This window comes from Lactuca virosa, chromosome 2 (genome assembly GCF_052849685.1).
Source record: "Lactuca virosa cultivar CGN04683 chromosome 2, Lactuca_virosa_CGN04683_v6, whole genome shotgun sequence".
NCBI lineage: Eukaryota > Viridiplantae > Streptophyta > Magnoliopsida > Asterales > Asteraceae > Lactuca > Lactuca virosa.
In genome coordinates, this window is record NC_136427.1 from 316253527 (window position 1) to 316325615 (window position 72089).

The window sequence follows — 72089 nt, forward strand, 5'->3', positions numbered from 1 at the left end:
AGCTGCGAGCGAAGCGTCAAAGGAGGCTATATGGTTGAAGAACTTCATTGGAGACCTTGGATTTGTTTCAACCAAAAAGGATCCCATGGAGATTTTCTGTGATAATGAAGGAGCGGTTGCCTTAAGCAAGGAACCAAGGGATCATGTCAGATCCAGACATATCGACCAAAAATATCACTTCATCAGATATCGTGTAGAAGAAGGACTCCTCGTCGTCAAGAGGGTATCGTCAGAAGAGAATAATGCAGATCCTCTCACAAAGGGTCTGAGTAGGATTAAGCGCGTTCAGTATGCAAGGAGCATTGGTCTGAAGGACGATATTAGTTTTAGTGATTAGATAGATAGTTAGAAACTTGTAACAATATAAATGTAATTGACATTTGATGATTAAGTAATGGAAGATTTATTTATGAGTAAAGTTTACTATCTTTTGTCAATTGTTTATTTTGTGTTTCATTTTGCATGTTTTACTTCCTGAATAATAGGATTGTTCAAACTATCCACAGTCCATCATACTTTGGAAGTAAGTAATGAGGCAAGACTGTCATGATTTGGATTGTAGATTATCTAAGTGCTTAGACATAGCAAAGGTTTGCTGCAACGTTCATGAGTACTCCTGAATTACTTCATGGAATTTATCACGAGTAATTGTGAGACGATAATATCGTATAATCTTTAAACCGAGATATATGAGTTGTTGTTTACGAGTTGGTTGTGCATTGATAATGTGTAAACGCATCAGTAACTTGATGTTATAAAACGTATTGTTGTGTACGATTTGATGAGTAAATAGTACAAGCATATAAGTCAAAGTTTATATGTTCCTTTTGCCCTAATGGGAAAAGCGATATCTTAGGCCCCTCGATGATTTTGTGTTGACTTATGTGCTGGCCCGGTCAGGACTGAATTGATGTGTTCAATTAAGTTCCTTGTCAAACAAATCTGAAGTTGGGAAAAAAATTGTTGGGCATTGAGAATGATTTTGTTCCATGTCTTTGTCCACATGATATCTTGCAGAACGGAGGATTATATGATCCCTTATCTAAAGGACGCGTCATTGACTAGGTCAGAGTTCGACAACGGCTTTTGAAAGATACGATTGCTAATCAGATTCTGAACTCATACTTGCAATTTTAGTTATTAGACTTATCCAAGTGGGAGACTATTGGATTAGGTGTCTAAGCCCATAACTATAATTGGTATGTACTTGATCTGATAGTAGCATGGTCCTTTTGGGTTGCCTTCACCATAGCAACTTGATAGGATGACTTTTGTGAGAGAGGTTAATTAATGATTTATTAATATATTATAAAAATAATATATTAATTAGAAATCATATTATTTAATTAGTATTTAATCAGAAATTAATTTGGTATTAATTTTGGGATTAAAGGAACTGATTAAAAGTAAGGGGATTGGTTATGCAAATCATTGATAGTTGCAAACTGGGCTGCTGGACTACCTTGGAATGGGTTAGACGAAATCTATAGGAGGCCCTATAGAAATCATCCAAGGCCTTCTAGAAGGAAGTCCATGGGCTGCTTGGAGCCTAAGTAAGGAATTAGGGTTTCACCTAGAAACCCTAGCAGCCACAAGTCTATAAAGGCCCCTAGACCTCTTGAAATCGGCCACTGCTTCACAAGGAGAAACCCTAGCCGATTTTTGCCCCTCTCTCACTCATCCTTTGCCTTTGGTGTTTGTGATTCCATTAGAGGTGCAACATGTAAGGCACTCAAGATTTCAAGAGTCAAGATCATCATTGGATTACTTGTTATTACGAGATAACAAGAAAGGTAACAATCAAACCCTAGTTTTCATATGGATCTCGAATTTTGTATGCTAGTATTAGGTTTATTGCTTTGGAACTTCTATTTGCATGTATAACTAGAGAAAAACTTAGATCCAAAGCAATTAAGGTTGCATGAACACATATGAATGTTGTTGTGATCAAAACCCATCAATAAGTTGTGCTGATATGCAATTGGGTGCCCAACTCATCATGGAACTTTCTCCAAAACAAAGAAGTTAAATGGACATCTCTATCAGAGACTATTGAGACTGGTACTCCATGTCGGGAGACTACTTCCTTGACGTATATCTCTGCAAGCTTCTCTATCGAGGAGCTTTCTTAGATAGGCACGAAGTTGGCACTCTTGGTTAATCTATACACTATCACCCATATAGTGTCTACCCCACGAGGAGTCTTTGGCAACTTGCTGATGAAGTCCATCATTATCTGCTCCCACTTCTACATTAGGATATCAATAGGTTGTAATTTTCCTTGTGGCATCTGGTGTTCGGCCTTGACCTTCCGATAAATCAAACACCTTTCGACATACCATGTTATATCTCTTTTCATATAGGGCCACCAATAACTGTGTTTGAGGTCCTTGTACATCTTTGTAGCTCCTGGATGAATCGAGAACTTGGACTTGTGCACCTCATCCATTAGTATTTTCAAGTTCCTCCTGAGTATGGGACCCAAATTCTGCCATGTAGAGTTAACAACCCACGACTATCTATGTCAAAAGCTAAGATATGCCCTACAACTCTCTCGCTCTTACGGTTTTCTTCTTTGATTGCTTTGCTTTGAGCTTGCTTGATCACTTCTAGTATTTGGGTAACTACCGTCATCCTTAAGCACATGCCCTTCATTGGCGTGTTAATCATCTTTCGACTTAATGCATCAACTACTACATTGGCCTTACCTGGGTGGTAAAGGATTTCGTAGTTGTAGTATTTCACTACATCCAACCATCAACGTTGCCTCATGTTAACTTGCGTTGATCCATTAAATATATCAAGCTCTTATGGACAGTGTAAATGGTACACCGGACTCTATACAGGTAATGTGTTGAAACAAAAAGTGACCCTCTTCAGCTAAAAGGAACCGCAGACTTTTACATTGATGATACCGTAGAGAAGATCCTACCGGAGACTGTTTTTGTCTTTTGTGACCCACATAGTTGAAGATGAACCGCAGAGTGGAGCCATGCATGAAGATAGTTTAAGTTACTTTACTGAAATTGCTTGTATTTTGTGTAATATCTGGTGAGCCATTCATGGTCACTGTAGTCAGTCACTTTACGATTATTTTACTCTTTGATGTAACTTTTGGGACTCTATAAATAGAGCATCCCACTTCATGTATTTCTTACCAATTTACCAACTATCAATCGATCACTGAATGTTTATCAATATCAGATTGTTCATCTCTATATCTTAAGTTATCTTAGTTGATACTTAAACCGAGTCCCTCTTCACTTGTGTTGTTCATCTTATACTAACTTGTGTTTGCATGTAAACCTTGTTACGATTCAACCTTATGTCTAATTGTTTACTTCTTCTGCTATTTATTTTCCTTACATTTTCGCAATCTAACTATTATTATTATTGAGCTAACAAGATCCACTGATATTAACTTTAATTTCGTAACTTATTATCTCATTACTAACGTTTGTTCTCAACAATTGGTATCAGAACCAAAGTGGTTGCCTTTTAATTCCTTTTGAAATCGAAGCTTTTGTTCTCAAAAGTCTGATTTTAAAAGGCCTTCTATACAACTAAAGCTCATAATAAAATTTCAAAAAAAACAAGGAAAATGGCACAAGCTTATTCTATAAACGTTTCAAGCAGTGTTGGTGGTTCTAATAGAGCCCCAATACTTGTTGCAAGTGAATATCATCATTGTTCCTAATGAATGGAAAGATATCTAAAGAGGCTCGGTAGAGATGTGTGGAGATCTGTAGAAGAAGGAATCCATGTCCCTATTCTCACTCCTATTGCAGCAGACGGTGCTCAAGAAAGACTTGGTGGAGATCAAGCAGCCATGAACAGACCTACCAACGATGACCTAGAGAAGATGGAAAAAGATGCAATCGCTTTCTACGAAATTTCTTGTGGTGTTGCTCCTGACAATTTCGACATTATCATCAATTGTGAATCTGCTAAAGATATATAGGATGTTCTCAAAAATATCTATCAATGGTCTGAACATGCTCAAGACAAAAACCTTACTACATCTCTCAATGAATTCACCAACTTTGAAGCCTTACCCAGTGAAAGCCTTGATGACTCCTTCAAGAGATTCAACCTCATCATCACCAAACTTTCAAACGTTGGCACTATAAGAAGCAATCAAGAAACAAACCTACAGTTTCTGAATGGTTTGGGTAGACATTGGACCATGGCTAAGATGATAATCCGAGACAGAAAGATCCAAACTCTCTCGCTATTCAAGCTATACAGTTAACTTCAAGCCCATGAATCGACGGTGTTAAAGGAATGTGTAGACCTAGGTGGACCACTCGCATTGATGGCTCAAACTCCATAGTTTAAAACTCCTCAGTACCCATATCCCACAGAGTCATCATACCAACGCTCATATGACAGATCACTGCAATCGTATGAAGCTGATGCAAAACTTGATGACGAAGAAGAGTTTCAGAATGCCATTACCTTGGTCAGCCAACGGTTCAATAGACTCCCACCACCCTCCTTTAGTAAAAATCAACAGTTCACCAAACCACCTTTTAATCGAAACTTCAACCCACAGAGCAACCATCCAAGATATCCCAGAAACCCTCATCACCAATCTCAGCCACATAATGCTTCTCAGACAAAAGAAACCCCGCAGACCAACAAATCTTCAGACTCCGGTACCACTACCAAAGATAAAGACGGAGTCATTGTTTGTCATAAGTGTCATAATGAAAACCACTTTTCCAAAGACTGCAAAGCAAACGTGGTAAAAGACAAGGAATTCCACCTCAGAATGGCTCAAGAAATGGAGGATAAGGAGAAAGAAAAGGCAAGAGCTTATGTTTCTCGAGTGAGAAGGGATCATCAAGTGTGGTCCTTGGGTGATGAAGATGAAGAGATTGACAACAACCAGAAGAAAGGGAAAATATGCATGGTGGCAGCTGGTGAGGAATACGGATCAAAGAACATGCAGAGGAATTATTGCTACATGGAAAAGGATGGAACTCTCAGTATCATCGAACAGGTAAAAATTATGATTCAGTCTAATGACTACATCATGCATGATTGTGAACCTTATTTAGAAAGACTTAATGACACATGTGATGCCGTCCTTACAAACTACAACAAAGCCATAAATGAAAAGAATATAGCGACCCAAGAGCTGTACCATGTGAGAGGAAGACTAGAAGACAAAAAGCTTAAGGTCACTATGTTAGAAAAAGATTTGTTGTTAGAAAAAGATGCTAGAGTGTTAAGTGAAACTCAATTAGATATTGCTTTGAATCAACGAGATCTTTCCCAAAAAGAAATTGTACGTTTGAATCGTTTAAATGAAAAATTGTTTAATGAAAGTGAAGCAATTGAGAACTTATTTAACAATGGGACCGTAGATGTAACACCCCGTTTTAAAAGGTACTTCGGTTGTGGTCTCGGAGGCCCAGGGTATAAGCGATTCGGTCTTTTATAGGTCTCGGGTTTTATTCGAAAGGTTTTAAGGCTTGGGTGTGTAGTTAGGAGCGTAGAGCTTCTCATCACCTTTTTGTGGATATAAAATTCGTAGGAGATGGACTTAGAATGAAGGAGTTATAGCACTTTGAAGTTATTGGCAATTTTGGTCCTTAATGGAGAAAGATGGCATGAAAGGACCATGCATGCAAGGTGGCCAGTGCAAGAGTACGCCCAACGTATAAGTGAGAATGGTCGCGGATGCGGAGAGGTGTACGCCCAGCATACGAGAAGTACGCCCAGCGTACGCTCAGAGTCACTAAACCCTAATTTTAGGGCTATGTCACTATAAAAGGAATAATGTGCCTAGGGGTCAGCCTCCCTCTCATCTTTAGACAGCCACCACGAAACCCTAAACCACCTTTGAGTGTCCTTAGAGCTTTGGAGGACATTAGAGAGCATTTTGGAGAAGTAAAGCCATTTTTCCAAGCAAGTGAAGAGCATAGCAAGGTGGGGGATCAAAGGAGAAGATATAGATCTGGGGTTATTGCTTCATTTCAGACTTTCTTGAGGTATAAAGTCTTGAACTTGCCTCTTAGAAGCTTAGATCTAGGGTTTTGAAGCTTTGGACCTTTTTAGGTCCAAAGAATGGATCTTGTTCATGAAACTTCGTTTTTGAGCTTAGGGTTGCCACCCTTGAAGCTCAAAGTGTTCCTTTAGCAGTAAAGTTGCAAGCTTTGAGGCCTTTATGTAGCCATGCATGAGATCTAGCCATTTCCATGGAAGTTTATTGCTATTTTTAGAGTTGGGTTCATTTGGTGGGTTGCAAGCCACCAAGTGATCGACTTTACGGGTTAGGACGAAGTATTGGACTCGGATCTGTAGTTTGGACGTAGTGTCTTAAGGGATTAAGCAGTTTTGGGGAAAATGGCTTAACAGGAGAGTACGTTGGGCGTACACGCCAGTACGCTCAGCGTACAAGCCATTCAAGCAGTACGCGCAACGTACAGAAGGGTACGCTCAGCGTACGCTCAGACAGTGGGCTTTATGTTATTGGGCCTCGGTTTGGGCCAAGCTTTGGACATAGCAGTAGTTGGGCCGTGATGGGCCTTCAGAAGTCAGTCAAGGGCCTAAGGACTAGTTGGGCTTGAGAGGAAAGCCCCTTTGAGAAGTTGGGCCTAATTTAGAAAATTGGGCCATTTGGAGACTTTAATGGGCTTTAATGAGTTTGGAGGGACTAGAAAGGATTGGGCCTAGGTCATGGCCCAAATTAGATCAAAAAGGGGTAAAACAGTCATTTTACCCTTGGAAGGATTCTCAGTTTTCTGACTAAGTATTATTGTATAGAGTTAGCCAGGGAGTCGTGGGAGCAGCCAACAGAGATTTCCTCACACACGAGTTCAGCATCCAGTTTGAGAGGTGAGTTTCTCTCCAGTAGGAACGGGTCTAAGGCCACAATGCCGGCCCGTTTAGTTGATAGTAGTTTTGGGATTTGGTCCGATGTCGGGGCGGTCCCGAGGAGAGTATATGTATGATTGATGTCTTTGTGATTCATGCATGTTATGTGTTATGTGTTCCAGGGCAAGCCCGATATATGTTAGTGTATCTGTTAGGTGGTTTGTGTTACGGGCAAGCCCGATGCATGTTAAATTATATGTTATGTGTTATGTGTTCCGGGCTTCGGTCCGATGTCGGGGTAAGCCCGATGCAGTTTATATGTTTATGATATATGATATGTTGTGTATGTGTTGGGGTAAGCCCGATGCCGAGGCGAGCCTGATGCCAGACGTAGTCTGATGCCGGGGTAAGCCCGATGCCGGGCAGGAGTCCGATGCCGGGTAAGCCGATGTCGGGTTCGTCCCGATGCAGTTGGGAGTAGTCCCAGATTTATGCTATTTGTTATATGTTATGTGTATGGAATGTGGTAGTTTGGGGGAGCTCACTAAGCTTCGTGCCGATGAGAACTCTCCTCCTCGGTGTGATGTCCATCATCCTTATGTCCCACCAGACCATACTTTTCATTATCCAGTCAATGACAAGACTTTTCCCGAAGACATAAGATGTCACTTCGGTAGACTCCATGAACTTAGCTACAATTTTGTCATTGAGGAAATTCTTCCTGAATCCTCGGTAACGTAGATAAATTCTTACCCATCATTGGCACAATTTGTCCCGGCTCTCAGTCCAGTTCAGATGTGGATGAAGAAATTGTTTTGGAAGAACCTATATTAGTTGTAGACTGTCCATCATTGCCTTCCAAGACATGTCCCAACCAAGAGTCAGCATTGACTTACTCTGCGGTACTCCAATCCTCTCTACCGCAAACCCCAGTCAAATTCACAACTACTCTTCAGCCTATCTTGCATGAACTGCCCATTGATAATTTTGAGTTTGGACAATGTTCTCAAAGTCATGAACTTTCTAGTTCTGATGACTCTAGTCCTCGATTTTTACCTCAAACAAAGAATTTCAAAAAACCTCAATTAAATGTTTCTGATGTTGTTCCACCAAATGTAGAAGCGAAATTGGCTCTGGAAAAGGAGATCAGATCCCGACGTGAAAAGCGGAAAACTGATTCCAAAAATAAAACTTTCAAAAACCAGACCAAGTTTTCAAACAAAAGGAATTTTGAAAAACCCATCACTGCAAAAAACTTTTCAAAATCCACTACAGTCAATGAATCGTGCAAAAAGTCATGTACAGTGACTAAATATCTTGACTCAAACAAAAACTGAAAATTTTCAAAAAGGAGTCAAGTCACCATCACCAAATTCCTTAAAAGACACAAAAATGAAGGGTTACACACTTCACAATCCTCAAAATCCCTTCCATTAGTCAAAAGGTCAAAACCTACGACTAAGTCTTTTAACAAACCTTTTCAAAATCCAGTGGACAATTCCAAGAAACACCAACCTCGGACCAGTCAAAAGCAAAAGACCGCACCCTCCATACCGTTGATTAAGTATGATATATGGATTAATGAAAAGAACGTATCTTTTGTTTTTATCCACTGACACCAAAGACAAATCCAATCCCAACTCGAAAAACTCAAAAAGATGTAACACATCATGGTCCCAAACAAACATCAAAAAAGAAATCTGTTTCCAAGTCTCACATGCATGCATATGTTAAAAAGGCTTCCCACGTTACCATGGGCTCCAAACTTGTGTGGGTGCCCAAACTAACCAACTAATTGTGTAGGCAATGTGCAAGGACGAACATGAAGAAGGGAGGTTAATTGATAGTGCATGCTTCTTGCACATGACTGGAAGGTTGGAATACCTTCGTGATTTCAGGCCAATCAGTTGTGGTGGACATGTCACCTTTGGGAACAACACAAATGGGATCATCAGTGGATATAGAGTATTGACTATGGGGAGCTTCTCTATTCAACGAGTTGCTTACATAGAAGGTCTAAAACATAATTTGATTAGTGTGGGCCAATTATGCAAAGCTGGTCAATGGGTTGATTTCGATAGTGAGTATTGTTACATCATGACGAATGATAGAAACACATGCTTGATCAAATCTAAAGCCAAAGGGAACATGTATCCATTGGATGTCTCTCTGATCATCGGCAAACCGCATTTGTGTTTCCTGTCAAAGGCAGTGACTGAAGTGAGTTGGTTATGGCACCCCAAACTTGCTCACCTCAAATTCAGATACATCAACAACTTACTAACCGAAGAGTTAGTCTGAGGACTACCAATCTTGAAGTGCAACAACGATACTTTGTGCCCAGCGTGTGAATGTGGTAAACAAACTAAGGGTATCCATCCTCTGATAGTTGATTCTTCAATCGTTGATCCTCTAGAGCTCCTTCACATCAATCTCTGCGGTCCATCAACTGTAGCCAATCTTCACCACAAGAAATATATTTTGTTCATACTTGATGACTTCACTCATTTCACTTGGGTCTTCTTTTTGAGACTAAAGTCAGATAAACCGCAGATCATGATCAACTTCATCAAAGAAATAGAGCTCCAGATCAAACTACCCGTCAGACAGATAAGGAGTGATAATGGCACCGAGTTTACTAATCAGCTCTTGAATAGCTTTTTAGTCTCCAAGGGAATCAGACATAACTTCTCGGCACCCTACACACCACAACAAAATGGAGTAGTGGAGAGAAGGAATAGAACATTGGTCGAATCAGCTAGATCGATGCTTAATTTTTCCAACTTACCTCTCTACTTCTGGGCAGAAGCAGTGCAAACTGCATGCTTTGTTCAAAATCGAAACATCATTTGGAAACGCCTCAAGTAGACTCCCTATGCAGGTCTCAACAATCGAAAACCCAATGCTCGATTCTTTCACATTTTTTGGTGCCGGTGTTTTGTGATAAAAAACAAGGATCATCTTAACAAGTATGCACCGAAGTCCGATGAAGGCATTTTCCAGGGTTATTCAACCAACAAAGTTGCATACAGGGTTCTTGTACGGTGTACAAGACTAATAGTTGAAAGCTTTGACGTCAAATTCGATGACTATTACGTCCGCAACACTGCTCCTTCAACAGAAACAAAGTTCTTCTTGGAAAGTGATATCCCAACCTCCTCGTGTCAGTTAAACATAGTTGAAGTTAACTATGATGACCTCTTCAATCCCGGAGAGACAGCACATCATTCATAAATTTTGGAGTCTCCGTTAGCACAACAACAACATGCAGAAGTATCTATCCCAATCCCGTCTGAAGGAACGTCATTCAATACTTCCACCTCACCGGTTAAGAGGGAAAGTTCAATTCCTTTGGAAGTTACAACCATCGAGGTTCTAGTAATTGAAGACGCTGCTCCAATACCTACCCGCAGACAAACCAATGAATCAATCGTGTCTGAAGACTCTTAGGATGAAGAATTTGAAAATATTGATCCAAGAATGGATCCAAGGATTATTAATCACTCGTCAGTCCAGGGGGAACCGTCATCGGTTCATGGGGAACTCCAATCTTCAATCCAGGGTGTATCTTCCAGCTCCTAAGTTCTTGAAGATACATGCATTTAAAATACGTCAACAATAATGTTGGTGAGTGTTAACGTTACCGTATGCGGCCACGTTAAACTTAACGGAAAGCACTGATGGGACGTTATCAAGCCAAGGCCTTGGTCGGGACTCAGTCTTGGCCCAAGTAGGCCAGCACCAAGATGACACCACACTTTCCCTCACAAGGAAAGAATATTCCTCGTGATCCTCTCATTCTCTCACTACCAATCAGGCCATGACAAAGAACCTGATGACGCCCAGAACTGACGTCACCTGGCCGTTAGAAAGCGTGGGCGTACTTCTTCCAGTAGGAGGGTGCCACGTCTGACTTCCACATGGGAGAGTCACCTCTCATTCCGTTAGTAACAGGTATAAAAGGATCTCTTCCATCCCAATGAAGGGATCCACCTTCTCCCATATACAGTTTTACCCCAATCTCTCTGAGTAAAAACTAACTTGATCGTCAGAGCGTCGTCCTGGGAGAACCCCCGGTCGTCCTTTAACGATTCTTCTGTGTTGTGTTCCCAGGTAAACTCCCAGGACGAATCTGTCAACAATCAACCAGTTCTCTAAATAGAATGTCATAAATTTTTTGCCATCTGGGCGTATCCTCAGAGTGATACAGCCAATAGACGACGCTGGTTCTCTGCAAAAGGGTGATCTAAACCCAACATCATCTGGGACGGTAGAAGAAGATTTTTTTAGAACACCGGTGATAGTAAACAATGAACATCACAGTGAGTGTAGAACATGGGTCCTAATCAAGGTGCTAATGGCACAGGTCCCGCCAATCACGACATAAATAGCAGAGCCAGTACTCAAGAGCAGTTTCTGACAACTGTCGTCAGAAGGTTCGCTGCCTCAGATGGCGATAACGCATTCCGATTTGTTGCAGGAACCTCTGTATGATGGCACCGAGGTACTCATTATCTTTAAATCCCTTAAAATAAACGTGTTGAAAATATACGATCTGATTACCACGAATAAAGGCTCGGATACCAGTTACTGGGTGACAGATATATATATTTAAGGAGATAAGATGCGGAAAAAAAATAAGAAGTGCAGAATAAATATAAACTGGAAAGCTATAAATGACTGAAAGCTATAAATGAAATAAATGACAGTATTTAAATGACGTAAAGCTGTAATAAAATATATAAATATATAAATATATATAAAGTCGGTTCGTCAATAAATTGACTGAACTGGTTTAGAATTGGACTGGATCTTAATAGACTGTGTCTCTATTTGTTCAAAGTTCAATCCGGTAAGTAACAATAAGTTCTTTTTATGTAACAAAGAATTGTTTACAAAACGATACAAAATACACGGGTAATGTTTTTTGTATGTGGGTATGGGGTTTTTTAAGGTGATTTGATGAGGTTGAAGTGGGTATTTGGAGGGTGGTAGAAGGTGGAATAAGGTTGTAGTTTTGGTGGTATAAGGTAACAAAGAGGGTGATGTTGAAAGAGCTTTGGGTGGTTACGAATATAGATTTTCGTAGTAAATCTCTCTGGATAGCCAATTCTCTCTCGCGTCTCTCTGGGGTTTGCAGTGGTCAAAAAAATCGAGGAAAATTCCTGGATGTAGGTAAAGTCCTGAATAATTTGCGGTGCAAATCTCTCCCGTATTATCTTGTTGAGTTGTGCTCGGTGAATTTTTTCTTAACTTGCAAATTCTGAAGTCGAAAATCAGCAAGGTGATGATGGTTGTGGTGATTTGAAAGGGTTTTTGGAGGAGGTTTAAGGAGGGTATTTGGAGGGTGTTTGGAGAGTATTTTGAGGTTGTTTGGAGGTTGATATAAGGTGGTGATGGTGGTGAAAGTTTATGAAGATGATGATGTTTGATAGGTTGAAGATGAACACCTTGAGTTTGAATGAAGAAGATGAAGATGGTTGATAATGTTCTTCATTTTAGGTTGTTGTTGATCTTGATGTTCTTGGTTATTGTTGTTTGGTAATTGAGAGAGTTTTATGTTCCAGGGAATTTACAAAGAAAAATGAACACTCACACTATAACATATGAATCTCTCTTACTCTCTTCTATCTCTCTCTCTCTCTCATTATCACCTACACTATCACATTGCATATATACTTGAAATGTCTTCAAGCACTTAGTCTTTTTTATTGAAAAGAATGGCTGGTGTATGCAAGTTGTAGAAGAAAAAACGTGGGGTGGGGTGGCTTATCATTTCCCTGCCTTTTCCTTTTGACCTTTCCACCTAATATATGAATATATAATGCATATACACATATATAATACATACATATATATATATATATATATATATATATATATATATATATATAATACATATATATATAATACATACATATATATATATATATATATATATATATATATATATATATAATATATATATATATATATATATATATATATATATATATATATATATATATATATATATATATATGTATTATATATATGTATACATATATATAATACATATATATATATATATATATATATAATACATACATACATATATATAATACATATATATATATATATATAATACATACATACATATATATATATAGTACATACATATATATATATATATATATATATATATATATATATATTTATATATATATATATATATAATACATATATATATATATATATATATATATATATATATATATATATATATATATATATATATATATCGTTGAAACTGTTTAGTCATGCATATGTGTTTTCGTCATTCGCTGGTTTTCGTATTTTCCGTTTTGATCACGCATTCATGCAACCTGAAATAACTGATAATATTTGTTAGATAATACAAATACAACTCGTCTTATTTCAGTGATGGTTACATACAATGTCACATACAAAGACATTTTTCAACAATTTCCCCCTATGTGATCATTGCTGAAATAAGGACAGGTATGATATAATCATGATATAATCACATTGACAGTTTAACTTTTGATGATTTGAGATAAAAGATTTGTCAATAGATAACATATATATAAAACCATAGTAATTGATTTGAAAGTTTTTGACTTGGTTTAACATATCTTATGTAAAAGATTTTCAGAAATTTGTTTCCGAATCAAAGTCTCGGGTTCGGTTATCAAAGGTTAGTCATATATGTATCTAAAGAAATTTCTTAAGATTTTATAGCATTATTTCTGACGACAAGTGGTCTAACAGGTCGATTCAGATGAACGTTCATAGGTATAGCTCACACTTCACTTGGGTGTTTGGTTGTTCTGGCAGCAGAACAAGTTAATGATCACTAAAAATGAGTGATATCTCTCTCTGACGACTCACACTCATATTGGAGGTGTTCAGCTATGCTTTTCCTGTAAAGTCACTTAGTCTCATTATTAGATAATCAATCACATAAGACTGGTTTCGGCATTACTCAGCGGGTTTCTTCATTCATGCCATTAAAGTTCACTCTCTCTCCGTCGGGAAATACATGTAGAGGGGTTTAGCAATTTTCATAGTGCAGTTTGCAACTAAGATTCTTCAGTGATCAAGGCTACAGTATCCCGGGAAATCCATTGCTGTTGCAGCTTCTTCTTTGATAGTATCCTGTTTGTTGATCAATATCGATTTATTGTAAAAAGATATTTTGTTTTAGCATTGAGAATTTGCTACATTTGAGACCTTTTTAAGAGTATTTGACTTGAGTGATTGAGATATCTTCTTTTGTGAAAAATGGTTAAAACAAATCGCGGGATTTTATGATTTTTGTTTTGAAATAACCATTTGGTTGAAAGTTTGTTTGAAAATACCAAATATAGAATATTTTTTTGTTTTGTTTGGTATATCTTTATTGAATCCATTTGTTTTCTTGTTGATTTGTCTTTGAGGATTAGATGTTGATAGATATTTGTTTCTCCTTTGGTTTTCTTGTAAGGATATGTCGTTGTTTGCTTGATGGATCATGGGATCGCAAGTCTTCATTTTTGGTTGGCTTTTATCTAGGTAGGGATAGGTGGCATAAAAGACAGTTTGTCTAGTATGTAAGAAATGAATGTATCGTCCCTGGTCATTTTGATATCTAAGCAAAAATGAGACCGTGACAAGGTATAATTGGGTATACCTTATAAGCAATAGTGACACACCTAAGCTTACAAGAAATGATTTCCACAATGATTTAGATCGACGAGGCACAAATTCTCACATGGGTTTTTGTTTTCATCTGAACCTCCTAACCTTATGTCCCTTGATTGTTTAAAATCGTCAATAATGAAATAAAATCGAAGGAAATAAAGTTATATACATTATGAAAAGTAGGATATTTGAACCTTCACTCCAATTGAGAATCAATATGACTTAAAATCTTCATCAAGCATAAGCATCTGAAAATTAAGTCAAGAGAAGATTAATCACAAGGTTCTATAAAAGCTTATTATGGCAAGTCTTTTATTAATTTTTTTGAAGATTTGTTTTTCTGAATGTTTTTGGAAATATTGGTTATTTGAATGTTTTTGGTAATTTTTAAAAGGAAAGCAATTTTCAATTGTTTTTGAATTTTCCTTTTGAATGAAAGTAAACACACTTTTGTACAAACAAAAAGTAAAATTTTAAGGATAGATGTTATCTGGATTTAACATTCCTAGGCGGCCTAGGAAGTATTGAAACTTTGTTTCATCGAGAGCCTTAGTGAAGACATCGGCAATTTGATCTTCGGTGTTGATGAAGTGCAATTCGATATGACCCTTTTGAATGTTGTCTTTGATGAAATGATATCGAATATCGATGTGCTTTGTCATGGAATGGTGAACGGGATTGTGAGAAATGGCAATTGCACTGGTTGAGTCACAAAATATGGGAATTTGTGAAATTTTGAAGCCATAGTCTCGCAGTTGAGTTTGCATCCATATGACTTGCGAACAACAGCTGGCGGCAGCGACGTATTCAGCTTCTGCTGTTGATGTGGATACACAAGTCTGTTTCTTTGAAGTCCAACTCACTAGTCTACCTCCTAGGAATTGACAGCTACCAGATGTACTCTTTCTATCTAACTTGCATCCTCCATAGTCTGAGTCGGTGAAAGCGTTCAGCTGAAAATCGGATTTAGCTGGATACCAAAGGCCAAGTTTGGGAGTGCCTTTTAGGTATTTGAAGATGCGTTTCACAGCAACTACATGGGATTCCATAGGATTTGCTTGGTATCTGGCACAGACACATGTAGAAAACATGATGTCAGGTCTGTTGGCAGTAAGGTATAAGAGTGATCCGATCATTCCACGATATCTTTTCTGATCAACAGGTTTGCCATTTAAGTCTGCATCGATTTTGTATCCAAAAGCCATTGGGGTTTTTGCGGTATTGGATTTGTCCATTGAAAAGCGAGTGAGTAGGTTTTTTACATAATTCTCTTGGTTGATGAAAATGCCATCAGTTGACTGTTTGATTTGAAGTCCGAGAAAAGTAGTCATCTCCCCAATCATGCTCATTTCAAATTTGCTCTTCATTAGATCTGCAAACTTAATACTCAAAGATTCATCAGTAGAACCGAAAATAATGTCATCAACATATATTTGTACGATTAAAAGATGTTTATTATAGATTTTACGAAAGAGGGTTTGATCTATTGAACCTCTTTTAAAACCTGATTCTTCGAGAAAGGTTGTCAATGTGGCATACCAGGCTCGGGGTGCTTGTTTCAAGCCATAGACAGCTTTCTGCAATTTGAAGCTGTGATCAGGAAATTTGGGATCTTCGAAACCTGGTGGTTGTTGGATGTATACATCGCGATCTAACTCTCCATGTAGGAATGCACATTTAACATCCATTTGGAATACTTTGAAGTTCTTATGTGCAACATATGCAAGAAAGATGCGAATTGCTTCAATTCTGGCAACTGGAGCATATGTTTCATCGTAGTCGATTCCTTCTTGTTGTGAATATCCTTTGACTACGAGACGTGCCTTGTTTCGACAAACGATTCCTTGATCGTCAGTTTTGTTTCTGAATACCCATCTTGAACCTATAACAGAAACATCGGGTGGGGTAGGGACAAGATTCCATACGTCATTTCTTTCAAATTCTTCTAGCTCTTCTTGCATAGCTTTTACCCAGTCTGGATCTTTGAGAGCAGAATGTATGGTTTTGGGTTCAGTCATGGATAAAAAGGCTCCAAATAAACAATCATTAGAAGTTGCGGCTCTAGTTTGGATGCCTGAGTTTGGATCTCCGATGATTTGGTCAGTTGGGTGGTTTCTGGTCCATTTTATTAAGCGATTCTCTTCCGCTATAATAATTGGAATTCCAGTATCCCATTGTTCTTCTCCGGGAGTTTCATCTTGGAATAGGTTTGAAGGTTTCCTCATAAATGATGCATCGGGATTGTTTTGGATATTTGGGGATGGGGTATTTAAAGGAGGATTTGGTGTTTGTTCCAATGAAGAAGTATGTGTAGGTGGTTCCCCCTCGAATTGATCTGCATCATTTCGGTTTGTTTGTGGAGTTCCTTCAGTGGTTGTTCCTGTAGAATCAATAGAAGTAGTTAGAAGTTCAGAATTGTAAGCGGTTTTGGGTTGTTCAAAAAGTAAATCAAGATCGATTTCAATATCTCTGTCAAGATAAGGTGTTTGTTGAATTGAATTTTGAAAAATATTATCGATCATTTTTGAACCAAAATGTTCACGATCCAATTTCCTGACATAAAATTCATCGAAATGAACATCGGTACTTTCTTCAATTACTCTGGTACGTTTGTTCAGTACTCGATAAGCAGCTGAAGAAAATGAGTAACCAAGGAAAATTCCTTCGTCCGACCTTGATTCAAATTTTGAAAGGTGATCTTTATTGTTCTTTATGAAGCATCGACAACCAAAAATATGGAAAAATTTGATGTTTGGTTTTCGGTTGTTAATGACTTCATATGGTGTTTTATGAAGATGTTTATGGATTAAGGAACGATTTTGAGTGTAGCAAGCTGTGGCTATTGCTTCTGCCCAGAAGTATTGTGGCAGATCAGCGAAGATAAGCATTGATCTTGCAGCTTCACATAGAGTTCTGTTCCTTCTTTCGACAACTCCGTTCTGTTGTGGAGTGTATGGGGCTGAGAAGTTATGTTCAATTCCTTTATCTTTGAGAAATGAATCTAGAGTCTTGTTTTTGAACTCTAAACCATTATCACTTCGGATTCTTCGAACATGTCGTTTGAGCTTCAGTTCGATTTGTTTTATGAAGTTGATCATCTCTTCAGGTGCTTCTGATTTTAGTCTTAAGAAGAAGACCCAAGTAAAGCGCGAGAAGCCATCAACGACAACAAGAATGTACTTCTTCCCTTGTATGGTTTGGGTTTTGGCAGGGCCACAAAGGTCTATGTGCAGCAATTCTAGTGGTTCGGATACACTAGATTCTGAGATGCTTTTGTGAGTGGATTTGGAAAGTTTTCCCTTTTCACATGCAGCACATAGAGTTTCATTATCAAGCTTCAGAAGTGGCAGTCCTCTAACAAGATCATCGCCAATCAGTTTGTTGATGTACCCAAAGTTTAGATGGGAAAGGCGGCGGTGCCATAACCAACTGATATCTGCTGGGGCTTTTGATAGCAGACATATATCGGGTTTACCATAGATAAGATCCATGTCAAGTGGATACATATTTCCAGCACGGTAAGAATCAACAATGATTTCTTTGGTTTTGGCGTCCATGATCAAGCTTCTTTGTTTGGTGAATAGGACTTCAAGATTCTTATCACACAGTTGAGAAACACTGACGAGGTTGTGTTTCAGGTCATCGACATAGGCAACTTTCTTTATGGTGAAGTTACCATTTGTTATGTTTCCATAACCCTTGATTTTTGCTGTCATGTTGTTGCCGAAGGTAACGTATTGATTGGTTTGGGTGGGTTTGAAGTCACGAAGGTAGTTTCGGTTTCCTGTCATATGCTTGGAGCAGCCACTATCAATATACCATGTATCATCCTTGGGTTCTCCAGCATTAGATACCTGCAATTTAGACAGAAGATTTAGGTACCCAAATTTGAATGGGTCCTGGTTTGTTAGTTGTTTTTATTTTGGGTTTTTTGTTTACTGAACTTCTTGTAGCATTTGACTTCATATTGCTATAAGAGTTTGGTTTATAAGGATGGAATGGTTGAGGTTTGATTTTATTTATCAAATTTTCCCAAAAAGTGATTTGTTTATGAAAATTCGTTGGTTGATAAAATCTGTGATTTGGTGAATGATATCCTAGATGTGAATTTTTTTTGAAAAGTTATCTTCATATCTGGGATGTGATTGGCGTTTATGAAAGGCTTTTTGAAGATGATGTTTTGAAACATTCTGATTTGGTCGTTTTTGAAAGTTCCTTGAATTTTTAAAGGTGATCTCTTGAAAGCGGTTTTCAAAAGGTTTTTGAAAAGGTTTTGGTTTTTGTTTGGAAACCTGTTTTTGAGGTATGACGTATGGTTTAACAGGTTTCTTTGGTTTGTTTTCAAAAGCCTTTGGTTTGTTAAGTAGAGTTATGGTTGCTTCATTGGTATGTTTGATTTGGTTTGTTGAAGAACTAGCAGAGTTTGTTTCAGATTTTACAACTCTTTTGATAGACTTTTTGGAAACAGTGAAAGCAGTGTCATCTGGGCTACAGTTGATAACTGTTTCGTCATCTGAATCTTCCTCATTAGCAGATGTGAAAAGATCTGGAAGAGTGGATTCAGAGTTTTCACAAATTGTCATGTTTTCTTGTTTAGCTAGTTCATTTTCAAAGGATTCTCTTCCAATTCCTGGTCTGTAATTCGTATCAATTTTGCCAGTTCCTAAGGTGTTTGCTTTGGTGAAAACATCATCACTTAGTTTTCTAGCAATTTTGATAGAATTCATATTCCATATCAATCTTTTGTTTTCAGATTCAAGAAAATTGGTTTGGTTTAAAGAATCAGTCAGTTTTTCATTTAAAGTTTTGTATTTTTCAGTTGATTCTTGAAAGTTTTGTTTCAACTGAAGGATTTCCTTTTCTAAAACATCTTTTGTTTCAGAGGAAATGACTGACTGATTTTTTTGTTCCAAATCCCTTTTCTGAATTAGGGTTTGATTTAATTGTTCCAAGATGTGATTATAATCTTCTGATTTTCTTTCAACGTCTTTTTCCAATTTGTTCTTTATCCTTGTTGATTCTCCAAATTTGAGTTGCAAGGTTTGTAACTCAGATTTGCAGATATCGGAATTGATCATTGTGTCATGATATTTTTTGAGATCAGCTTCTAGACTTTTCTCAATCTTGGTTATATGGGACTCAAAAATTGATTTCGAAAGACCAAGTTCAGAGATCATAGACCATACCTATTCTATGACGTTTGGAGCTCTTGAAGGTCTATCAACACCAACTATGAAACAGAAGTTTGATTGTGTTGGTTCATTGTCAGCTTCATCTTCAGAAGTTGGCCAGTATTCCACGTTTGGTTCATGGATTGCCATCAATGCTCTTTGCTTATCTTGATTTTCCTGTTTCTTTAATTCATCGGCTTTTTGAGCGTAGTATGCTGAGTCTTTGACTTTGGTTTTGTTTTTGGCTCGGCATTCTCTGGCATAGTGATTAGTTCCTTTGCAGTTGTGACAAATGATCACTTCTTCATCATTGTCATCCTTTTGACTTTTAATCGGAAGTCTTTCAGGAGCTTGAGTTTGGATTTGTTGGGAAGATTGGGAAGGGTTCTGTTGGAATCCAAAATTTTGGTTGTTTTGAAAGCCATTGTTTTGATTAGTGTAACCTTGATTTTGGAATCCTCTGTTTTGGTTTTGAAAACTGTTGTTTTGGTTATTGTTATGATGACTTGAATTGGGATTGTTTTGAAATCCCTGGTTTTGAAAACCTTGGTTTGAATTGTTTTGGAAGGAAGGTCTTTGAAAATTTTGTCCAAAATAAGGTCTTGGTTGAAAACCTGAGTTGTTTTGAACAGGTTGAGGTCTTGGTTGAAATCCAGAATTATTTTGTCCAAATGATGGTCGGTTTTGAAAATTTGGTTTAAAATTCGATTGACCGTGATTTGGAACAAATCTCTGGAGGTTTGTGTTTGCTACCAAAGCACACAGTTGTTGGTAGTCTGCTTCATCATTTAAATCAGATTGATCAAAAGAATTGTTCAAAAAGGGTTGGTTTTGAAAAGATGTCTGATTAAAATGATTGAAGTTTTGTTCATTAAAAGGTGTTTGGTTTTGAGAAGATGTGGAAACGAGAGCAAGTGGTCCTCCAAAAGCTGTAGTGGTTGGTGGGTCAATCGAGGATTCATACGATTGAAGTTCTCCATACAAATTGTATAAAGTTTCAGTATGAATGGCTGGATTTCCCTGAATGATGAGTTTAACCATCTTCCAGCTTTCGTAAAGATTGTTTAGAAACTTGAGATTTATCTCGTGTTGTGTCTTTTTGATGCCCAAATTGTTCATTTTTACCATGATAAAATTGAACCTATCATGAGCATCATGGATGGTTTCTGATGAAAGCATCTTGAAATTATCGAATTCATTTAAAACAGATGTTCTTTTGTTTCCAATAATTCTTTGATTTCCACAAAAACGATTTTTTAAATTTTCCCAGATTTGATTTGCAGTCAACAGTATTATGTCATCCATTTGACTTAGAATACTGTGGGGAATTCCAGACACAAGTTCCTTTTTGGCTTGGAGTTGCAGCCTTTTTTCGGTTTCAGCAAGAGTGGCTTGATTTGTAGCAAGAGTAGCCATATTTTCTGGAGTAACATATGTTCCTTCTACACAATTCCAGACATCTTCACTTATGGTGTTAAGATGAAGATTCATACAGCCAACCCACGAATTATACTCTTCAGGAATAAGTATGGGTGCCCGTGAACCAGATCCCAAGCTGTTAGCAATAGAAACAGAGTTCATGTTGGAGTAATTAGCAGAAGACATTTTTTTTGTTTTGAAAGGATTTTGAACAAGTGATATTAAAATGAAATTTTTAAAGAAAAACTTATGGAAGGTTTATAAACGCTAACCAAAAGTTTTCGACAAAAATTTCAAAGTAAATCACACAAGCTCTGAATTTTTTTTTGTTTAAGATTTTTTTTTTTAATTTTTTTTTTTAATTTTTTTAATTTTTTTTTTTTAAAGATTTTGAACAAGTGATATTAAAATGAAATTTTTAAAGAAAAGCTTATGGAAGGTTTATAAACGCTAACCAAAAGTTTTCGACAAAAATTTCAAGGTAAATCACACAAGCTCTGATACCAATTGTTGAAAATATACGATCTGATTACCACGAATAAAGGCTCGGATACCAGTTACTGGGTGACAGATATATATATTTAAGGAGATAAGATGCGAAAAAAAAAATAAGAAGTGCGGAATAAATATAAACTGGAAAGCTATAAATGACTGAAAGCTATAAATGAAATAAATGACAGTATTTAAATGACGTAAAGCTGTAATAAAATATATAAATATATAAATATATATAAAGTCGGTTCGTCAATAAATTGACTGAACTGGTTTAGAATTGGACTGGATCTTAATAGACTGTGTCTCTATTTGTTCAAAGTTCAATCCGGTAAGTAACAATAAGTTCTTTTTATGTAACAAAGAATTGTTTACAAAACGATACAAAATACACGGGTAATGTTTTTTGTATGTGGGTATGGGGTTTTTTAAGGTGATTTGATGAGGTTGAAGTGGGTATTTGGAGGGTGGTAGAAGGTGGAATAAGGTTGTAGTTTTGGTGGTATAAGGTAACAAAGAGGGTGATGTTGAAAGAGCTTTGGGTGGTTACGAATATAGATTTTCGTAGTAAATCTCTCTGGATAGCCAATTCTCTCTCGCGTCTCTCTGGGGTTTGCAGTGGTCAAAAAAATCGAGGAAAATTCCTGGATGTAGGTAAAGTCCTGAATAATTTGCGGTGCAAATCTCTCCCGTATTATCTTGTTGAGTTGTGCTCGGTGAATTTTTTCTTAACTTGCAAATTCTGAAGTCGAAAATCAGCAAGGTGATGATGGTTGTGGTGATTTGAAAGGGTTTTTGGAGGAGGTTTAAGGAGGGTATTTGGAGGGTGTTTGGAGAGTATTTTGAGGTTGTTTGGAGGTTGATATAAGGTGGTGATGGTGGTGAAAGTTTATGAAGATGATGATGTTTGATGGGTTGAAGATGAACACCTTGAGTTTGAATGAAGAAGATGAAGATGGTTGATAATGTTCTTCATTTTAGGTTGTTGTTGATCTTGATGTTCTTGGTTATTGTTGTTTGGTAATTGAGAGAGTTTTATGTTCCAGGGAATTTACAAAGAAAAATGAACACTCACACTATAACATATGAATCTCTCTTACTCTCTTCTATCTCTCTCTCTCTCTCTCATTATCACCTACACTATCACATGTGCATATATACTTGAAATGTCTTCAAGCACTTAGTCTTTTTTATTGAAAAGAATGGCTGGTGTATGCAAGTTGTAGAAGAAAAAACGTGGGGTGGGGTGGCTTATCATTTCCCTGCCTTTTCCTTTTGACCTTTCCACCTAATATATGAATATATAATGCATATACACATATATAATACATACATACATACATATATATATATATATATATATATATATATATATATATATAATACGTATATATATAATACATACATATATATATATATAATACATACATACATATATATATAATACATATATATATATATATATATATATATATATATATATATATATAATACATACATACATATATATATAATACATATATATATATATATATATATATATATATATAATATATACATACATATATATATATATATATATATATATATATAATACATACATATATATATATAGTACATACATATATATATATATATATATATATATATATATTTATATATATATATATATATAGTACATATATATATATATATATATATATATATATATATATATATCGTTGAAACTGTTTAGTCATGCATATGTGTTTTCGTCATTCGCTGGTTTTCGTATTTTCCGTTTTGATCACGCATTCATGCAACCTGAAATAACTGATAATATTTGTTAGATAATACAAATACAGCTCGTCTTATTTCAGTGATGGTTACATACAATGTCACATACAAAGACATTTTTCAACAAAACGCAACTCACCAAACGGAGGATAAGATAGAGGTACTCTCGAGAAATCTACTCAACATCATTTTTTCGAGTAACGATCCCAGGCCGTTGAACTGGGATCCGCGAGATCCACTCCTCATATATGGATTCATTCGTCATATGAAAATCCATCGGATTTACATCGACAATGGTTGTTGTTCCGACATACTCTATGGGCATTGTTTCAGGCAGCTACCAGAAACATGGAAAGAGGGGCTAAGGCCCCCAGCTGGAGGATCGTTGGTGGGGTTCACCGGTCACAGCTTGTGGCCATTGGGCACTATCCGACTGCCCTTAATGTTGGTTAGTCATGACGAAAGGGACAGAATCACAAGAACAATCGGATTCTCTGTGATTCGATTTCCAGCAGAACACAATATTCTGCTTGGACGCTTAGCAATCTCCCTACTACAGTTTGTTCCATCGATGATACATGGCATAGTTAAATTTAGCACACGCCAGGGGTTAGCAAAAATTATTGCCACAAACACCAGGGCACAACACTGCCATCAGATTATAGCTGCTCCCGAGTTGGTGCGAGCTCCAAAAAAGTCGAAGGAGTATTGTTCCACTGAACAAAACCAGATAAATATGAAATACCCAGAGCAGCTTGTGCGAATCGGTGCTCACTTATCAGGCGAGACCAAGGCACGACTGGTAGCACTCCTCAAGTAATATTTCGTTGTTTTCGCCTGGAAGCCAACAGATCTGACAGGTGTAGATCGACAGGTTATAGAGCATAGTCTCAATATCACACCCGGAAGCAATCCTGTCATACAAAAGAAGAATGGCCAGGCGAAAGACCGAAACATGGCTATAAATGCAGAAGTAGTCGATCTAGTGAGTGTCGACATAATCAGGGAAGCAATGTTCCCGACATGGATAACAAATCCTGTTATGGTAAAGAAATCCAATGGGTCATGGTGAATGTGCATTGATTACTCAGACCTTAATAACGCTTGTCCAAAGGATTATTATCCCCTTCGGTAGATAGATCAGAAAGTCCAATCGCTCGAAGGGTTTCGGTTCAAATGTTTCCTTGACGTGTACAAAGGTTATCATCAAGTCCAAATGAAACGAGAAGACGAGGCGAAAACAGCCTTTCACAATGAGAAGGGCACTTTCTGCTACCAGAAAATGTCGTTCGGACTCAAAAACGCGGGTGCTACATATCAGAGACTAATGGACAAGATATTCGCTGATCAAATTGGTAGGAATATCGAGGTCTACGTTGATGACATGGTAATCAAGAGCCGTAACGAAGAAACACTACTCCATGAGGTTAAACCCGTTCAAGTGTACTTTCGGCGTAGAGGAAGGTTAATTCCTTGGGTATCAGATATCCAAGGAATGGATTCTGCCCCAATCCCATCAAAATCCAAGAGTTCCTCGAGTCGAAAACTCCCCACAACCTCAAGGGTGTGAAAGAGATCAACGGTCGGCTAACGGCATTAGGAAGATTCATTGCCAAATCAGCAGAAAAGGCGCTTCCTCTGTACCAAACCCTCAAAGGGTGCTTAGATAAAAAGCAGTTCAAATGGACAGAAAGAGCAGACGAAGCATTACAACGACTGAAAGATGCCTTACACCAACTACCGACCCTCGCTTGCCCGCCACCATGGGAGACACTACATATGTATTTAGCAGCTTCGAAAGAAGCTATTTCCTCCGTATTGGCGGTGGAGAGGGATGGAAAACAAATCCCCATCCACTTTGTGATTAGGGCTTTGCAAGGGCCAGAGGTTAATTACCCGACCTTAGAGAAACTGGTCCTCGCCATGGTATACGCTGCCAGGCGGCTACGACGGTATTTTCAAGCCCACAAGGTGGATGTTCTAACCAGTTACCCAGGCCCTCACATATTTCCTAGTCGAAATCCTAGATACTATCAGGGGAGTACCGACGACAATCTCCGTTGATCCATTGGAGCCTGAAGCCGACAAAGAGCTTTGGATATTATACACCGATAGCACACCAAGTAAGAAAGGCTCAGGCGCAGGCATGATCCTACAAAACCCCAAAGGTGAAGAAATCACTTTCGCACTGCGATTTGATTTGCAAGTATCTAATAACGAAGCAGAGTAAGAAGCACTCCTAGGAGGCCTGAGGTTGGCAAAGGAGGTTGGTGCCAAGAAATTAGCAGCTCTCAGTGATTAGTTACTCATCACAAACCAAATACACGGAACATATGAAGCCAAAGATCCAAGGATGCAGAAGTACCTAGATGCAGTCTGCAGCTTAACCAGCACATTCAAAAACTTTTCAATAAAGCAAATTTCTTGTGGAAAGAATGCGAGGGCGGATGCTATCATCAAGCTAGCCTCAACTTCCTATGATCACCTAACAAAGAAAGTGTTAGTCGAAGTGCTCCCAGAAAGAAGCATTGATAACCAAAAGGTTAATACAGTCTCGACTACCCCAGAATGGGCCAAACCATATGTCGATTACTTGCGCCATGGCGTACTCCCGGACGACCCAGAAGAAGCGAGAAAAGTCAAGGTCAGGGTGTCACATTTCGCAATCATAGAGAACCAACTGTATCGAAGATGGTATTTAAGCCCATGGCTAAAGTGCATCTCTAAGACAGAAGGACAGACACGCCTGGAGGAAAGTCATTCCGGAGATGCGGAAGCACACGAAGGCGCTCGAGCACTCATAGGAAAATACTCCCCCTAGGAGTATATTGGCCAGACATATACAACGAGGCAGCAGCCCTAACCAAGAAATGCAAAGAATGTCAGGCATTTGCTCCTTTCCATAATCAACCGGCCATGCCGTTGACCAGCATCACCAACCATTGGCCCTTCCATCAATGGGGGATTGACATAGTGGTACCATTCCCACCAGCACCAGGGGTGTGAAATTCTTGTTAGTTGATGTGGATTATTTTACAAAGTGGATAGACGCGGAACCGCTGGCCACCGTCACGGGAAAGAAAATGATAAAGTTCATGACCAAAAATATATTGGCTCACTTTGGTACACCCAGAGTTCTCATAAGTGACAATGGCACACAATTTGAAGGGAGCCCCTTCAAGGAGCAGTGTGAAAACAAGAAAATTCACTGCCGGTTCACGTCCGTGGCGCACCCTCAGGCCACTGGACAAACTGAGATATCAAACAAAACCATAGTCAATGGTTTAAAGAAAAGGTTAATCAGATCAAATTATGCCTGGGTGGACGAGCTCCCGACAGTGCTGTGGTCATATCGTACCACTGTAAGGTCAAGCATGGGAGAAACGCCATTCAGCCTTACCTATAGGACGGAAGAAGTCCTCCCATTGGAAATAGTAACTGGCTCATTGTGAACATAGAGTTTCGAGGAAACAGCCAATAAGGCAGGGCGACACCAGGACTTAGACATGCTAGATGAAAAACACGAGGCTGCAGAGATGCGCCAAGCATTGTACAAATCGCGTACCGAGAACTATTACAACCGCCAAGTCCAGGTTAAGAATTTCAAAGTTGGAGAATGGGTGTTAAGGAAAAACGAGTCCAACCACGCCCAGCCATTAGGAAAACTCAGCGTCACTTGGGAGGGACCATATAAAATCATGGAAGCCCATAAGAATGGCGCTTACTTACTAGAAGCCCAGGACGGGCGTGCAATCCCAAGAACTTGGAATGCACAGAGCTTGCGCCATTTCTATTCTTAAACAATTGTCAAAGATAAATTAAATGTTAGAAAAAGCATTGTTTATTAGTTTTGGAATGTAAATTTAATCAGTAAGAATTAGTTTACCATTTCCAGTCTTATGATACTCCAACAATAAATGAATCAGAAAAAAGAGAAAGAGAAATTCATATGTTACTTATTTTCAAGCTTGAAAAATAAAATAAAGAGATTGTGTACATTTACCATGTGACAAAAAGGATTGATTATCCAACGTCACATGAGCGAAATCGTTAAAAGGAGGCATCCAGGGGGTTTATATATATAAAAAAAGGTTCATAACATTTCCCCCAAAACATGTTCACCACTCACATTATAGCAAACGTTCCCAAAAACAAACGTGCAAAAGAACATGTAACATAAGTTAACACTCATAAAAATCATGCCAAATTTAAACTTTTTAAAACATTTTCAAAACCAACGATTATTACAAAACTTGTTTCCAAAATAGTATAATGTCAGAGTATCCCAGAATCAAATCATGAAATATGAGGAGCTGTACGATCACGCCTTCGCCTTCCCACGATCATCAGAAGTACCTAAAACAATAATCGATAAATGTAAGCTCGAAGGCTTAGTGAGTTACCCCCAAAATACCAACTCCATAAACATAGCAATAACATATAAACAATACAACATGCATAATGAGCCATCAGCCTGACTGGTCCGCCTCGTAGGGCCATCAGTCTATCTGGACCGCTCTCCGAGCCATCGACACGTCTGGACCACCCTCTCGGGGCCTTCAGCCTATCCGGACCGCTCATCGGGCCTTCGGCCTGACTGGTTTGCCATGCCCAGGCATGCAGTCTATCCGGTCCGCTCTGGGTATCTTGGCCTACAGCACAAAGCAGGACCTGCCTCAACCCAATCCCCAAACCAACAAAACATGTGCACATAAATATCATACGCTAGTTAGCATGTACAGATAATCATACAAATCTAACAGAACACCATCATGGCAACCATCCTATAACCAGGATACCGATCTAACCGATCAATAACATAGCAACCATCCTATAACCAGGATACCGATCTAACTGATCTCTAACATAGCAACCATCCTATAACCAGGATATCAATCTAACAGATTACTAACATAGCAACCATCCTAAAACCAGGATGAAATCTAACAGATCAATAACATAACAACCATCCTAAAACCAGGATGCAAATCATAAAGGGCGGCCTTGGTGTCGTAGACCCTGTTGATATAGTGAGGAGAACTCACCTCACAAGTAGCTTGGAATGATACTGTCAACTCCTCCAAATATAGTTCCGAACACCAACACCTATAATCACCAATGGTCCATTCCATAAATTCCCAAATTACCAAAATACCCCCAGAGGTCAACTGGTCAACCCTTGGTCGAAGTCAAAGTCAACGGTAAAAGTCAACAATCCCTGTTGACCCAACTCGTCGAGTGCAGCTAGCAACTCGTCGAGTTCCTTAAGGGTCCATAAGGTCATAAAACCCTTACTGACTCGCCGAGTTTACGACCAAATCGTCGAGTCTATGCGTGTCCAGAAGTCGGGGAAACCCTAACTGACTCGTCGAGTCGTCCCAATGACTCGCCGAGTCCATGCAGAAACCATTCTCAGGCAATCTTCATCCGACTCGTTGAGTTGACCATGCAACTCGTCGAGTCCCTTCAGTCCATCACTCATTCATACGATTTTAAGCCACCCCAAAGCCCCAAATTGTAGATCTAGCTTCCTAAGGCATGCTTATCACGTAAAGTTGCAAACTTTACGTGCATGCAAGGATCTAAAGGCTTAGAATACCAAATCCAAGCTTAAAAAGGGGTTTAACTCAAAGGGAATAGCTCATACTTGCTAAAGCTGGAAACTTTATAGCTATAGAGACCAAGATAAGTTCATATCTGAAGTTGCAACTTTAAATCCAAGCCCATACTCGAAAATGGTTCACATACATGCTAGAAAGGACCTAATATTAAACATGAAGAGATCTAGAAGGTGGAAAGTCAAGGTAACAACGTTTTACCTTCGAAATGATGCCAATAAGCAGAAGAGTCAGATCCACCAGCTCCTCTACACTTCAATCCTCTTATACTTCAAGCCTTCTTCTTCCACATCACCTTCCAAGCTTGAAAATCACACAAAATGGAAGGCACACATGAATTAGGGTTTCAGAGCTCAAGGGGACGGTGAGGGGAGGCCAGGGGAGGCTAATGACCGTTTAAATAGGGTGCAAAACCCTGAAAATTAGGGTTTCATCCTACAGCTCCAACTCGTCGAGTCGTGTCCTCCGACTCGTCAAGTTGGTCACTTAAAACACGCGGTTGATTTTGTTCCTACTTGACGAGTTAGGGCATCCGACTCATCGAGTAGACCCCTTTAAAATGGAAATAAAGCTGTAAAATTTATACTTGAGAGTCGGAGTGTTACAATTCTCCCCCACCTGAACTAGACTTCATCCTCAAAGTCTGCTGCGGTGAACAACTCCGGGTAATGCTTATGTATCTCAGCCTCCGACTCCCAAGTCCACTCAGATCCCCTCTGGTGCTCTCATTGTACCTTTACCAAAGGTACTTCCTTGTTCCGTAGAACCTTCACTTTCCTCTCCAGAACGGCTACCGGCCTCTATACATAATTCATGCGCTCATCGACTTGAATATCATCTAATGACACTATCGCCTCCTCGTCCTGAACACACTTCCGCAACTCAGAAACGTGGAAAGTACTATGGATCTGACTAAACTCTTCTGGTAGCTTGAGTCTATATGCCACCTTGCCAACCCTAGCAATGATCAGGAACGGTCCAATGTATCGGGGACCCAATTTCCCCCTCTTCCTGAAGCAGATAACACCCTTCCAGGGTGATACCTTCAGGAGTACCATGTCACCGACCTGAAACTCCAACTCAGATCGGCGTCGGTTGGCGTAGCTCTTCTGCCGACTCTGTGTGGTCTGCAGCCGCTGTCTAATCTGCCGAATCATATTGATAGTCTGCAGGACTACCTCGGTCCGACCCATCACCCTGTGACCCACCTCACCCCAACAGACTGGGGTGCGGTATCTCCGCCCAACAACAACTCATATGGTGGGGCGCCAATGCTGGAGTGAAAGCGGTTGTTGTAGGAGAACTCAGCAAGGGGTAGGTAGGAGTCCCAGCTCCCACCGAAGTAAATAACACAGGCTCTCAACATATCCTCAAGATTCTGTATGGTCTGCTCACTCTGGTCGTCCGTCTGCGGATGATAGGTTGTACTGAAGTGCAGCCGTGTGCCAGTTCCTCGTGGAACTTCTGCCAAAATCTGGAGGTAAATCGAACATCACGGTCTAATATGATAGAGACCAGAACTCCATGAAGAGTGATAATCTCGCGTATATACACATCGGCCAACTTCTCGGCCGATGAGTTCTCCCGAATGGGCAGAAAATAAGCACTCTTGGTCAATCGATCCACGATGACCCAAATAGCGCCGAACCCCTTCGCTGTTCTCGGCAGTTTGGTGATGAACTCCATCGTGATCTGCTCCCATTTCCACATGGAAATCTCCATAGGCCGCAGCTTGCCATGCGGCCTCTGGTGCTCGGCCTTCACCATCCTGTAGGTCAAGCACCTCTCAACATACCAAGCGATTTCTTGCTTCATGCACGGCCACCAATAACTCAATCGCAAGTCCCGATACATCTTAGTGGCCCCCGGGTGAATAGAGAAGCGAGACTTATGAGCCTCCTTCAATATAGTCTGTCTGACCCCACCAAACATCGGAACCCAGACCCGACCGCAACGGGTCAATAATCCTCGGCTATCCTGAGCAAACCGGGTGTTCTCACCCCTAATCCTCTCAAGCTTCCAATTTTCCTGACACATACCCTCTGCCTGGCCTTCCCTGATCAAGCCCACAAGTGGAGAATCCACTGAAATCCTCATGCATGTCACTGGAGTAGAATATCCAGCTGACTTGCGGCTCAGAGCGTCCGCAACCACGTTCGCTTTACCTGGGTGATAAAGGATCTCACAGTCGTAGTCCTTGACTACATCCAACCATCTGATCTTTCTCATGTTCAGGTCCGGCTGATCCATGATGTGTCTCAGGATCTTATGGTCTATGTAAATGGTACAGCGAACCCCATAGAGGTAATGTCTCCAAATCTTGAGAGCGAATACCACCGCTCCCAACTCCAGATCATGAGTAGGGCATCTCGTCTCATGCGGCTTCAACTGTCGCGATGCATAGGCTATCACCCATCCTCTCTGCATGAGAACCGCTCCCAGTCCTATGATGGATGTATCACAGAATACCACAAAATCCTCAACTCCCTCCGGAAGAGTCAAGACTGGAGCCTCGCATAGTCGCTGTCTGAGGGTCTCAAACGCCCTCTGTTGCTCGGGGCCCCACCAGAAATCCACCCCCTTCCTCGTCAGACGAGTGAGGGGTACTACAATCTTAGAGAAATCCTATATGAATCTCCGGTAGTACCCTGCCAATCCCAAAAAGCTCCTGATGTCTGAGGGAGATTTCGGAACCTCCCACTGCATAACCGCCTCGATTTTGGCCGGATTGACCAAAATCCCCGCCTGGTTAACGAGATGTCCCAGGAACTGGACCTCTCGTAACCAAAACTCGCATTTCGATAACTTGGCATAAAGTCGATCTCGCCTCAGAACTCCCAATAACTCCCGCAGATACTCCTCATGCTGCTCTCGGGTCTTGGAGTACACCAAGATATCATCTATGAACAGTATGACCGAACGATCGATCATCGGTCTGCAAACCCGATTCATCAGGTCCATAAATACTGTTGGCGCGTTGGTGAGCCCAAACGGCATCACCAGAACTCGTAATGTCCATAAAGAGTTCGGAACGCGGTCTTCTCCACGTCCTCCTCCCTGACCCTGACCTGATGGTACCCGGACCTCAGGTCTATCTTGGAGAACCAAGATGCTCCCTGCAACGGATCGAAAAGATAATCTATCCTCGGGAGTGGATAACGGTTCTTCACCGTCAACTTGCTCAACTCCCGGTGGTCAATGCACATCCGGTTTGAACCATCCTTCTTCCTGACGAAGAGTATCGGCGCTCCCCATGGAGAACTACTCGTACGAATGAACTGCTTACCCAACAGTTCCTACAGCTGTGATGACAGCTCCTGCATTTCTGGTGGTGCCAACCGGTACGGTGCCTTGGCGATAGGGGCCGCACTCGGCACTAGGTCGATCCTAAACTCAACCTTCCTCTCCGGAGGCACTCCGGGTAACTCCTCCGAAAACACATCATCAAACTATCTGACCACTGGAACCTCTAATACTAAAACCTGATCCCTGACCTGCATATCCACCACATACGCTAGATAACCCGCACACCCGTGCTGAATGTACTGTCGAGCCCTGGCAGCCGAACAAAACCATGATCCCAATTTGGTGCCCTCGCCATAAACAATCAGTTCTCCCCCACTTGGGGTTCGAACTACTACCCGCTGACACGCAGTCGATCATGGCACCGAAGCGACTAAGCCAGTCCATAACCATGATCACACATACATCCCCCATAGGAATCGGAATCAGGTCTATCGGGAAGGATACTCCAAAGATCTCCAATACGCAACCCCGATAGACCGAAGAAGCGGAAATCTCGTGTTCGTTGGCGATAGAGACTCGCAACGGACACTCTAGCTCTCCTACTGGCAAACCGAACTCCCTACTAAATGTCTGAGAGACAAACGACTGACTCGCCCCCGAATCAAATAATACCAAAGCAGGTAAGGAGTTCAATAAAAACGTACCTAACCACAGGTACAAACATATACGAATAAAACAGATATAACCAGTAAGGTAAGGGATAGAAACATACCAGCAACCACATCCGGTGCTGCTCTGGCCTCCTCAGCTGTAAGCTGGAAGGCGTGTCCCTAGGCCCTCGGAGGCGCTGCTCGACCCTGAATCCCGTCACTAATCCTCAATGTAGTCGGCGCTGGAGCCTGCACTGGCCTGGCCGCGAGCTGTGGACAGTTGGTCTTCACGTGACCAACCTGATGACAGTGGTAGCAGATCCTCATATCCTGAACCGGGCTAGCTGTCGACAATCCCTTGCAAAATTCCCCTCCTGCCCGCATTTGCGGCACCTACTACCAGATCTACAAACCCACGAGTGACCCTTTCCGCACTTGCCACAAGTGCGGCCCTGCTGTCCTCCTGATCTGGAATCAGTGGTCTTAGAATGCTTCGGCGCCGGCTGTGCCTGTGTCGGGGCCCAACCCTGCTCTCTCAGCTGTAGCTCAATCTCAAGCTCCCGCCGCCTATCGGTCTCCTATAACTCCAGCAAGGTACCACAGCGTTGGGTAGCAACAAACTGTATAATGTCAGTCTTGAGCATGCTCAGATAACGTGTCATCTGAGCTTGCTCGGAAGAAAAATCCGGGCAGAACATCACCCTCTCCATGAACATGCGGGTGATCTCCGTCACCGACTCGGTACCCTGTCTCAGATCCAATAACTCCTGAGCTAATCACTCACGCTCAACCCGCGGAATGTAGCGGGTGCGGAACATATCCCTGAACTGCTCCCAAGTAACTGCAGCTCTCTGATCGTCAGTATAAGACCCAGTCATCAACCTCCACCAGTCCTTTGCCCCAGTCCTCAGCAGGTTCAGGGCATACCTGACCTTCTGGTCAGTAGGACATGAACATGTGAAGAAACACCCCTCCACGTCAGACAGCCACCTCATGGCTTTGATGGGGTCCTGAGTCCCATCAAAAGTAGGTGGCTTCGTGTTGTCTAAATCCCGATACTGAAAAGCCCGACCAGCTCCCAACCCTGCCGCCGATATAGCTGTTGTGGCTGTTGCGGCAGGCGCCTCAGTGAGGGTTGCATAGCGATCATCGAAATACTCCACCATAACAGTCTTGATGGACCCAAACATCTCCAACAACTGAGCCCGGAACATAGCAGCAACCTCATCATGCAGGATCTCCCGCATCCTGTCATCCATCTCATCTGGCCTCATTTGGCCGATAGTCTCGGGCGCTGTCGGCGCCTCCTGTTCGCCCTCTCCTGATCCTGACCCATCCAGTCACGAATCGTCGTGTAACCGCCATGCTGAAAACATAACAAAAGATATCAGATATTCTACATAACAATCTGGAAACCAACTCCCAACCAAAACCCTAGGGGTTGTGACTTCCTTGCTACGCGTATGGGTCCTGTGCTTTTAGTAGTACGGGCCCATACTACCTTCCACACCTACCCATATTTGTCTCAAGTATCATCACAACGCCCTAAAACTACACATAAGCATGGCATGCGCTCAGTCCTCACTCCTAGAGGAAGGCTAAATATCTCATAACCGGCGGACTCATCCAAACAACCCATCCATGAAACTTCCACCAACCCTGCAGCACTTGTGTATGCTAACCATACATAACGCTGGACCCTATATACTTTCGAATACCTGATCCTACCCTAAGCCCTTCATCAAACAAGAACAAGAAATAAGGCCAAACCAAACATTCTCAGGCTATAAGATCTTATGTACGGCCGTGATGCACACACTAAGCAACTGCAGTAATGATGTCAATTTCATATAAGGAAAACCCTAGGCTACCAGACATCATATAATCAGGCAATTCTATCATGCAATTCCTGAAGATCCCTATCCTAGTACTAGCATGTTGTTCTAACATATCACATAAATCAAATAATTTGTAAGGTATTTTGGGGTCTATCCGCGAGCTCCGGCTGATCGTACACTTGCATCCTCCTTTATTATTTTGAAAATATTTTAAGAAAATTGTGTTAAAATCTTGTCCTCAGTTTGAGACTGGAGATACGCGAGTGTTTCCTCCAATTCAATCAAACCAAGGCTCTGATACCAACTTGTAACACTCATAAAAATCATGCCAAATTTAAACTTTTTAAAACATTTTCAAAACCAACGATTATTACAAAACATGTTTCCAAAATAGTATAATGTCAGAGTATCCCATAATCAAATCATAAAATCATGAAATATGAGGAGTTGTACGATCATGCCTTCTCCTTCCCGCGATCATCAGAAGTACCTGAAACAATAATCGATAAATGTAAGCTCGAAGGCTTAGTGAGTTACCCCCAAAATACCAACGCAATAAACATATCAATAACATATAAACAATACAGCATGCATAATGAGCCATCAGCCTGACTGGCCCACCTCGCAGGGCCATCAGTCTATCTGGACCGCTCTCGGAGCCATCGACACGTCTGGACTGCCCTCTCGGGGCCTTCAGCCTATCCGGACCGCTCATCGGGCCTTCGGCCTGACTGGTTTGCCCTGCCCAGGCCTACAATCTATCCGGTCCGCCCTGGGTATCTTGGCCTACAGCACACAGCAGGACCTACCTCAACCCAATCCCCCAACCAACAAAACATGTGCACATAAATATCATACACTAGCTAGCATGTACAGATAATCATACAGATCTAACAGATCACTATCATGGCAACCATCCTATAACCAGAATACCGATCTAACCGATCAATAACATAGCAACCATCCTATAACCAGGATACCGATCTAACTGATCTCTAACATAGTAACCATCCTATAACCAGAATATCAATCTAACAGATTACTAACATAGCAACCATCCTAAAACCAGGATGAAATCTAACAGATCAATAAGATAGCAACCATCCTAAAACCAGGATGCAAATCATAAAGGGCCGGCCTTGGTGCCGTAGACCCTGTTGATATAGTGAGAACTCACCTCACAAGTAGCTCGGAATGATACTGTCAACTCCTCCAAATATAGTTCCGAACACCAACACCTATAATCAACAATGGTCCATTCCATAAATTCCCAAATTACCAAAATACCCCCAGAGGTCAACTGGTCAACCCTTGGTCCAAGTCAAAGTCAACGGTCAAAGTCAACAGTCCATGTTGACCGAACTCATCAAGTACAGCTAGCAACTCGTCGAGTTCCTTAAGGGTCCAGAAGATCATAAAACCCTCACTGACTCGCCGAGTTTACGACCAACTCGTCGAGTCTATGCGTGTCCAGAAGTCGGGTAAACCCTAACTGACTCCTCGAGTCGTCCCACTGACTCGCCGAGTCCATGCAGAAACCGTTCTCAGGCAATCTTCATCCGAGTCGTCGAGTTGACCATGCAACTCGTCGAGTCCCTTCAGTCCATCACTCATTCAGACAATTTTAAGCCACCCCAAAGCCCCAAATTGTAGATCTAGCTTCCTAAGGCATGCTTATCACGTAAAGTTGCAAGCTTTACGTGCATTCAAGGCTCTAAAGGCTTAGAATACCAAATCCAAGCTTAAAAAGGGGCTTAACTCAAAGGGAATAGCTCATACTTGCTAAAGCTGGAAACTTTATAGCCATAGAGACCAAGATAAGTTCAGATCTGAAGTTGCAACTTCAAATCCAAGCCCATACTCGAAAATGGTTCACATACATGCTAGAAAGGACCTAATATTAAACATGAAGAGATCTAGAAGGAGGAAAGTCAAGGTAACAACGTTTTACCTTCGAAATGATGCCAATAAGCAGAAGAGTCAGATCCACCAGCTCCTCTACACTTCAATCCTCTTATACTTCAAGCCTTCTTCTTCCAATACACATTCCAAGTTTGAAAATCACACAAAAATGGAGGGCACACATGAATTAGGGTTTCAGAGCTCAAAGGGACGGTGAGGGGAGGCCAAGGAAGGCTAATGACCCTTTAAATAGGGTGCAAAACCCTAAAAATTAGGGTTTCATCCTCCAACTCCAACTCGTCGGGTCGTGTCCTTTGACTCGCCGAGTTGGTCACTTAAAACACGCGGCATATTTTGTTCCTACTCGACGAGTCAGGGCATCCGACTCGTCGAGTAGACCCCTTTAAAATGGAAATAAAGCTGTAAAATTTATACTTGAGAGTCGGGGTGTTACAATAAGTGTAGAAGAGTCATAATCTTCCACTAATAAGAAAATCACAACTAGGTGAGCCTCAAGATGACGATCTTGGCTACACCTAGGGTCTTTAAGCAGCAAATTAGAACAGATTTCTCAAAGACTAGCATGAGTAAAGCACAAAGAGTTCACAAGTAAAAGGACTCAGACCAGGGATTTAAGCAAACCCTGCACAAATACTACGTGATGGCCAACATAAACCATTTACGAAGCAATCAAACAAAAGAATATATACGATGATAGGAAACATTCACATCCATGAACTAAAAACAAACATTGTCAGTCGCCGAACTCCCGGACTTTAGGGCTGCCACAAAGGGCAGAAAAAACAAAAAAAAATAAAAAAATAAAGAGAAAATATTGTTCACAAAAGTTGCATAAAACAGATCAGACAAATAACATTACTCGTGAGCAGGGGCAGTACCATCACCAGGTGGAGAACTGGGGCCAGGACCCAACTCATCACTCTGCGCATCCTGGCAAAGAACACGGAGCCCAACCAAATCTATGTCGCCAAGGCGAAGATAGCCAGCAAAGTCTGTCTTTGTGAACGTAGCAATGGCGTCCTCTATCTCCCGCGTCTTGGTGACCACATCCACCTCCACCTCCGGGTCAAACTCCCCTGCAACCACCAGTTCTCTTGAAGTTCCTTTCCCCTGCTCCACACCCACTGCCACACAAGCAGCCTGCACATGCACCAAGCCCTTGAGAACTGGGGGCTTTCGATCACCCTGTCCACAACTCGGCTGAGCCCATCATGAAGGATCCACGCTATGTCTTTCTCCAACACCTCTCTTGCAGTGGTTTCCCCAACCAGGTCTGCCTCTAGCTCTGCCGTTCGCTCGCTCAGGTCAGCGTTCTCCAAGGTCAGAGCCCCAACACGATCATTCAAGCGTTTCAGCTCCCCGTCCAGCCTTGCCACATGTTCTTCCAGGCTTGCTTCTCGCACAACACAAGATCTTGCTGGGCCTCCCAATTGCGCTTATCAGCTTCCATCTTTGCCACTTGGGCCTTCAACTTCGCACATTCAACGCTCATTTTATCCGAATGAGACTCGATAGCCTCTATGTCGTAAATGCGCTCGGCAGCTGAAACCAGGTAAGACGACACTTGGGCGGCGGCATAGCGAAGACCGTCTGCCATGTGCTCATCCGCCAAAACGGTTAAAGCTTCAGTTGTGGCGGGCATAAAAGCATACCGACACCACTCAAGAGCAGTTTCGTGATCAGACACGAGGTCTATGGGGGTTAAGCTCCAAGACGACCTGTAGGTGCTCGAATGACACCCTGAAGGGGGAGGGACAGCTCCCGTTTTACCAGGAGAAGTTGGCACAAGACCCTAAGAGGGCTCAGATCCATCCTTTGCCATGGCTCTCTCAGTAGCAGGATCAGGGTCGGTCACGTCGGTGGTTTCCTTCTCTGTATGACCGGGCAGTTCAGTCGCCCTATTGTGTGCCCCATCCAGCAGTTTCGAAGGACCTTCATCGGGGGCACTGGTGGAACCTCTATAACCCCCTAGCAAGAAACTTAAATTACGTTTCTTGCGAAGCGGGGGCTCGGTGCTAGCCGTCTCAATGCTGTCGTCGGAAGAGGCTTCCAGCAAAGCGAATCACCTCTTGACACGTCGGAGACTCCTTGGGGACCCGGAAGGGACAGGATCCTTCTGAGAAGCACCGATAACAACAACGTCCTGCAGATCCAGCTCTTCGCCGGCGCCAACAGCACTTTCTGAACTGTTGGGAGACCCAGTTATAGCCCCGATTCCCCGACCATAAATAGGGGGCGGAAGAGTCTCTACAAGGTCGACGTCGCGACACTCAAGATCACCATCGAATAAACCTTGAAGAGTTTTCTCTATGGAGATAACCTCCTCCACACCTGACAAAAGATAAATGCAATAGCGGTTAACAAAACTACCAATTTTAAAGTACTTCACCGAGTAAAAAGGAGGGGGGAGCGAAAGAGAAAGCAGAAGAAGAAGAAGAAGCATCATACCTTCTTTCTCGACAAAAAACTCTGGCATTTTCCCACGAGCCCTCCAAGCGGCGCTCATCCCACCAGCGGCCAAGAAGCTGTCGAGCCAGTCCTCACCATTGATGCTAACCTTCTCTAAGGCATCTGTCAGCTCTTTGTCAGCACCAAAGAGCGTTGGAGCACGGTCCACATACACCTTGGTCCTTGGATAGCTAAGCACCACAAGGTCGCTGTTCACCCACAAAAACCTCTCCTGTTAGTTCTTTTTGGATTTTTTATCATGGATGAGGGTAGGGACTCCTAACCGACGAGAAAGGGTCCGAGTCCCGGACTGGGTGGAAGCATTGAAAAAGTCCTTGAAGGCCAGGACATCCGGCTGATAGCCTAGGGCACGGCAGAGAAGCTCAAAGCCCGCGATCTTGTTTATGGCGATTGGGGTCGGTTCCCTCACAGAAAACTCATATTCACGAATGATCAGGTTGAAGAAGTCTGTAGTGGGCAAAAGCAGACCCGCCTCGAACAAGGCAATCGGAATGCCGACCTTGCCCTTAGGGGGACTATAGAGCGATGCATCGGGAAGAGGGATTTGAACCCCATGTTCGGGGACAAACCCAAACTGGAACTGGAAGGATTCCCATTCCTCGTCAGTAAGTTCCCTTCCTAAAGAACGAGCGGCATCCATGGAAGAATGCAAGAAAATGTCGAAAGGGTTCTTTGGAATGAGGAAGCAAAGAGTGAAAGGCAAAGAGTGAGGACGAAAATCCTAAAGGAACAAGGGTTAAAATGCTACAAAAGGAGCAGCGAACCGTCTCATGATGAAACCGCCGAAGAACGGCGACTCCGTCCTGTCAACCGCACAGACTAGGAATAGCAGCCCGCCACGTGTCTATGAGTAGACCAAAACGACCCTGCTACGTCACCAACGCAGAAGCCTATTGGTCTATAGGACTTGTTAACGTTACCGTATGTGGCCACGTTAAACTTGACGGAAAGCACTGACGGGACGTTATCAAGACAAGGCCTTGGCCGAGACTCAGTCTTAGCCCAAGTAGGCCAGCGCCAAGATGGTAGCCCACTTTCCCTCACAAGGAAAGAATATTCCTCGTGATCCTCTCATTCTCTCGCGACCAATCAGGCCATGACAAAGAGCATGATGACGCCCAGAACTGCGTCACCTGGTTGTTAGAAAGCGTGGGTGTACTTCTCCCAGTAGGAGGGTGCCACGTCTCACACCCACATGGGAGAGTCACCTCATTCCGTTAGTAACAGGAATAAAAGGATCTCTTCCGGCCCAAGGAAAGGATCCATCTTCTCCCATATACAGTTTTACCCAAATCTCTCTGAGTAAAAACTAACTTGATCTTCGGAGCGACATCCCGGGAGAACCCCCGGTCGTCCTTTAACGATTCTTCTATGTTGTGTTCTCAGGAAAACTCCCAGGACGAATCCGTCAACAATCAACCAGTTCCCTGAAGAGCATGTCACAACAGTGAGCTTTACAGGTTTTGACATCGTATGCTTTTATAATCAAAAGTGTGTTTAGACTAATGAATTATAAAAGTATAAAATACAACAAATTTTACCTTTGTAATCCCATACAAGTAAAAGAGTTTTGTTTAAAGTTTGGAATCCGTGTGTTTTTATGATCAAGAGTGTGTTTAGACTAATGAATTATAAAAGTATAAAGTGCAACATATTTTATCTTTATAACCCCATACGAGTAAAAGAGTTTTATTTATAGTTTTGAATCCGCATGTTTTTATAATCAAGAGCGTGTTTAGACTAATGAATTATAAAATACAATATGTTTTACTCTTGTTATCCCATAACAGTAAAAGAGATTTGTTTATCTACACAACTTATCAAACCTAAGTTATAATATTATAGAATGTCGTGTTGAGCCTTTGTAAATATTTATTTGTTCAATTAAATCAATATTTGACACATAACCATTTGAATAAATCATTCTCATTTTATTCCTGCATATTCTAGAATGAATGTCCAGGGTTTTATAATGAGCCTATAACCGAACTACGGACGAGAAGCATCTAAAAGACACAGTGATTAGATGTGTCAAGATCACCACTAACGCTTCATCAACGTTGTGAAATAAAAAGAGAATGAACAATTACGTCCGTTTTGACTCGTCATACAACTGATGTAGATAAAAACCACATGCAAGGCTCTTAACCCGTATAGATCTATACCAATAATTTTCACATTCCTTGTGGATTAACAATTATAACACATGAGGATTTTACTAAGTTTTCATGTTCTTAGTCGATGAAGAATATCAATCTCATATAAAGAGTCATGTAATTATCAGATCCAGAAGTGTGTGTTTGTGTGTGCTTAAGTCTCAAACTTTAATAAAAAGTTTATTTGACTAACTAGTTCAAATTGTTCAAAAAAGTAATTCAGGCTTTAAAAACTAAACTTGTAAATTTTTATGTACTTAGACTTTAAGTTTTAGTACAAGTTATCTGACGAAAATTGGACAGCATACGGCTGCGTTTTGTTTAAAATCCAGATTTCGACCAATATGAAATCAACCAACAATTAAAGAAATTTGAACACAAGTATAGAAGATAGCAATTATCAATACGATACCGCAAATAATTCACTCCAATACCAATTTGTTTATAACGTTGTTAAATTCATTTTGTTCACGTAGTTTATGTTTTTAGTTCATTCCTTATATATACTATAGATTTTGACGATTATATATATATATATATATATATATATATATATATATATATATATATATTCTAGAACTAATTAAGGAAATCGAAAACTATATATGTATATATTATGATTTGGTAAGTAATCGTACATGTTCATATTAAACTAATATGCACGTGTGTATATATATATATATATATATATATATATATATATATATATATATATATATATATATATATATATATATATATATATATATATATATAAAAGTTCAATAGAAAACCATAATTATTGGTTCTCCAAGAAACCAAATTTTTTTTTCAAATTTTAGAGATTATTCTTTATCGGAAAAAAAAACTAAAAATATCTAAATTCATAACATAACATTGTGAATGTTAAATATATTTTTCGGATTCACCATGTGAATTTAGATTCACATTGTGAATTTTCAAAGATTCACATTGTGAATTTGACGATTTTTTTTCAAATTTGATATCATTGGAAAAATGATAAAAAGTTATGAATTTCTGTATTTCTAGTTTTTTTTTTTTTTTTTTTTTTTTTTTTTTTGATAAAAAATAAGTTCTAAAAGTTGAAAAAAAATTGATTCCTTTATTCCTTGGTTAATTATGGTTCTCTATTGAACCTCACCATATATATATATATATATATATATATATATATATATATATATATATATATATATATATATATATATATATATATTCTAGAACCAATTAAAACAAATATGCACGTATATAATACTTGAATCACCGTTTCATGTTTAAAAACTCATTTTGTCCATTTTAGCATACAAGATTTGTGTGTATATTTATAATACATATTTTGTCAATATTTCAAGTGTTTAACGTCTCTATAGTTTCATTTTTATACATAAAACATTTGAGAAAAACATCATTTTTTAATATAACACATTTATGAACTCTATTTCTCATCATTTTATATAAAACCCATATATGAACATTATTTGTCATCTTTTTACATAAAACTCATAGAAGAATTTTTAGACATCTTTTGATATAAAACTCATTTCTATATAATTCCTAGTCCTTTATGAATTATATATATATATATATATATATATATATATATATATATATATATATATATATATATATATATAATCATAACCAAAAATGTTACAGTTAAATATATACACATGTTTAACCTTATTTTTGACACTTTTTGTGCATATCTTTTGTTTATATACATATAATACGTATTCTATCATATATATATATATATATATATATATATATATATATATATATATATATATATATATATATATATAGGCTTAGGTTATTCTATTCAAATTAATTATTGTGTTATTATATGTATAAATGTGGGTCAATCAAATTTACTTATTTTAAGAAAGTGATTAATATATATTATTGAATTAAATATAATTGAAAAATATCATTTTAATTAATTACAAGGGTAATTTAGTCAATTAATATAGATTTAATAAAGGAAAATTGCATTTTTAAGGGATCATAAATTCTATTAATTTTAAAAATCCGATTTTACGAATTATAATTCTTTTAATTCGGACATTCTGACAGAATATGTTTATGAGTATATTCAAAAATAAAAATATTCTTGAACCATAAATAATAAAAATATTCGTGAACCTATTTCTTGATCATGACTTTAAAAACTTCTTGTAGAATAACAAATTCTTGAACCATCAATTGAAGAATAAAAACAAAAAATACAGTATTTCTTATAGAATACGGGTAACAATTGTTAAGAATTACATTTATTGTTATTGTATAAAACTAAAAAAAACTTTCAAAACGGGAAAGAAAACATCAAAATCTAACAACGACACTAATACATTCTAAAAGAATAATATTGCTTAGAATCACTTTCAATTTTGTGGTCCGTTCTTCAAACATCAACTTCTGTGATTCCAACAGAATTGGAATTCGTGATTCCATTCCAACAGAATTGGAATTCGTTATTCCATTCCAATAGAATTGGAATCTCACCAATATCATCCATTGAATCATCTACATAAACAAATTGATTTTTATCATATAAGAAGAAGTAAAATTGATATGAAAATATTGACAAACTACCTTCACTTTCAACATCACTATCCACCTTAGTCCCTTCCTGTGTCGATGACCAAGCCCCAATTGATATCAATTAAAACCAAGAGGAGAATAAGAACTTGTGTTGTTCTTCTCCTTCAATTTCCGTTAAAAATCAAACAAAAGAAAGAGAAACCTTTACCTGTTGCTTCCCGTTCATTTTTCTATTGAAGAAGAACCAGCCAAACACCCCCTTTAATTCGTCATTGTTGTTGCTAGCATCTCCCTTCCCTCTTTGCGTTTGGCTGCCGGACAGAAGAGGGGAAAACCAAGAACCGATCGGAGCAGAAACCCTCATCCGTTACCTGCAATCGTCGGAGGGCCGAAATCCTTTTCACTTTTCTCGTATGTTACTGACTTCAATCAAACACCACAGAACAAATCTCTTACCGTCTTCTGTCGATCGATTCTTCTCCCCCTTGATTCGTGATCACTGGTGACGAAGTAGATGGACCAAGGAGGAGTCCTCCGGAGATCGATTGCCCATCCCTCTCTACTTGCTATTTCTTAGCTAAGACCGATGCTTCTCCCCCCACTCCTTGCGACAGATCGACAAACGGACCAAAAGAAATCCCTGCCTTCATGCCTCCTTGTCTGTCGACCGCCACTGCCGCTGTTGCTTTTGGGGCTGCCGACGATGGGAGAAGGATCACAAAGAGTCACCGAGCCAAACACCCCTTTAATTCGTCATTGTGGTTTTAAAAAGCAGACGATGGATGGAGAAAACCTAGGTAGCTGAAGTCAATGGTTACCATAATTATAGGATATTATTTGTGGAAACTAATTATCAAATTACCTATTTACCCTTATTTATTTATTTATTTAATTATTTTTATTTTAAATTTTGATTGGCCCATATTTATGCATACAATAACACAATAATTACTTTAAACACCTGAACATTATTTGTCATCTTTTTACATAAAACTCATAGAAGAACATTTTTAGACATCTTTTGATATAAAACCCATTTTTATATAATTCCTAGTCCTTTATGAATATATATATATATATATATATATATATATATATATATATATATATATATATATATATATATATATATATATATATATAATCATAACCAAAAATGTTACAGTTGAATATATACACATGTTTAACCTTATTTTTGACACTTTTTGTGCATGTCTTTTATATATATATATATATATATATATATATATATATATATATATATATATATATATAAAAGACATTATTTCATTTGACAAAATTGCATTATAAGTCTATTTTTCATATATGACATATATATACACATTTGATTATTATTTTATGTTCAAAACACACACATACATACATACATACATATATATATATATATATATATATATATATATATATATATATATATATAACTTGGTTTTGTCTTAAAATTTGTTAAGTAAACATAACCTAAGTGCAAGTAAACAAATAACCATAACAAGATGTAATAAACTTGACTTAATCATATGTAAACCCAATATATTATGAACTCATATAAGTGTAAATTTATCGTAAAATCGAGACATGATGTATCTTCCGCCTAAAACATCAAAAATAGTAAAGGGACTGTAAAAACTCACACTAGTTGCATGAATACATGTTAGGTTCGAAGATCGGGGTTTGGATCGTGATTTCCTTGACTTGGATCTTGAAGCTTTTGAACTAAACCAAAATCCAAGCTTGTTAATCTTTATGTACGGGACACGAAAATCACTTTTTTTGAACTCGAAAGTTTTTCCGGGACTGTTTTGAAGCGAGGAAAAGAAAATTGGGCTCAGTGTGGCAGGGTATAGGTTCTTGCTTCTGGTGGGGTTAGGAAGATTTTATTGGAGGAAGCTCACAATTCAAAGTTTTCGATCCACCTAGGGGTCACGAAGATGTATGAAGGGGGAGATAGTGTGGTACATAGAGAGGTGCTTGTCTTGCCGGAAAGTCAAGGCCGAACATCAGAGACCCCACAACAAGATGCAACCGTTTCCCATTACCATGTGGAAATGGGAGGAGATCACTATGGATTTCATCACAAAATTGCCAAGGACGACGTACGTTGTTGATTCTATATGGGTTACTATTGACCGTTTGACCAAGAGCACCCACTTCATCCTCATTAAGGAGAGTTCATCCGCAGAGAAGTTAGTCGAGATCTACATCAAGGAGGTGGTTGCACGGCATGGAGTGTCGGTTTCAGTTGTTTTCGGCCGCGACTTCGATTTACTTCCAGGTTTTTGAGGAAGTTCCATAAGGAGTTGGGTACTCGATTGCTTTTTAGTACCACTTATCACCCGAAAACTAATGGTCAGAACGAGCGGACCATTTAGACACTTGAGGATATGCTACGTGCCTGTGTGTTGGATTTTGATGGGAGTTGGGATACTTATCATTTTCTAGCGGAGTTCTCCTACAACAAGAGTTACCACGCTAGCATTGATATGTGTCCCTTTGAGCTGCTTTATAGGAGGAAACTTCGGACTACGATTTTTTGGGGTGAGTTCAGTCAGTGAGTGATAGGGAGCACTGAAGAGGTGCTCAAAACCACAGAGTTGATCCAGCAGGTGCGAGATAGGTTGTAGACCGCGCAGAGTAGGCATAAGAGTTACACTGAAAAACGTTGTTCCGACCTCGAGTTTTAGGTGGGGGATCTCGTGCTTCTAAAGGTGTCTCCTTTGAAAGGTTTCATCCGGTTTCGGAAGCGGGGCAAGTTGGGCCTCAAATTCATTGGACCATTCAGGATTGCCGTCCGAGTGGGAAAGGTTGCGTATCATTTGGATCTACACGTCGAACTTGGCTAGATTCACAACACATTTCATGTCTCTCAGTTGCGGAAGTGTGTGGCTGATGATTCTGCAGTGGTTTCCTTGAATGATACTCAAGTTGATGAGCGTCTGAACTATGTGGAGAGACCGGTTGTAAATCTAGACAGGAAGACGAAGGTCTTGCGCAACAAGGTGGTTGGTTTAGTGAATGTGCAATGGAAGCACCAGAAGGCTTCAGAGTGAACCTAGGAACCCGAAGACGAGATGAGGGAGCACTATCCGAGGTTATTTGTAGCACTGGATTTTGAGGACGAAATTTGATTCAAGTGGGGGAGAGTTGTAAATCCTTTTCCACGTAATGCTTTTTCCAAGTTAATTATTTTAATTATTAATTGTGAAGGTTTTGGGTGGCCACAGCGTGGTGGCTAAGGCCACACAGCATGGCAATTGTCTGATTTATGGAGATGTGTAGTGTCACGACGTGGCAGCCTATTTGCCACGGCTTGGCGGCCATTTTGGGGCAAACCCTAGATCTTCGGGTTTGTATCCTATTTGCTAGAGTCGAGAACTTTGTGTGGATGCATTGTATTGTATATATAAGGAAATATATGGTATATTGGAAACCCACTAAGCTTTATGCTTACAATTGTGGATAAAATGTTTTACGAGTTGTTCGTGAGAAGAGCTTAGCGGAACTATACACACACATCGAATATATTCATTTCCATGGTTTTGTAAATTAACTTTGATAATGTATGGTTTTAACAAACGAATGTTACTTAATGATTTCTAAGATAAAGGTTTTAATTGGTTAATTTAATCTGAAAATGAAAAATCTCTTTGTGATTTTTCGAAATTATATATGGACTAGGGACCAAAAATGCAATTTTTTTAAACCAGGGAATTTTCAAAAATTAAATCAAAGCACCTGACCGTTTTGTTGTATTATATTGAGTATTGACGTAAGGAAAGTGTGACAGGTAATAATCCAGGTTTATACGCATGCATGTAAAATGATGGGGGGGGGGGGGGGGGGGGGTAAGGAAAAGAAATACAATAAGAATAAATCGAAATGAACGCAAAATTGTTTTATGATTATGTACATGGGTGATGGGACAAGCTTATATTCAAAAAGATCCTGACCAGGCCCATTTACAGATATTATTATGTACATGAGTTGGAGATTTATCGGACTCTAACTTGAATAACATCACCATCTTTAAGCTTTGTGTTAGGCAACACAACCTGACCATTCACAGAAACCAGCTTGCCCTCAAGTCCAACCCTGGTGGCAGCATCTGCAGCCGTGCTCCCACTTGTCAACCGCACGATCTCACCATCAGGCCAGCACACAACTGCTATTTCTCCAAACCCAAACTGATTCATATTCTTATTCTTATTCTTATTATTATTGGCAGTAGGCTTTGATGATTCTTCAAGACCTGCTTCAGATCGCAATTGTTCCTCCCATTGGAGCATAGTCCTCAACAGGAGCACCTAATACCATGATCATCCATCCCATTACTTTTTAGCACAACACATAATATTGGATACCGGATCTTAAGTCCTAATTAATGAATGGAGCATACCTTATTGTTGATACCAGCTTCCATGGGGGTAGACCAACCAGAGGTTGACCTTTCCCTCTCAGAGTTGAATGACACAGAATCAAGCTGTTTCCCCTCCGACACAGCAGACACAACATTCCAGTATTCATTTTCCTCTGCTTCAGATAAATCGATTACTTGAATGAATGTTGGCAGCAGGCGATTAAATTGGTCTTGCTGCAGTGCACATCCACCATTATATATCTCTCTCATCACAATTCTAACATTTTCATATAATAATTGTTGATCATGATCAACAAGAAGAATACTACTTATATTATTGTGTTGCTTATTATTCATGGTTCTGTAGTGTGATCCAAGCAGAAAGAAACATTAAACATTATTGGTTAGGAATTAGGATGTTATTTTAAGTTAAGGTGTTTGTTTATGGATTGCCTAGATTGTCTTCTGAGTTCTGAAACTCCCATCCCATGGGCCATAAGAAATAAAGAGCGTTATTACATGCATACCTTATGGTACATACCATCACGGCAGAGTGTATACTTCTCCAAGCAGGTACACCAATCACCATGCCCTGGTTCACACCACCATTCATCCGATACCTGAAAATAAATACTTCATGTATTGTTCTCCATTTAAACTATACAGCACAGATAATTTTTAACTAGGTTACATCATGACACAAAAGCTTCCAACCACATGATCTCATGTCATTAAATCCGGCATCATAAGTTTAGTGTTTATATATATTTCTCAACCTTTTTGTACAATCTTGCATAAGCTTCCCACCGCTTTCTTTGAGAAGAAGATCTTCTGTCCGCAACTGCTTCAGAAGCGGCGAGTACGAAGCTCGCAGCCACAAGCAGATCCCTTCCATCATCATCCACTCTGAATTGCAGCAGGTGTCATCAAACCATGTCAAGCATTAATCAAAGAAAGAAACATGATTTTAAATACCTGACAACTACTGCAGCAAGCAAATGGCTTCCTTCAACTCTAAGGACCGGATGTCCTGGTTTTAGAGAGCTGTATTTGTGAAACACATCATCTTCAACTGGACTTTTATCTTCCATGTCATTCGAGAGATATGAGGATGATGTTATCTCCGAACCAATTACATTGCTCTTCGCAGGCAACTTATTACCAGCTTCTTTGTAAAGCCAATGGGCAGCAACTCCATGCTCAGCATATTCATGCATGCTCTATTAAAAAAAAATACTGTTATATATATATATATATATATATATATATATATATATATATATATATATATACTGTATACCTGAGTTCTTATTTGGACTTCCAAGGGTGAGTTTTCTGGACCATGCACTGCAGTGTGCAGAGACTGTAAATATGAGAGAGTCAGAATTTGTGGGCATTGACAAGAAGAAGAGATATGAGGGAAACTGCATGCATTACTCACACAAATATGAAATAGGTATACCTAATATCAGCAGCATACAAAAAAGTATACTGAGACAGATCTTTACCTGATATCCGCTTGACTTTGGATTGACAATGTAATCATCGAACTCGCCATCAATTGGTGTCCAAAGCCTGCGGAAGATGAACCAAACAACTTTTATTTATATTACACATCTGTCACTTATTTATAAATTGAGTAAGCATTTTTTTTTCTTCTTGTCTGGGCATAATAAGTTTTAGCATGTAGTTATCCATTATATGCTACTTATATAAAGTATAAACCTGTGTATGATATTTAGAAGACTGTAGCAACACTCGACAGCTTGTCCATGTAAAGTTCCACTTTTATCTCCAACAATTACTCTCAGTGCACGTGCATCATATACTTTATCAATGCTCACATCTTTACGATTCATCTGAGAGAAGAAACAACGGGGAATATTAGCATAAACATCTACATAACTAAATCATGTATTCTTTCTAAGACTATTTATGGAGATCACTTATACCTACCTTACTATAGATGCTGTACAAACTTTTAAGGCGGCTAGATAAGGTTACCTCCATTCCAGGAACATAGCTGCACAGGTAAGAATGACAAGCACACGAGAGTCAAGGCAGGGTAAACAAGACTGAAGGATAAAGATCTATCTCACATGATCTTACGAGGTTGATATAAACAACTCGCGTTCCAGTTCTTCCTCACAAACGACCAGAGATGCTAGGGCAATCCCAGCATCCCTCACAACTTTTGGTTTTGTTTGGACCTCTGAGCATGACCCTAGATCTTGAATATATTTAATACGTTTTCTTCGATCAAGCAGGAGATCAAATGGAATAACAGCCTGCAAAAGATCCTGCGGGTTGAAAAAAGGAGTCACCATTTCATATCCTAAATATATCTAATGGAAAGTCAAACACCCAGTAGTGTGTGTGTGTGTATATATATATATATATATATATATATATATATAAGGGGAAAGGGGGGAATTACCTTCATGCTGACTACGACATCTTCTGTTGATGCTTCATACTCAGGATTTGGTTCTGCATTTGAGCTGCTTTTGGCTGATAGTCTTCTCAGGTTGCCTACCCTGCTGCTGCTGCTGCTGGGTGTCCACATGGAGGCCAGGTCAGATCGCATCTGCCGGAAGATCTGAGGCTGCACACACTACAGGTATTAGTTGCGATCTTATTTTAGCACATGCAACATATGATTCGATCATTAGCTGCGTAGAATGAACACTTGAGATAAATATCATGCATTAAAACACGTTCATCACTAAATTAGCTTTATAGTGTAGAAATCACTGACCTGAAGAACAGCAAAACAGAGGTCTTCGAGTTCAGCTTTTAAAGCCCAAAGGCCCAATCTGGAAGCAAGAGAGCACCAAATGACCAAAGTCTCCTGTGCTACAGCTTTAGCCTTGCCCGAGGGTAGAGCATAACTGAAAGCAAGAGAGTGTAAACTGTAAAGTTAAAGCATTGCAGTGAGTGAATAACTTATTGAATAGAGTGGTAAACCTCCCTTGACAAAAACAAGAATGAATTTTCTCTACTTTCCAAGACCTTTACCAACCAATGAACAAGAGAAGTAACAGTGAAATTAAAATCACTCGAGTTTGAAATGGAATTATCAGAAATATTTTTCTTGTACTCATCATGCAATGCAAAGATTCATGGTGGATATGGAAACAAGTCATACATGGTTCTCATGTTGTGTAGACGGTCTGCAAGCTTGATGAGCACCACACGTGGATCATCAACCATGCCCAAGAGCATCACTCGTAAATTGTTTGCCTACAAATACAATGAGTAAATCAAGCTATGAACCGACTAATGCTTTGAAATTACAGAATAACAACAGATAAATTTGATTCATACTCAAATAACACCCAAAATCAACAAGAAAACCCTAATGAATTGCTAGAGATAGCCTCTCCCAAGATATCAATACCAGATTTCACCCTCATTCCCATTATCCTCTTACATACTCTGTTGCAACAAACTAAATATAAAATACCCCTCCCACTAAACTAAATAACTAATAAGATGCTCTTTACTCTGATGATTTCCGACATTACCCCTAACTAAATCCTTTGACTAGGTATAGCTATAAAGTATCTCAACTAAAAGGAAAACATGAAGATTTATAAGCATACTAAAACTAACACCTCAATATTTATGGTCTATCTTTGTTTCTACTACTCTCCATTTACTTCTGATTGTTTTACTTCTTAATTTTAAATGGTGACATACTGGTATAGCAACTCTTAAAGGCTGTTTGGTAGCCTCTTAAGTCTTAACCAGATTTTGACTTTTTTTACTAGACTTTGATTTTTTTTTTTTTTTGCTAACTATATAGAAGGGTAATAGTCTATTATTTATTAATCAGACTTTGACTTTTTTGTTGACTAAATAGAAGGGTAAAATGGTAATTTTTCTTATTCAGCACAGTCGTTCAACAATTCAGAGGTTGTCAAACAGCCACAGAAACCACTGATTAAAAAGCTAGAGTTCATAAAGAAACTTTATTTCTAAGAATAAGGTAAGGTCAAATGGCTTCGGGTTATGACTCCCTTTAAATTCGTAAAGAGTTTAAACACCTCTAGTCCTCTATGTGAGTAGCTTTTACTCCCTATCTACCTCAGAGGTTGTTCATCCCTATATCCAATTGTTCTTTCACAAATCACACCACACATGTTTTATGATTTGAACAGCATTTGGCAATGTCAATATTAAAATTCAAATTCACGTACCTCCTCATAGCCAAGGGTAGCCTGATTCACATTTATCCTGCGGTGTCTGCGTAACAACTGCAAGAGATATAGCGATTGATATCATTATTTATTGACGTTAATTTTCACTTCTCAGTAGTCAGTAGTGGCTATAACGATGCACCGACACACAAGTATAAAAAAGTTGTTGGTGGTTAAAATTTAAATGTAGAATTACTATAAACACCGTTTCTACTTGTCCATACCTGATTGATATAACTCAACCTGGAAACACCAGCCACCAGTTTTGCTATATCTTCACCAAACTCTCTCTCTATGTTGTACAAGCTTTCACATGTATCATCAACAACATCATGTAGTATGCCAGAAATGACAGTATCAATAGCCTGCAGCAAGTGTGATCCATTTCACACCCTGATCAAGGTCTGAGGCAGTACAACAAAGAAGAGAAACGGATTGCTTACCTTTTTCCCAGTTGAAGGAACTAACACAGCTAAGATTTTTGCTGTATCAATACAGTGGGTTAAATATGGGTCTCCTGTTTTCCGAAGCTGACCATGATGAGCTTTCCTTGCAAATGCAATTGCTTTCTGCACCTGCCTTCACAGATTTAGAATCTTTTAGGCACTGCTAGACCACATTATGTGAAGACAATAGACATTACAAGTAGGGATGGTAAACCTTTGGGTCATTAAATACGGGGTACCCGGTAACGTCCACGCCATCCAGTATATAAGAACCTGCAAATTCACTAATTCAGTAAGTACATAACAAACATTAGGCGCTAGTTGATTTATTCCATCATTCTGTATAATAACTGTTGGTATATAACTTGTGAAACTGGCTACACTTCCTAGCTTATGTTATATGCATGTGTAACATACATCTCAAGTGGCTATCATGTAGATATCATTTCAGGTTATTTTGGATGCAAAATTTTCCAGATAGTGAATGTATGTTTGGTTAAGATAAGAACCAATGTTTCTGCAATATCATAAATCATAATGTTGTATTCTAGTCGCAGTTTAGTGTAAGAATCAGATTTTTTTTCTAAATTTGGAATGTGCCAATTCTGAAGTACAAAAGTAGCCTTCTGCAGTGGAAGGGTATGTTGGTCTTATGGAAACGGGGAGCAGATGAAAAATTAGGTTCACAAGGCAACCTGGTGAGCCACCCCTTTGTGAATAGAGAATTGGAACTACCCAAAATTAATAATAAGTGACACCTTGTGTTTGCATATGAAAACATCCGAAAACACTTATCATCCTAGCTTGTGAAAACCATAATCAAATTTAGAAACACATTCATAAGATGAAAATTTTAACGCCGCAAGAGAAAGTAGAATCAACTTGGAAATTTGATACGAAAACATAGTCGATAAGATCCTGTTTCATTTTGGTGAAATGGTCGTGTTCTCATGAGGTTTCTCAAGGTTGTCTTTGGTTGCTTATAAAATATCTATCCTTCAAATGATGGAATCAACTAAAAACGAGAAGATCGATTCTCATATATTTTAAACTCCGCAAGATTATCACACCTTGTATTCATAAATCACAAACTAAAAAAGAAAGGAAGAGAAAAGGAATAAAATTTTACCAGGTTGTTCATCGACCTTAGGCCATAAAAAATCAACCTTGGTGGATAAACAAGCTCCGGACGCAATTGCGACGGCGGTGACTGCGACTTGGGTAATCGCCGACGTTACTGCCCCATGTAGAGAACCGGACCCAGCAGCGGCAGCGGCAGCGATTACATTTCCTGAGGCCAATACCGTACTTAAGGACGAAGAGACCGCGACTTTGGAAACAATTTGGTCCAGCATACACCGGAATCTCGTTGAGTTACGAAGAAAATAATTCTTCTTTGGAACTAAAAAGTGGCAATTGGAGTTTCTGACAAGGATAAAAGAACTTCCGCGACCTAACAACATCGTAGTAGTCTCGCATGAATACATCTGCTGATGCGTGTAAAATCATATAGAGGATCTTTTAGCCAACATCAGAGCAAAACACATATTCTTCGGATTTGGATTCGTAACAGAAGGTGAATTGAAAATTGTGTGGTCTAGTTTTCTTTTGTCTCCTCCATGGTTCTTGATTTTACACACCCATATCAAGTGCGAGAGCGATAATTGACGACGGTGAAAAATCAATTAACCCCCTCCGACCGGGAACATCAGGAACCAGCCTACCTGGCCACACATTCTTACTGTAAAATTTCATTTGCGTTCGAGTAAATTTTCTAAATTTTGGGGGATCTGGCCACACATTTTTAGGTGTCAAAAAGTTTAATATATAGCATAGGGCCCAGCAGTGCGGTATCGGGTAGTGCCCTCCCTCTTTAAGGTCGAGGGTTCAAGTCCGGTCGTGGACATAGGTGGAATAGATGTTGTTAGCTTATGAGTAGATTAGATTTGCCGGTTCAAAAAAAAACAAAAAAAAAGTTTATATATATATATATATATATATATATATATATATATATATATATATATATATATGCTTAGGTTATTTTGTGGTAGAATAGGTGATGTTAGCTTAGGAGTAGATTAGATTTGCCGGTTCAAAAACAAAAAAAAAAAAAAAAAAAGTTTAATATATATATAAGCTTAGGTTATTTTGTTTTTACTAACTATTGTGTGTCAGAATGCACAGATCTGGACCAACGGATGAAATTAATCGATTGACATGATTTGAGAGTGTATGATATTACAATGGGATAACATGTACCATAGAATCACAAAATTTTTAGCAAAAGGGTATTTTGGACAATTAACTACAATAAAATGAAATTTTTGGATTTTTAGGGATAATTAATTCTCCTAATTTTAAATTTTTGAATTTTTTTAATTAATTCAATTTTAATTCTAACGTAATTTGTAAACATAATCGATTTTATTCTGTCAGAATATTTTTTCTGTTAGAATGATGCTCTTTCAGAATTTTATTCTATTAGAATATTATTGAAGAATAACAAAATTCTTGAATCCGAGGTTGAAAAATAACAACATTCTAATATATTCTTATATATCTTAACTTAAATACAAATTCATACATATTCTTACAGACTAAAAGTCTTATACATTTTAATATAATTATAAATATTCTAAAAGAATATCAACAAAAATGAATAAAGTTCTTAAAAAATAACAACATTATTAAAATATGAGTATGATCAAACTTTATTTATTCTTCAATATTATTAAAATAACAATATTAGTAGGTCTTCAACTCATTCTTTCAGTCATTCCTATCACAAATACAACAAAAACTAATAATAGTTAAAAACATGTTACTTGCAATTAACTATCATTTTATATATTCTGGTAGAATACATAGAATATGAGAGAATACATAGAATATATTCTGACGGATCTAAGTTGTGAGAAGAATGAAATTTGAAACCCTAGATTTACCTGCACTCGCTGGCCAAAATCTCAGCAATCTATTGTATATTATTCTACCAGAATATAACATTCTTTGTTGAATATTCTAACAGAATAATATACTTGTTGCATAATATTCTTAAGGAATGAATCATCTGTCTTTCGGTGCCAATTATCAAAGTTTCATGCCTCGAATTTCATCGCAGTAGAGAGAATATGGACTTTTGTATCCCATAATCTACAAACAGGATATATCTTGTAGCTACGATTATCAAAATTTCTGGAATAAAACATAAATAATGGTTAGGAAATTGATCAATACTTCTATTGGAAAGATTATAAATGTTTGATGATATGTCAACAAATATAATTGAAGCTGTAATCAAGATACTGAAAAAAAAAATAAACAATTATGTGTCATATCATGGAGTTTAATCCTTAATAAAAAATTCACAAATAACAACGAAAACCATCCAACATAAAACATTCTTAAATAATCATTAAACTAAAAGCACAATTACAATGTAAAATTCTAATAGAATGTATATATGATATAGAATGTACACATTCTGTTATCAACTATAAAATCAGATGCATTTTCATGCTTACCGCCACATAATTTAATATAATCTCTACACCTCCATTACCACCAGGGGTTGCATGATGCATGTTAGTTTCAGTTATCAAGTTTATTGTCGATAAACCTTCATGTATCAGAAAACTCATATGAAGTGAAATAAATACCAAAAATCCTATGAAAAAGTAGACTCGTTTGAAAACAACATAAATTGAAATAATGACCAATTCGTAAAAATTGGTAAATATTATGTCTGTTACGGGATTAAAGTAATCCTTAATACAATTTATTATAAAGGATGGTCAATTCATAGAACACAAGTCTTACCTCGTAAACGTGCTTTGAGTGTTCATATATAAAATCCACCTTTCAAATGTGGCAGCAAGAGGGGATTTAAAATCAAAATAAAACAATAAAAAATTCAACTGTGACCATTCTTGTTCATTACAATTAAATTGCATTATAAATTAATAAAAAAAATACCTAGTTAAAACCAACAGTATTGAAACTCACAAAAGCCAATGGATATTCCCTTTAATATATCAAATCCCATGACAATTCTTTAAATCGTTGGGCTTGTGCTAAAGAAATTTCATCCATAATGAAACGTGTATTGAACAAAATATGACTAAAAAAGATGTCCGCTTATCAACGTCGTGGCTGAAGATGAAAGAATGAAATTGAAGTAATAACATGAGTATCAAGCCAATCAAGATAGGATACCATGAAGTGTTCAAAATTAAGTATAAAAAGAATTAAATCAATCGACGAAGCATCATCAACCGTTTCAGCATAAAGTAAATCAAACAATGCGCTGATGAAATACACATTGAACAAAAAAATACATAAATTTTGGAGACTAGCAATAAGAGCAAAATTCGAATTCAAAATCAATTTGTATAACATCGTGACTGATAATCGTTATTGTTAAACCAATAATCAATAGAAAAAAACACAATGGATTTTAGAAATCACGTACATATAGAGTAACGGTGGCATAGGGTTTTGAAGATACAAAAGGGGTAAAGGATTATACTAGTCTGTGACACCATCATTGCCGGAAAAGGGGGCCAACTCCGGCCTTATCTATTTTTTGTTATCAAATATTCTTTCAGTCGACTGTCTTCCTTGTTTCTCTCGATCCGGAGTATGTGTTGGTGTTTAGGTGGTTCAGTTGACGGAACGGGGGGTTTTAGGGTTAGGGATGTTGGTTTTGTAGGGTTACCATAATTAGATATACTAATTACCATTATACCCTTTTTTAATTTATTTAATGATTTATTATTTCCTCAATTCTCATTGGTGCATACATGCACACAATAGTTGCTAGAAACATTTGAACCTAGCTCTCTCTCTCTCTCTCTCTCTCTCTCTCTATATATATATATATATATATATATATATATATATATATATATATATACTAGGAAACTATCACGGCCCTAGAGAATTGATTAGTAAGTTAGTTTTAAGTGATTTCATGAAAACACGATTTATACTCGCAATATAACCTTTTATTGAATTTTTTTGTTATTGTTCCTAATATTATAAGGACACAAAGGTAATTGGAGTAGAAGTTATGTTTTCCTCTTTATGATTTATAACATTTTCCTTCCGGTAAACATCTTATACATTTTTTCTCATAACATCCTCTATAGAGTTGCTCTTTTCTTCCATATCCATGTCAAACTCTTATAGACTCCAAGGTCTTTTTATAGGTGTATAAAGCTTTAACCCGCAAAAATGTTTTGTCTGATCTCCAACTGCGGTTGCCCTGGTTATAAGGTTATGGGGATGGAGCTCACCATAGGCGATGTGAGGACACTGAATCTCCACCTGAAAAAATAACATTAAATGTTACTTGAAATCTATCAAAATTTTCCTATATTTATGCAAAAAGTTAAAATACAAATTACTCTTTCATCTGTAGTCAGCTTCTTCGTAAAACTGGCTTCTTGGTAAAACTAAGGAGTTGCTTTAAGAATCAAGATAGTCATGCAATAAGCTTTAGTGTTCCTTTCAACATGTGATTTATGAATTCTATTCATTTCAAAATCATAAACATTTAAAAAAGTTGATCATACTTTATGAATCTTTATTCATTTTAACCCCATTTTCACTCTGAGACTTCATCCTTCACCCCTAAAATAGTGTGTGGCATGCTTCAAGGTGGAGTGATTTCTACCAGAGGAATATGATATGGCTGTCACCACCCCACCCCCCCCCCCCCCCACCCTGACAACCCAAGCTTAACCCCAGCCCTAACATCATATAAAAATGCATTTTCATTTTTTTTTCTTACTAGAACAATATATTTTTAAAATCTATTGAATTGTAGCAGCGAAAATTGATTTTATTTCGATTAATTAGATTCTTATGATAAGGAAACTTTTAGAAGTACAATATAAGTAGGATGTTATAATAATAAAAAATCAATGGAAGTACATCGCTATTTCATGCATCTAACACAACTGTAAGCCCATAATATTTGTATTATAGACTTATAGTTGAAGTCCTAGTATATCAATGTGCATTATCCATAATCATGTAGGATCTTATAATAAACAAATAAAGTAGGATGTTATAATAAGCTAATAAAGCAAAATACGTTGTTATTTTTTATCCTGAACATAATAGAAAAATAATGTATTTTCCCATGGTACTGATGCATCTTGATCATGTAGGATGCAATAATAAGCAAATAAAGTAGGATGCTTTAGTAAGCAAATAAAACAAAGTGCGTTGCCTTTTCTTTTAATTTTCTTCAATTTCGCTAATTGAACGGGTAAAATCTTCGGTTTTGTTGTTCATGTTTTTTTTGTCACAGATGGTTAAACGGAAAAACAGAAAACTATATTATATTCCATAATGTCATGTTTAAGTTACACTTTAGTCTTTATATTTAAATAATACATATTTAAATTTGTGATTATTTAATTACAGCCTTACATGTATCATATTGAAGTAAAAACATATAATTTTTAACTTATCTCATATTCATTAGTAGATTCCAAGTAAACCAAAACCAAAAACAATAAAAATGATAACCGAATGTCATTGTTTTCTTCAGGTTCACCAGTTGGCAAGACAATTAGCATGGTGGCAGAAAAATTGTCTACCAATTGCCTATCAAAGAAATCAATGGTCGTTGTTAGGTTGCAAGTGGGAATAAGGTTCAAGTCTCCATCCTTCATTGACAGTATAATCTCATCTAACAAGTTAAACCTCATCTAGCCTTATCTTGTGATGAATATCCTAATGAAATTAAAATAAAAACGATTAAATGCCCAGAGTGGATACAATTATCAAATAAAGGCAACATATAGTAATAGGGAAAAAGATATATTGCTTCCCTGAATCCAAGTTTGATGTGTATGAACACCCATACATTTTAAACCAAAATCATGCATGCTAAGTATCTTAGATTTTTTTCAACACCAGAAGTAACCAAAGGTACAGGTATATCTCTCTCAACTCTTTAAACGCGTGTCTATAGGGGTACCATGGACAAAATCTGACCTACAATGTGAACAAGTTGTTATGGGGTTAATACATGTGCATGAAAATAATCTTAAAAGCAATATCTTTACCAAAGAGAAGCAATCAGCTATAGCTGCTACATCAATCTGAAGAAGCTGAATTGGGGCTTCCTTGATGTATATTCAAATTCTTACCCTTGAACTTAACAAAAAGTTCTGGCACAACAGGTTTCACCTAAACCTACTACCTTCATATGCTTAACTAATAACCCTCAAAATGAAGCATATGAAAAACATGTGTTGTCAAAATAGAAATTAATAAGTCGATCTATTTTGAAGTATGTAGCACATATGTGACATCAACAAGCAAAATTTTCAATACTGTATGTTGCTTAAATGGTTTATTGGTGTCGTAATCCTATATATGTCCCTTCCTGCATGGTTAAAAAATAAAAAGACTTTTAAAGCAACAATTTTGTATAACATGTGTAACAGAATGGACAGGGGCCGAGATATAAACCAAAACTATATCTAATAACATAACCACTAAGCAATAAACTGTAGCCAAATTTACCCATTTTCACATGAAAAAGTGCAACTTTCCTTCTTAATAAAAAAAAGAATGCAAGTATGCTTTAACTGTTAAGGTAAAACATTAATTTTCAGCTTCAGATTTGACATGGATGCTTACACATTATACGCCAAAAGGAAGAAAAATAATGTGGCTTCAGCGCACTCAACCAAGGTTGGTTCAGGACCATAGCAATAATGAAAGTTATGCCTCATTTCTTAAAATTTCACAGCAGCCTGTAATTCAATATGTAGCTTGGTTAGTTATATTTGTAAAATACTTAACTTAAGCAATCCAATTAGTCGATATAACCAACATGTTGACTGGTAAGAGCGACAAAGAGAGCATGGAAGCAAACAAAACCACCGTTCAGTGATGGGCTTGAGATGAAGGGAACCGGAAAAGAAGATATGACAACGGTTTAACCACCTATCATATTTTACCTACCATGTATGTTCCATGTATCATCACATCAAATTAAAATATTAAATAATCTAATCATTACTCTCAATCAAGAAAACTCAAACATAACTCACTTTAGAATTTAAAATGTAAACACTCCTAAATGTCAAAATATATGGCAGTATCATCATGATTTTTCTCATTAGTTGCCATTAATTTGCCTTTACAAAGTTGAGACGATGAAGCAGAAAAGTATGTACAATTTCGTAAAGATGCAGTAAAGTTTCAACTGTTGACCGCAAAGTCAACATGTTACGACCTAATAATAAAGCAAAAAGTTGAAAAAGAAAGTGTGAGAACATCCTTTTCCATATCCCTTTTCCCATATACTAAATCATTTTCTCTTGTAGGCTCAGAAGTGATTTATGATTGTTCTGGTGACTTAATCTGTAGCCACCTTACTTTTCTAACAAAAGATGACACACATGTATAAAGCATTTCTTACGCTCTACATATTATATTTTCTCTTGAAGGCCACTGATCCTCCAAATGCATCATACTCCTTTAACTACATGTCTAATGTTGGCCCAAGTTCTTGTAAATATGCTCCATATCCTCCTCTTCTCTTTTTAAACCTGAAATTTCATTTGATCATGCATAGATATTAAAAAACATAAACTTTGCAATATTGTTTCACTTACCATATTAATGTTCTCATTACTGTTGTTTGTTCACTAACCATGAACTCTCCCCAACAGAGGTTTCTTGAAACTCGATACCAAGAATACCATCAAACAGTAGAACTCAAGTTTTATCCATCAAGAAAGGAAGCAAGCAAGGCTCCATCATAAAATAACATAAAATCCACATAAAGCCTATCTTAGCACAACCTAACAGCCAAAACCATTAGACAGAAAAAATTCAAAATATGTACAAGAAAATCACAAATACGAATAGGCCTTTACATTTTTATCACGACGATTCCTCCTTTGACAAAAAGGCTAAATAAAACCAGAAAATTTGATTACAAAACATAGGTTGTGAAAGAAACTGATAAATAAAAGTTGGCTCGAGACAGAATCAATATATAAAACTTTGAGAGGTGATGAGATTAATTATAACACCCGGATTTCCAGGTATATTATTTTTAATTATTTATTTTTGTGAATCATTGACCTACTCGACGAGTTGGTGCTATAACTCGTCGAGTAGAAGCGGGGTGGCCACGTGAGTTTAATGAACTACTCGACGAGTCCAAGAGTAGACTCGTCGAGTAGGCGCTGTGGGTGGAAACCCTAAATCCTCGGGCATGTGCCCTATTTAAAGGCACTTATGGCCTTCATTTGCGACTACCATTCCAGAGAGAGAACCCCTGTCACACCCCCAAACCAGACGGCGGAAACGTCTGGGGGTGGAGGACTTGAATTGTAGTATCACAACACATGCATCATAGTAATCAAAGTAGAAACAACCATTGTATTAAAAAAAATATAAATATTTACATGTGTTCAATCATTGTATATTGAACCAAAATATAGTTATACAAAAGAAGATATGACTCAACAAAGCTCCATCTTCTCAAAAGCTCGGGGAGTACCTGTGTATTATTTCCCTGAGAATACAAGTAATTTGAAAAGAGAGTATCAACATAAAGTTGAGTGAGTGCATAAATGTTTATGTTTGAAAGAGTATCTTTGTATCTTGTATATGTAAACTGTTCCAGAAAATCCTATATTTTCTGTTTGTATATGAAAAGTAGTTTTATTCCCACAAAACCCTTCTCTGTGTATTAATGTTTTGTATTTGTATTACTTATGAAAACTTGTAACTGAGAGTGTGTCTGGCTCCACCAGCTGTTATTGAAAACTGTATTGAATCTTTGTATTTTGTATTCTGTAAACTAGTACTTTGAAGGTGTACTTTTGTTTAGTTATTTATACACTAACATATCGTTAATATCTTTTTAATGAGTTATTATAACCATACTATGACTGATGGCCTGAAACAAACGCTTTGTGGGCGTTTAAACTGGTGATAACAATTGCTACTCATCTAACTGTAGCTAGCAGCCTGAGTGCGGGGTTGTCAATCCCGATATAGATCTACACATGCTTGTTTCGATCCCCGGCTGGAGATTCTGGTTATAATGTCAGGACTTTTCTATGTTGTCTAAAATGAATTAAACAACCTGAATCTAGTGTCTCATAAAAAGCATATAAACGTTACATGTATATTAGTTTGAAAACTCAATCATCCTGAAATAATGATTGACAGTATATTCTTTGAATCAAAACCCAAATCATTCTGAAATAATGATTGACAGTATGTCCTTGAATTAGTATTTCCAAACATGTATTTGATAAGTGTAAACCTTGATTTGTTCTGTATCAAAACCCTAGTTTCTTGTGTATTCTAGTATACTTGTATCATGAATTATTGTTCTATGTATAAATTATACCTATTATAATTTATATGTACTCCCTGATTGTGTATTTAACCATGTTTGCATATAATCCCTTGCTCAGCATGTTACAAAGGTAGTTAAACTGATGAAATAACTATTATATTTATATACATATACAATTTTATATATAAGTAAAATTTAAACGACACTCGGACAAGTAACCGGTACTTTAAGCCCACATCCAAACAAGGAAAAGGACCCAGAATGACTTATCAGTCCTAAGCCTTTTAAATCTTATTTATATACATATATATATATACAAATATGAATTTTGGGGAAAATATAAGATTATAAAAGAGTTTGATGTGTTGAGTATTTTTAGATAATTTAATGTTATTTTATCATGATTTGAATCATGATTTTATAACACAAAGTTCTTGTGTTATGCTTGTATTCCCCCCCCCCCCCCCTTAAAACAGTAGAAATTATGAAAATACAGGGGTATGAACTCACTTGATAGATGGTGAACCGGACAGAGTTTCGTTTCACGAAAAGGAGTTTATTTGTCGAGAAACCGGCTCAAATTGGGCAGAGTTTCGACAGGAGAGAGGTTACTTCTCGGGAATCTCGAGGCTTCGAGGCTTGCTTAGGGTTCGAGACTTGATACCGGGGCTTTAGGGGTTGTATATGAGCTTAGGGGAGTGGAAAATGTGAAAGAGAATGATTTTTAAGGTGAAAAAGTGTAAAAAAAATCTGGAACCCTCGCATGCTATATATAGTCCGAAGGTTCGGACCCGAAGCTGCGCGAAGGTGACACGCGTCGGACAGGTGGCGAGGCGAGGGGGCTTCTTCGGACCGGAGGCTCGCTGCTGGCTGGCTCGGATTGGACCAACCCTCGGTCCAATGGGAAGGAGCCACATGCGAAGGGGAGGGTCCGAGGCGTGTGCGAGGGGTGTCTCCGGGGCATCTCCTGCGAAGCTGTTTGCTTCTAAGTGGACCTCAGCTGCGGTCCAATCAGGAAGTGCCAGGCATGGGTTCGGTCCACTCAGCAGCTGCCACGTGCGAGGGTGACGTGGCATGCGAAATTGCCCGGTTTTTCCCATTTTTTCTTTATTTTTGTGCCAAACTTGCGAAAATCATAACTTTCGCATACGAGCTCCGTTTTTGGCGTTCTTTATATGCACGCGTAGGTAAAATCATAATCTACGACTTTCATTTAGACTTCGTCGGCTAATTTTGAATTTATTTTTAATATTATTATTTTAAACAGACCGGGACGGGAATCCGTTAAAAATTCATAACTTCTTCATCTGACGTCCGTTTTCGTCTGTCTTTTTACCATTGTACTACTACCGACGAGACCTTCAATTCTCGTTTAGGTTGTGTCGGCTAAAAATCGCTCGATCTTTATTCCGAGTTTTTAGCTGTACACTGCTATACTGAAACTTTAGAAAAATCATAACTTCCTCATACGAAGTCAGATTTTTCTGTTCTTTTTATGAAAGTTCTCGGTTTAACATAAACTACAAATTTCATTTAGATTGTTAAGGCTAAAAAGCCTTTTATCAAAAATTCATTTTTTACACTGAACAGTGTTTTGTCGGTTTTGTCGCAGATTTTCGATTGGTCATAACTTCTTCGTTATAACTCGGATTTTAGTGTTCTTTATGTTTTTGGAAACCTTGTTACAATCTCCATCACTTGGTTCGTCCCAATCGAGATTGCTAAATAATTTATTTTTGAGGGTCAATTATGTAAATATGCACATTATGCTAAAATTTCTCTTTATTATTATAAAAAGAACTATACATTGACCTAAACTATTACATAGGTTTGAAATTACGATTTGTTACATTATCCCCCCGTTAGAGAGAATTTCGTCCCGAAATTAGTATTTCAGGTAGACTAGAGAAAAAGATGTGGATACTTCTGTTTCATTTGGTCCTCCCGCTCCCAAGTGAATTCAGGTCCCCGTTTTGCATTCCAGCGAACCTTCACTATCGGGATACGGCTTTGTTTGGTTTTCTTAACTTCCCTGTCTAGAATCTCTACGGGTTCTTCCACAAAGTTGAGGCTCTCGTTTAACTCGATTTCCTCGAGTGGGATCACAAGAGTCTCATCAGATAAACACTTTTTCAAGTTTGAAACGTGGAAGGTAGGATGAATGTTATTTAGTTCTTGGGGTAGTCGAAGTTTGTAAGCTACAGGACCAATTCTAGCAAGAATTTCGAAGGGTCCTATGTACCTTGGACTCAATTTGTCACGCTTTCCAAAGCGTATCATGCCCTTCCAGGGTGAGACCTTTAACAAGACGCGGTCACCAACCTGGAATTCCAAGGGTTTTCTTCGTTTGTCAGCGTAGCTTTTCTGTCTATCTCTGGAAGCTTTAAGTCGCTCCCGAATTTGTGTGATTTTCTCGGTGGTTTCTCGAATGATTTCCGGACCAGTGAGAGCACTGTCAGGAGTTTGACCTCTAGCTAGCTGCGTGTCACCCACTTCAGCCCAACACAGAGGGGATCTGCACTTGCGGCCGTAGAGAGCTTCGAATGGAGCAACGTTAATGCTAGTGTGATAACTATTGTTATAAGAGAATTCAACAAGGGGTAAGTGAATATCCCATGCTTTTCCAAAGTCTATCACGCAAGCTCGCAACATGTCTTCTAGTGTTTGAATCGTCCTCTCACTTTGTCCGTCGGTTTGAGGATGGTAGGCTGTACTCATGTCCAGCCTAGTTCCCAAACAGTTTTGTAAAGACTGCCAGAAACGAGAGGTGAATCTACTATCTCGGTCCGAAATAATAGATATTGGTACACCATGCAGTCTAACAATATCCCTGAGGTAAGTTCGGGTTAGTTTCTCCATCTTGTCGGTTTCTTTTATTGGTAAGAAGTGTGCGGATTTGGTTAATCTGTCGACGATTACCCAAATAGTATCATAACCACCCGAAGTCTTGGGTAAATTGGTTATGAAATCCATTGTAATCCGCTCCCACTTCCATTCAGGGATTTCAGGTTGTTGTAATAAACCTGAAGGTTTATGGTATTCTACCTTAACTTTGGCACAAGTAAGACACTTGGCCACAAAGGTAGCGATTTCGGCCTTCATGTTCGGCCACCAATATAGTTTCTTAAGGTCCAGATACATCTTGTCTGAACCTGGATGAATGGAGTATCGGGTTTTGTGTGCTTCATTCATAACCACGTCTCTGTAACCACCGAACTTTGGTGTCCAGATCCGGTTCATGAAATTATAAACTCCATTATCCCTGACTTCGAAGTTTTTATCCATTCCTCTCAGGGTTTCACCTGCCACGTTTTCGGGTTTCAAGGCTTCTAGTTGAGCTTCTTTGATTTGTGTGGACAGATGTGAATGGATTGTCATGGTCAACGACTTTACTCGGCGTCCCGAGTATTCTTTTCTGCTAAGGGCATCAGCTACTACGTTTGCTTTACCAGGGTGATAAAGAATTTCACATTCGTAGTCGTTCAGTAGCTCCACCCATCGTCGTTGTCTCATGTTCAGCTCTTTCTGATTGAAGATATGCTGGAGACTTTTATGGTCCGTGAATATTGTGCATTTCGTGCCATATAGGTAATGTCTCCAAATCTTCAGAGCAAACACCACCGCTCCTAGTTCAAGGTCGTGTGTTGTATAGTTGACTTCATGCGTCTTAAGTTGTCGTGAGGCGTTGGAGATAACCTTTCCTCTTTGCATAAGTACACACCCAAGCCCTTGATTTGAAGCATCACAGTACACTACAAAGTCCTCTGTCCCTTCGGGTAGGGACAGGATCGGTGCACTACACAAGGCTTGTTTGAGCGTTTGGAATGCGGTTTCTTGCTTCTCTCCCCAGTTGTAGGTTACACCCTTTTGCGTTAGGGTGGTAAGTGGTTTAGCGATTCGGGAGAAATTTTGGATGAACCTGTGATAGTAGCCAGCAAGACCTAAGAATTGTCAGATTTCTATAGGAGTCGTGGGTGCTGGCCAATTTTTAATTGCTTTGATTTTGGAAGGGTCCACGTGTATTCCTTCTGAGCTGACCACGTGACCTAGGAATTCAACCTTCCTAATCCAAAACTCGCACTTTGAAAACTTCGCATAAAGTTTTTCGGTCCTAAGGGTTTGTAATATTTGACGAAGATGTTGGCCATGTTCTTCTTTGCTTCTTGAATAGACAAGGATGTCGTCGATGAAGACTATGACGAATTTGTCTAGGAATGGACGACACACTCTGTTCATTAGGTCCATGAACACAGCAGGTGCATTCGTCAATCCGAATGGCATCACAATAAACTCGTAATGACCATAACGAGTTCTAAACGCGGTCTTGGGAATGTCTTCCTCCAAAATCCGTAATTGGTGATACCCGGATCTTAAGTCTATCTTCGAGAAGTAGCTCGCACCTTGAAGTTGGTCGAACAGATCGTCAATGCGAGGTAGAGGGTATCGGTTCTTGATGGTAAGTTTATTCAGCTCGCGGTAGTCTATGCACATGCGGAATGATCCATCCTTCTTCTTTACGAACAAAACCGGTGCTCCCCAAGGTGAGAAGCTTGGTCTTATGAAACCTTTACTAAGGAGTTCGTTAAGTTGGCTGGATAATTCTTGCATTTCAGAAGGTGCAAGACGATAGGGGGATTTGGCTACAGGGGTAGCTCCAGGGATTAAGTCGATTCGGAATTCGACTTGTCGTTCGGGAGGTACTCCTGGAAGATCATCAGGAAAGATATCGGGAAAGTTACAAACCTCTGGAATGCTCGCGATATCTTTTACTTCTTGCTTTTTGTCTACGACGTGAGCTAAGAAAGCACAGTACTCTTTGCGAAGGTATTTCTGTGCCCTGATGCAAGAAATGATCCTAAGGTTCGTTCCGGGTTTGTCGCCATAGATAACAAGAGTTTCGTTAGTTGGTAAGTTCAAACGAACAGCTCTTTCATAACATAGGATTTCGGCATGGTTGGGGCACAACCAATCCATACCTATTATGATGTCAAAACTTTTGATAGAGACCGGCATAAGGTCTATTGGAAAAGACAAGTCATTCAAGGTAAGGATACATCCTATGTATATATCATTGGTGGATTCAGATTTCCCGTTAGCCATTTCTACTGTAAATGTTTCATTGAGTGGTTGGGAGTTTTGATTTAGTAGGTGTTTAAAATTATGGCTCACGAAGCTCCTCTCAGCACCACAATCAAATAGAATGCATGCATAAGTATTATTGAGAAGGAACGTACCCGTGACCATAGCAGGGTCTGCCACCGCTTCTTCATGACCCAGGGCTAGTATTCTCCCAACTCCACCGGCATTTCTAGCTTTTGGGCAATCCTTCATGAAGTGCCCCACATCACCGTATTGGTAGCATGCTCGGCCTACTCCAGCGGCAGGTGTTTGGTTAAGTGGTTGGGATGGCATTTTACAGAATCGGGCAGTATGCCCTTTCCTGTTGCAGTTACGACACTGTAGGTCTCGACAATTTCCATTGTGGTGAAAATTGCACTTGTTGCATTTAGGGAGGGTACCAGCATAGGGCTTTGTTGGTGCAGAATTATTGGGAACAGCAGTAGGTACAGTAGCGGGTATGGTAGCAGGTATAGTAGTAGCATGGACTGCCACTACTTGTTGCTTCTTTGCTGGTTCCAGAGGAGATTTGCCTTTCCCCTTGTTCCAAACCCTCTTCTTGCTGTTGTTGTTGTTCTCCTTGGGTTGTTGTAGAGCAGAGACCACAGAGTTTTGACGGGCTCCGTGGTCGATAAGAGATTGTGCCAGTTCTTTGGCACTGTCAAAAGTAATAGGCTTTGAAGCTAAAACACTTGACTGAATTTGGGGCGACATACCCCAAATATATCTCTCAATCTTTTTGCTCTCGATAGGAACCATATCCGGGTAAAGAATTGCCAGATCACAGAACCTATTGGTATAGGTTGATATATCAGAACCAACCATTGTAAGAGCCCATAGTTCTTGCTCCAGTTTCTGTATCTCCCCTCGCGGGCAGTATTCTCGCATTAACATGGCTTTTAGGCTCTCCCAGCTGATGGAGTTAGCCACAACTAGAGTAAGTGACTTAATGTGGCCATTCCACCACGTTAGAGCCCTATCAGAAAAAGTACAGGCAGCAAATTTAACCTTGCTACCCTCAGGACAGGAGCAAATTTCAAAGATTGCTTCCGTCTTTTCTATCCACTGCCTTAGTGCCATAACTCCCCCAGTCCCATTAAAGGTCATGGGTTTGGCATTAGAGAAATCCTTATAAGTGCATTCTCGCGAATGCCCATGACTTTCGCCATGGTTAGAAGGATGTGCACCGACTCCCGACCCACTAACACCAGGAGTATGAACGTGAGACATGGCAGCCGCTACAGCCGCCGTGACCGCCGCTTGAAACATAGCGGGATCGAATTGATGAGGTGGTGGTGGGGGTGACGTTGGTGCTTCATTGGTGTTGATACGTCTTGGATTTCTACGAGGAGGCATCTCTTGCTATAAAAGTCAAATAGATAAAAAGATAGTGAGATATCAAGAAGGAATATGAATTTGATATCTCTGAACTAAACACTTAATTCAACATGAATCTTACAAAGAATTGGAAATAGAAATCCACTGCAAGTACAACTTGCAACAGGATAATATGAAATTGAATGGTTATTTTTCAAAAAGTATGAATGTACATGTCAACTGTATTGGTATATTAAGTATATAAGGTCCAGAAAACTTGACCTTAAAGCAGGATTATAATATACTCCAATACTGAGAAAGTGTCGACATCAAACCGACCTACCGAAAATAATATTTCCGCGGTCGTAGTGAAAGCATGAAAAATAACACTGGAACGTTTCTATGATCCAAAACTTTGGAATAAGATGATTATGAAAACTGTAATAACTCTTGTTGAAGTAAAGTGCTTATCGTTTTATTGATACTTGATTTGTACATAACATAGAAAGTAGTATACACATTCGATATAGAAAGTAGAAAGTAGAAGTAGTGCGAACACTACTTGCGACGGTTTCTACGACGATTGCTAGGTTCTGCTTCGTCTTGCGCTTTCCAACGCCTTTCTTGGGCAGTTTGGTGCTCCCTCAGTTCTCTGATCTCTGATTCAGCAGCACAAAGTTGCCTTTGAAGGGCTTCAGTATGGTTCTGGGTGTCATCTTGCATCTCGTCAAGACGAAGGATATCTGCAGTGTTTGCCTGCGCAACCGCATTCACCTCTAGGATTCGATTGATCGACATCCTTGATTGATCGAACTGCCGGGCTATTCGGTTTACTATAACTGGAAGAGCTCTGTCAGCAGTTCCTCCTCTAGATACGTTATAGAAATCTCGTGTCATTCCGTATGGAGGGCGTTGGCCGTCTTGTCGACTCCAATGGTTTATGTATTGGCCCAACTCAGGTATTGGTTCTGCGTCCTCTTGCCTCTGGGGACGCTCCCCAGGGTTGCAGACTTGTGGCTCTGTATCCGTACCACTTGACTCGCTGTCCTCAAAGGGTTCTTCGTCTGAGTCTGTGATCCAGCCTGCATTCTGTGGATTGTAGGGGTCTCCCGGTAAATTGGGTGCAGCCATAGGTTCTGTATTAGAAATAAGATTAGTAAAATATTCTCCATAGTATTTTAATCTTTGTATTTTGTTCTATAGTTCTTCTGAATATGTATGGTAAGTTTTAGACATGTCTCAACACTACTATCACTCCCAAACACATGTTGGTCATATCTCAAATCAATATAGTTGATCAGGCTATATTAATTCCAGATATGATTACATAACTGCTCAGGTTTGACTATAGTGCTCAACATCCAAATACTTTTAAGTTCTTATGATTGTGATATTATACTTGTAAGTATGAGTGTGCTCTTATGACTGTGATACTTTACTTGTGAGTGTTAGTATACTTCTTATAAAAATACTTAAATCTTTAAAAGTATACTTGTAGTCAGAGCTCCTTGCCCCGATGTATTTATAGTTTGTATATCTTTTATTGATTGATATACTGAGTTCACTATAAACAATGCTCTGATACCAATCTGTCACACCCCCAAACCAGACGGCGGAAACGTCTGGGGGTGGAGGACTTGAATTGTAGTATCACAACACATGCATCATAGTAATCAAAGTAGAAACAACAATTGTATTAAAAAAAATATAAATATTTACATGTGTTCAATCATTGTATATTGAACCAAAATATAGTTATACAAAAGAAGATATGACTCAACAAAGCTCCATCTTCTCAAAAGCTCGGGGAGTACCTGTGTATTATTTCCCTGAGAATACAAGTAATTTGAAAAGAGAGTATCAACATAAAGTTGAGTGAGTGCATAAATGTTTATGTTTGAAAGAGTATCTTTGTATCTTGTATATGTAAACTGTTCCAGAAAATCCTATATTTTCTGTTTGTATATGAAAAGTAGTTTTATTCCCACAAAACCCTTCTCTGTGTATTAATGTTTTGTATTTGTATTACTTATGAAAACTTGTAACTGAGAGTGTGTCTGGCTCCACCAGCTGTTATTGAAAACTGTATTGAATCTTTGTATTTTGTATTCTGTAAACTAGTACTTTGAAGGTGTACTTTTGCTTAGTTATTTATACACTAACATATCGTTAATATCTTTTTAATGAGTTATTATAACCATACTATGACTGATGGCCTGAAACAAACGCTTTGTGGGCGTTTAAACTGGTGATAACAATTGCCACTCATCTAACTGTAGCTAGCAGCCTGAGTGCGGGGTTGTCAATCCCGATATAGATCTACACACGCTTGTTTCGATCCCCGGCTGGAGATTCTGGTTATAATGTCAGGACTTTTCTATGTTGTCTAAAATGAATTAAACAACCTGAATCTAGTGTCTCATAAAAAGCATATAAACGTTACATGTATATTAGTTTGAAAACTCAATCA

The 72089-nt window shown here is 38.7% G+C and overlaps 2 protein-coding genes across 4 annotated transcripts; one reads left to right on the top strand and one right to left on the bottom strand.

Moving 5' to 3' along the window:
- The first annotated feature begins 8631 nt into the window (after positions 1 to 8631).
- On the top strand, positions 8632 to 9126 carry LOC145158810 (uncharacterized). Its single transcript, XM_079077648.1, has one exon. The coding sequence runs from the start codon at positions 8632 to 8634 to the stop codon at positions 9124 to 9126; it is 495 nt and encodes a 164-aa protein (XP_078933774.1).
- Positions 9127 to 47695: 38569 nt separating this feature from the next.
- LOC145161742 (uncharacterized) lies at positions 47696 to 54557 on the bottom strand. 3 transcript variants are annotated; one of them, XM_079081361.1, is made up of 18 exons: positions 53960 to 54549; positions 53045 to 53103; positions 52828 to 52959; positions 52609 to 52749; positions 52385 to 52441; positions 51331 to 51425; positions 50941 to 51073; positions 50620 to 50787; positions 50292 to 50482; positions 50139 to 50205; positions 49908 to 50041; positions 49691 to 49757; positions 49483 to 49545; positions 49158 to 49402; positions 48959 to 49088; positions 48710 to 48802; positions 48222 to 48416; positions 47696 to 48129 (listed from the first exon to the last, which is right to left on the bottom strand). In XM_079081361.1, exons 1-18 carry the CDS (start codon positions 54315 to 54317, stop codon positions 47818 to 47820), a joined length of 2640 nt encoding a protein of 879 aa, XP_078937487.1. In that variant the 5' UTR covers positions 54318 to 54549; the 3' UTR covers positions 47696 to 47817. The 3 variants fall into 3 exon arrangements, with proteins under 3 accessions (XP_078937487.1, XP_078937488.1, XP_078937489.1); XM_079081362.1 differs by having other exon boundaries at positions 52828 to 52963; positions 53960 to 54102; XM_079081363.1 differs by lacking the exon at positions 47696 to 48129 and having other exon boundaries at positions 48267 to 48416; positions 48724 to 48802; positions 53960 to 54557.
- Between the last annotated feature and the right edge of the window lie 17532 nt (positions 54558 to 72089).

Coding starts and splice junctions, on each gene's coding strand:
- LOC145161742 (XM_079081361.1), bottom strand. CDS start 54,317: ATGTATTCATGCGAGACTACTACGATGTTGTTAGGTCGCGGAAGTTCT. Junction 49,546..49,690: donor CAAAGTCAAGCGGATATCAG/GTAAAGATCTGT, acceptor TCATATTTACAG/TCTCTGCACACTGCAGTGCA. Junction 48,803..48,958: donor ATGCAAGATTGTACAAAAAG/GTTGAGAAATAT, acceptor ATTTATTTTCAG/GTATCGGATGAATGGTGGTG.
- LOC145158810 (XM_079077648.1), top strand. CDS start 8,632: ATGTGCAAGGACGAACATGAAGAAGGGAGGTTAATTGATAGTGCATGC.